General features: G+C 35.9%; 1 protein-coding gene and 1 long non-coding RNA gene across 9 annotated transcripts; both read left to right on the top strand.

Annotated features, from left to right (window-relative positions):
- Window positions 1–20,898: 20,898 nt before the first annotated feature.
- LOC127864575 (uncharacterized) lies at window positions 20,899–34,013 on the top strand. Its single transcript, XM_052404349.1, has 3 exons — window positions 20,899–21,503; window positions 33,028–33,899; window positions 34,000–34,013. Exons 1-3 carry the CDS (start codon window positions 21,346–21,348, stop codon window positions 34,011–34,013), a joined length of 1,044 nt encoding a protein of 347 aa, XP_052260309.1. The 5' UTR covers window positions 20,899–21,345.
- An 816-nt stretch (window positions 34,014–34,829) lies between these two features.
- On the top strand, window positions 34,830–57,795 carry LOC127874914 (uncharacterized). Of its 8 annotated transcripts, XR_008047177.1 has the most exons (11): window positions 34,830–35,209; window positions 35,820–35,885; window positions 42,976–43,881; window positions 46,237–46,736; window positions 47,404–47,606; window positions 48,136–48,209; window positions 51,488–51,749; window positions 52,015–52,061; window positions 52,217–52,346; window positions 56,642–56,777; window positions 57,439–57,795. It is a non-coding gene; the product is annotated as an uncharacterized LOC127874914 (long non-coding RNA). The 8 variants fall into 8 exon arrangements; XR_008047176.1 differs by lacking the exon at window positions 52,015–52,061 and having other exon boundaries at window positions 47,404–47,575; XR_008047185.1 differs by lacking the exon at window positions 52,015–52,061 and having other exon boundaries at window positions 52,231–52,346.
- Window positions 57,796–72,089: the final 14,294 nt, after the last annotated feature.

The raw sequence follows: 72,089 nt of genomic DNA, 5'->3' as shown, positions 1-72,089 counted from the left end.
ATGTTATCTACGCACGTCAAACAGTTGAATATTCTCTAACACAACGCTTGCTAATGTTCATGAAATACAATTTTACATCGCGGTGGCCAACATGGCCACCACGTCAAGAAAGCGTGACTACTCTACTCGAATGTCAAACTTAGGACTCTCTTCATACAACGCAGATGCCAATTGATACAATAATGGACAAATAAATTGGGTTAAAAAAATTTTTTTTTTTTTTTTTTTTAGGGGGGGGGGGGGCAGGGCGGAGGTTCGGGGGGGGCAGGGCGGAGGTTCGGGAGGGCAGGGCGCGGCGCCCTTCGATTTAGGCCTAGCTGGAGCACTGATCAACATTAAAGTTGTTTGGACTTCCAACATTTTTGAGTGGGACTTCCATAATTAAAGGGCAGGAAGTCAGGACTTCCAAAATTTATTTCTTAGTGCAAGCCCTGGTGAAAGGTCAAGGTCATCCTTCATGGTCAGAGGTCAAATATATGTGGCCCAAATCGCTTATTTTATGAATACTTTTGCAATATTGAAGATAGCAACTTGATATTTGGCATGCATGTGTATCTCATAGAGCTGCACATTTTGAGTGGTGAAATGTCAAGGTCAAAGTCATCCTTCACAAGGTCAAGGTCATCCTTCAAGGTCAAACATCATATAGGGGGACATTGTGTTTCACAAACACATCTTGTTAAGTCTTGCACTTCGACTCCATGATCACAAAAATAACATTGAAATCCCCAAACCAAGATAATATTTGCATTTAGAGTAAGAAGTATGCACAAGAGTTAAATTGGTTGATAGAACGAGAAAGGGTAAGTTATCTAAGGGATTTAAGTATAGTGTATGTCCATTAATACAGTGTCGGAGACTTTTTTCGCTTTTAATGAACTATTCGATTATCAGTATTATGTTTCGATGATTATTATGTCTCACTCATAATGAGCTTCTCCACCTTTATTCATGATTTAAATTTTGTTCATGTACGTTTATGTATGTTTTGTTTACTTGTGAGTGTGTGCGTGTGAGCATAGGGCTGGTGCGTATTTGTGCATTTTTGTTTTCTTTTTGTTGACTTCTTATGAAAATATGTTGTTCTCGTGGGCCCCATATGGCGTATTAGATCGAAATAAACACCTATCATATATTCTTTAAAAAAATGTTTTATTAAAGGGGCATTTTCACAGATTTTTGGCGTGTTTTCAAGTTTGTCATTAAATCCTTTATATTGATAAATATAGACATTGGATCTAAAAAGCAACAGTAAACAATCATGAATAAAATTTAAAAAAAGGGAGAAAAAAAAGTAGCCCGCATCAGGGCTGAAACCAGTGACCCCCGGAGTCCTGGAGTAAAAACCAATTAGACCGCTCCGCCATCCTGCCAAGTATGTATAAGCGACCTATTTTAAACTTTTTATAAGCAATCTTTGTAGTTTAACAAAATGAAACGACAAAAACAGAATTCTCCAAATTATTCAATCGTTTCGCGTTGCAACTCTTTATAATTTTCAGGTTTTTAAATCGCCAAAAGATGCATATAATGGCTATATTAGACCATGGTAAATGTTCAGTATAACTGTTTCCTCACAAAAAATCATAACTTAAACGAAAATTTGCGAATCTGAAACAACTTTTTTCAATTTTGTCAATTTACCAAAACGTGAAAAGATCCCTTTAAGTATTATTCCGTGTTTGCTGTCAAACACATTTTTATTAAAGAATACATCATAACGTTGCTCAACAATTAATGATGCATACAACTGGTAGTTTTAACACACACACATATAGGTTTCATTTAATTAAAGAGTACAGAAAGCTAAAAAGTGATGTGGTTTGTTGTACAACAACAATTGGTTATGTGTAACCTATTCAAAAAGTAATTTCGTTCAAGATAATTCAATGTATTTCTATAAATGACAAACACACTTCGTGTGTTGTGTATGTTTATTTTTTAAATGTACAAAAGTGGTTAAAAAGCAATATTTTTACACATTTAAGAGGTAATCGCTCACATTTATGTCTAATTAATGATAATTTTATGCATTAGCAAAGATTTAACGAGAAAAATTGAAGTTTAAGGTGAAATCAATTTGCTATAGGAAAACGACGTTAGGCATTTAGACGTAATCGGTAGATTACATCTAATTACAGTACACTCCACGCGTTTTCCCCAAAAAACGCGCTCTCTCCGCGGGTTTTTTCTGCTAGCGAGTGTTCACGCGGCGTTGAGAGAGCGAGGTGAACTCGATAAAACGCTTGGCGTTACGCCGCGTTCGCTAATTCCCGCGGCATGTGTTACTTTAGCCTAGTCGGTAAATGCAGACAATTTCCGTTCTTATCAGTGACCGCTTTAGCAGTGTGCTACTAGGCATGCCAAAAAATAATCAAAGCGCTGAAGGCACTGGAGATGTTCGCTATTGCATAATTTAAGACGCAATTCATTTTTGAAAATCAATTGCAAATTTAAAATGAACACACGCCATTCAACTTTATAAAGTGTGTGTCATAGCGCACGGGTCGAATTTGTGTGCACTTTTTATCATCCTTATTATTTCATAGAAATAACTAAGACAAAATAAAAACAACATGCTTTTCGGAAGTTCTGAAAGCATAGAAAGTATGATGAAAATGGTTATGCGAACTTAATATAAAGAAAATTTGCAGTCACCATCATATTAAAGGAATATTTTTCTAATATCAAATGACTATCTCACCACGAATATAAATTCATAATGAAAGTTCCGTGTACAAAATTTTTGATTTTTGACACCATATACAAATTCAAAATATACAATAATCTTCGTATCTTGTATATGGAGGAATAAAAGTATATAAACATTGCTGTTTATGCTTTACTTGTTACCCGAGCAGTTCACACGGTGTCAACAACGCTAACATAAACATAGGTATAGAGCACTAATGCGCTTTTAGGCGTAGCTGTTTCAGTTTTCATCTTAGTGACTTTTACATAACGCCAACAAACACGCATGAATATTTTCGAATATTTAATAAGCTGATTCGAGATACAACCTCTAAATTTTTGCTAAATCACTGCGTATGTGCTCAATTCAAAGGATGCAGCACTGTTCAGTGTAAGGAATTCGGGACTTCTCTCTGTATGCTCAAACGACACAAATTGTGGCCCTGTTACAATTACGCGTTACAATCAATCTCGCAGAATTTCACTTTCGCCTCCAAGATGAGTAAACAATCATTAGCGAAATAGTATAGTGTCACGATAAGAGAAAATCGTTTAATTATCATACCACAATGTTTGCCGTACTTGGTCAGCACGTCTGGAAATCATTCCTTAATGTGTGGATAGGCTGCCATTATTAACAAGTTTGCTATTTTGAATTCAATTTTGTATTAAAAAGCATTGTTCTTAAATGTGGCATTTTCAATTCGCAATGAGATTTGTAATGACCCTCGTCATGCAAAAATGGGTCTTATTCCATATTCGCCCATCATATACAGTACACTCCACGCGTTTTCCCCAAAAAACGCGCTCCCTCCGCGGGTTTTTTCTGCTAGCGAGTGTTCACGCGGCGTTGGAAGAGCGAGGTGAACTCAATAAAACGCTCGGCGTTACGCCGCGTTCGCTAATTCCCGCGGCGTGTATTACTTTAGGCTAGTCGGTAAATGCAGACACTTTCCGTTCTTATCAGTGATCGCCGCGCAACGCCGCGTTAGCAGTGTGCTACTGGGCATGCCAAAAAATAAAAACATTGTTATAATAAATTGTTTAAATACTGTAGTACATGTATAAAAAAGATAATTGTATAGAAAATTAATGCGTATAAAAATTATGTTTTTTAATTCACAGGTACGTCTACAATATGAATTAGTCTAATATAATACATTTGACAAATTAATACTTAAATCATAACACATATGACATAAGAATAATGTTCCGTAAAATTTCCAAATGAGAATAATAATTAGTAATCCGAAACACACTACGATTTTTAATTGTTAACATGACGTTTACAAATGCTTCCAATATACAGTCATCATGTATATATTTCCCGACAAAAGCGCGCGAAAATTATGCTGCAATGTACAAGGTAACGGTACAATGTATACTCCTGCAAAGCGTGCGTGTATTGATTTTTTTTTATACAAACTTAGTAGCGCAGAAAACATTGAATTTTGTTGATTTCGGTTAAAAGTTTCTTTGGTATTTATTAACGAAATTATATCGCGAATAAGTTGATATTTCCTCTAAAATAATTTCAAATCGAACACGCCGAATCTTTATCGTTATGGTATTTTAGTAGAGTAATTATTTTAACACTAATTGTACTGTAAACTGAATAAAGAAGACATCTGGGCGGAACTGGATTTGAAGTGTTTGACGTTATGAAAACACGCAAAGCTTGTCTACTGACCAATTGTGTAGACTGCTGTCTGCGGTGTTTTGACAAAAGGGATTAACATGTGTGAATGTCACTCTGCCGATTTGGTCCATAATTACTGGTAAACATTGTTTAGAATGTCGACGCAACAAGAATACAACTGTGAATATAAAATGCAATTATCAAGTCAATAGTTACCACCTTTTAGCAATCAATTGAATAACCTACAAACAAAGAGAAAATCAATGCATTAGCGAGCAGAGAATTGACTTTGTTCCGACAATTAAAACCATTTCTTATGCATTCGTTGAACGTGTTCACTTGAGTAAGTTATGCCTTTAGACAGGAAGCGGCTTTTCTTTGATTACGTCAAACTGTCAATTCACACAGATTTGCGAGATTTTTAGGGTCCTTGGTCATTTGTATACATGTTCAGTATAGAAAATCACCTGCTTACATGAAAACTTTGGATTAAATTATCAAAATAAAAACAATGTTGCAAACTGTGTTTATATTAATTGGTAAGTATTAGTTTAAAGACGACGTTTTGTGTGTCGTAAATCAACGAGTTTTCTATACAACAACAACTACTTCTGCAACCACGTCGGGATCGATCTATCTTGGTTGTTTTGTTTTAATTGTAAATATTATACTACATGTACATGTATGTACTTGTAATAAATGTAATTTTATTTGAAAATCAGGAAGTCAAACAAAATTAAATTGATCGTTATCTCGTAAAACGCGGAGTTTCCCCCGCGTTGCCAACGCCGAGGGCCGCCGCGTCGGCTTATCAGTTTTGCCAATCGTTAACCGCCGCGTCCAAAATCATGCAAACGCCGCGTATAGCGGGATTTTCTTAATCTCCCTCCAGGTCAAAACCCGCGGAGTATGGAGGGAAACTGGGGAAAACGCGTGGAGTGTACTGTAAATAGCCCACTCAGCTATCCCTCCTTCTGGTAAGGAGAAACATAGCATATTGAGTGATTTTAAAGCGAACAGCATCGCCTATGGCCTGACTGCGCAAAAGCACATGTTGGGTTTAACAAACGCTTGCCGAAACGCATAAGACCCATTTTCGCATGACGGCGCTATTGACGTGTGATTTAAATGTGTCGAAAGAAAACTGCGTTTAAATCAAATAGAAACATGCGATATATTTCGATAGAGAAGAAAGATACTCATAACAAGGCATATGAGGACACATATGAAGTTCTCTTCCGTAGTATATTTTTTATTTTCTCACACTAATGTGTGGTTTGACAATGCTAACACACATTTCATGCGGTGAATATGCAGCTTACAAGTGAAAAACACAACGCAATAGTTTAAATTTTGTTTAATTGTATTTAATTATTTAGAAAAGTAAATTGCTAACTTTATTTCAAAGTCAGCGTATACGCCGACTACATTTTTTAAAGACATTTATTGTTATAAATATATTTAGTTGTTTTCGGTTTTAGCGATTATAATGCATTTTCGAGGTTGCCTATAGTATGCCTGTAGTAATTGATGAACTCATATCCAACTGTCTATGTATTGAGAACTGTGAATATAAACAAGCTAAACCTTCTACTAACCTTCTACTTTTGCGTTGCTAGCACCCGTAAATACAAAATATCGCGGCTATCTGTTCAGAACCAAAGAACGTTTTTAGAAATACCCGCTGTAGTAGCATGAACTAGGTTATGAAACAGGTCATTCGTATTATTATTATAAATTGTTTGTTATATTCGGGTTTAGCGATTATGAAACTTTTTTGTTTTTGTCTATCGTATCGCTGAAGTTATTGTTGGACTTGTGTTCAACGTTTTATAAATTGAGAATATAAATAAGCGTCAACGTTTCCCGAATCTCTCAATTTACGACCAGTACTACGTAATTGAGTTGTATGTGAGAGCGTAACCTATTGCGTTGTTATAACCCGTAAACTTTCCTTTGTTTATCGACAGGCGCATCTATTAATAGCCTCATATCATGAATGCTAAAACACCCGCGAAAAAAGAACCACTGACCAAATAGGACGCTAAACGCAAATACCATGTGACTACGACTTTTATTGTCGCTCCGCAATTCCTTTGAAGCCGGAGCCTTGTGTTTGCTATTACGTAAAGAATTGACCTCTAACTGAAGTAAGCAAAGGAAACGCAGCACCCAATTGAACCATTCCTTCTATGTGCGAAGGCAGATTGAATTTTACTAATGTATGGTTTGCCTATTATAACACACATTATAATGCGGTAAATATGCGACTAACAAGTAAAAAATACTATAATTATACTTTTGTTTTGAATTAAGTTATTTAGAAACCAAAATTCCAAACCTTATTTCAAAACAGCATGACTACATTTTTTAGAGAATATTCTTGTTATATTTAAATGTTTTTTTAACAGTTTCAGCGATAATGAAACATTTTTTATGTTGTCTATCGTATCCCTGTAATAATTGTTGAACTCGTGGTCAACGTATTATTAATTGAGACCTGTAAATATAAACAAGCGTAACCTTATACTAGTGTGTTATTCTCATCCGGACTCCCCTTTGTTTATCGCCAGCCGCAGAGTTATGAATGAGCTGAGCGAAAATACTACGTCACGCAGACGCAGCAGAAAGTGGACTATTTTAATCATTCATAAACAATCTCCTCCGCGACACCAGGCTTTTTCCGCTCCATTTTGGGAAAACGCCACACTGGAATTTTGGGAATTTCGCGTCGTGAAAACCCCCATTTTGGGAAAAAAAATTAATCGCAAAATTGGATCAATTTGGAAAAATTATCGCATGTAAATAGTGTTTCTTATATTTCAAAGAAGCCGTTAACTGGTAAAAACGACTATTTTGATAACTTATTATTAAAATTTTACACAATATTATGAACATGTGTGATAAGTGCAGGTTTTTTAATCTGAATTTGCGGAAAAGGCCTGGCCTTTTTTGAGGTGAAAAAAATAGCGCGAAGCGGCGGATTTTGAGGAAAATAAGGAAAGTCTTAAATAATAATTAACAAATTTTACAGTTTAAAAAAAAATTCAAGGCAGCAGATAATTTAATTATGCAATATTTCTATTTTCTACACTGGATGAGGTAAACTTATATATTTTAAGGTTAAAAAAAAAAAAATGGGGATGGGGCCGAATTTCAGACCCGTGGCATAGGGCGGAAAAAGCCTGGACACGTACATTACGATCATTGTTTATCGATTCTTTTCTATAAAACACCGTTCGAAAATATTGAATGTAACATGATATTCATATAATGTTTCCATTTGTAAATACGCATAATTGGAGAACTCAAACCTCTTGCATAAATTATACAACTCTTTCTTGCGCGGATACGCAATCGGGTATTGGGTTAATCATACCTAGGCCGTATCGACCTGAATTTCACATCAAGCACATTAGACGGTCGCTAAAGCGACCATCTAAAAACATTGTTATAATAAATTGTTTAAATACTGTAGTACATGTATAAAAAAGATAATTGTATAGAAAATTAATACGTATAAAAATTATGATTTTTAATTCACAGGTACATCTGCAATATGAATGAATATAAGACATTTGACAAATTAATATTTAAATCATAACACATATAAGACAAGAATAAATGTTCCGTAAAATTTCCAAATGAGAATAATAATTAGTTATCCGAAACACACTACAGGGCTCGACATTAAAGGTAGTCCGACTGTCCGGGACAACCAAATTGTTAGTCCGGACAAGTAAATAAAGAATTTGCTAGTCCGACGGGACAAGTGGTCATTATAATTGTATAACTTAGAAAAAATGCCTTTAAAGCCATTATTTCTGTGGAGATATCACTCAACTTTTCCGAGTATATTTTGTATACGTTTAATCGTCGAAGCCCGAGATATTCCGATAGTTCCCATCGTAGGACACCCCCAGTCTATTCATTACGTTACTCTCCATTCCTAAGTGAGTGATACATGTACTACACTGTACTGTTTACAAGGTAATCAACCCTTAACATTTTTTTCTTTGCCAAGATAACAAGAATATTTTCCCTTGTAAAGAATATGCATTTTACGACACCGGTACACACCGATCTTACAGACAATTAAAGTAGCGAAATCCTCTCAATGTATCGAATGTTTTTTTTTTTAAATATCAGTTAAGTACTGTACATATACATCACTTACATTTTCTGTTTGATGTTGGCAACACACAAGTTTTGTCAGGTATTATGGCTTTGTATAATGTTTAAATAGAGGATATTTGTTGGATTCGGTGGATTATCGATTTTAATTCACGAGTGATCATAGAAAATAATATTTTCACGAGTGGCGCAGCCACGTGTGAAAATATATATTTTCTATGATCACGAGTGAATTAAAATCGATATTCTACCGAATCCACCAAATTTTTTTTTTATTTTATGCCTTTTCACAGTCTATATACATTGTTATAGCGAGTAACTAAAGAATTTTGCTGAAATAATGACGTCATTTCGTGAAAAAAATGACGTCGTTTCACAGTAAACAGTGAAAATTATCGATAATTTTCACTGATAATTTTCATTGTTTGAAACAGTGAAATTATCAGTTTTAATTTACTGATATTTCTCTATAAACCACCGGAAAGCATAAAATAAAAATCAATAATCTTGAGTTTTCCTGTTATTCTAGTCAGTTCTTTTTGTATTTAAATTGCCTACAATTATTTACATGTATTTTGAACGATTCGAGTCTTTATGATTTGAGCATTTTGTATTATTTCATTATTTTTGCAAAGTACTGAGCAGAATAAGATATAACGGTCAGGACAAGTTGCTTTTTGGTCAGGACAAGTGAAATTATGGTCTACTTGTCCGACTGGACAAGTGGCTTCAAAAGTTGATGTCGAGCCCTGCACTACGATTTTTAATGTTAACACAACCAGCGATTTTCCTCCTTCTTTATAAAGTACCGGTAAACGGTACTTTCCCAATCGAACGAAAATTCCCAAATTCCCAAAACGGTACTTTCCCAATCAAGCGAAAATTCCCAAATTCCCAATCGGCATCTGGAAAAATCCCAATCAGCGTCCGAATTTTTTCTCAAAACGATAGAAAGTTTCGTAAAAAACCAACTTTCGGCGAGCGAACAAAGAAAATCGTATAGTTGTGTGTAACCACGCGCTCGATTAATTTCGGGTTTTATTATTCAGCGCATTCAATCAATAGAGTTGTTACTGTTTCCGGTTCTTTTGCCAGGCAGCCAGCGTACTGTTTTACGTCGGTTTGTAACCTTATCGCAGTTTGAAATGAGTCATAATAGCAAATATGCCAAAAAACCAATCGGAACCATCTATCACAGGACACATTGACAGCAATAATGATGCTGTGCAGGGAGGGATGCAAGCAACTGAGTGATGATCAAACATCAAAGATTGTTGAAATTTTCACAAAAATGAAAGAGAGAGACATTGCTTTAAAAGAGATTAAAACAACTAGTAATTGATTTGGTGTGTTCTTTATAATATTTTGTTATTTATATAAACTTTATAACTTAATGGTCATTAAGGCATGCCTGCAAATGATTATTTAAATGGGTATGTTCAATTAAGTATGAACTGTATGATGTATTCAATAAGACCCAAACTTCACGACGCGATTTTCCCAATTTCAGGATTTCACGACTCGATTTTTCCCAATTTTGAGGTTTTCACGACTCAATTTTTCCCAATCGGACCGGTACGGGTACTTTTCCCAATTGGACAAGGAAAATCGCTGACACAACGTTTACAAATGCTTCCAATAAACAGTCATCATGTATATTTCCCAACAAAAGCGCGCGAAAATTATGCTGCAATGTACAAGGTATACTCCTGCAAAGCCTGTGTGTATTGAATTTTTTTATACAAACTTTATAGCGCAGAGAATATTGAATTTTGTTGATTTCGGTTAAAAGTTTCTTTGGTATTTTTTAACAAAATTATATCGCGAATAAGTTGATATTTCCTCCAAAATAATTTCAAATCATACACGCCGAATCTTCATCGTTACGGTATTATAGTAGAGTAATTATTTTAACAGTAATTGTATTGTAAACTGATTAAAGAAGACATCTGGGCGGAACTGGATTTTAAGTGTTTGACGTTTTGAAAACATGCAAAGCTTGTCTACTAACCTATTTTGTAGACTGCTGTCTGCGGTGTTTTGAACAAAGGGATTAACATGAGTGAATGTCACTCTGCCGATTTGGTCCATAATTACTGGTAAACATTGTTTTGAATGTCGACGCAACAAGAATACAACTGTGAATATTAAATGCAACTATCAACTCAATAGTAACCACCTTCTTTTAGCAATCAATGGAATAACCTTACTTCAAAGAGAAAATAAATGCATTAGCGAGCAGAGAATTGACTTTGTTCCGACAATTAAAACCATTCCTTATGCATTCGTTGAACGTGTTTACTTGAGTCAGTTATGACGAAAGCGGCTTTTCTTTGATTACGTCAAACTGTCAATTCACACAGATTTGCGAGATTTTTAGGGTCTTTGGTCATTTGTTTACATGTTCAGTATAGAAAATCACCTGCTAACATGAAAACTTTGGATTAAATAATCAAAATAAAAACAATGTTGCAAACTGTGTTTATATTAATTGGTAAGTATTAATTAAATGACGACGTTTTGTTTGTCGTAAATCAACGAGTTTTCTATACAACAACAACTACTTCTACAACCCGTTGGGATCGATCTATCTTGGTTGTTTGTTTTATTGTAAATATTATACTAAATGTACATGTATGTTCTTGCAATAAATGTAATTTTATTTGAAAATCAGGAAGTCAAACAAAATTAAATCGTTATCTCGTAAAACGCGGAGTTTCCCCCGCGTTGCCAACGCCGAGGGCCGCTGCGTCGGTTTATCAGTTTTGCCGATCGTTAACCGCCTCGTCCAAAATCATGCAAACGCCGCGTCTGGCGGGATTTTCTTAATCTCCCTCCAGGTCAATCACCGCGGAGTATGAAGGGAAATTGGGGGAAACGCATGGAGTGTACTGTATTTGGACTAGGCACACGTACATATTAAACCAAGTGAACATTTACCTTTCTATAAAAGTCTTGTCATCGATAAAAAATGCATTTGTTATTGTCTTGTCATGTTTACCTGTTCAGCTAGCCATTAATTTGTTCTTAAGTTTTTATAATTTGTTTATGAGGTATTTTCAAGTTATTTAATCAAATAAATAAAATATGTAAGCAATATTTAATAAATTCGTAAATGCGGATCAATACAATTTGATGACAGAGATGAACGACAGATGAAATTAAATCGGGAGGAGACTTAAATGTATCAAGATTCTATTGAATTAGTGAATTTCACGTAAGTGTCAATGTTATGGAGATAATAGGAAAATGATATAGTTTCATGAACTATATTTCATAACATCATAACTCCTCTTGATTGCATGCTATGCAATTGGAAACTTAGACTTTTTCCAAAATCTATAAATAGCAACTCATGGTATAAACATGTTCATTTTGAAATTTGCATAGTGTCGTGGGGCTTTATTGACGCATTTCAATGGTAGTAGTACCTTAAATATAACTGGCCAATACTGTTGGTGGTTTTATTTGGTTCATGTGTGTTCTTTTTAATGGATTTGAGAATTTGCCATATACTGGATAATTTTTGCTAACAATGACATTATTACTAAGATTTGTGATTTTTTTTCTTGAAAATGTATACATATGTAGAAATAATATATAATTTTTTAAACCATATGTAAATTTCATTTATTTATTTTGGGTATTACTGATCATTTTTATATTTTTAAATTTCTTCAATGTGGGGTCATTTTGTCACTTAACATGAACCTTAATTTATTGGTTTTTTAGTTATAATGTATACACATGCTAAATTAATAAAATATTCCGACAAAATGTCTTGTTAAAAAAAAGATAGCTCGACTATGTATCTATAGATATTGACAAGGTAAATCACTCGCCATTTTCTAAAGCAACGGAAGTGCGTCATTATTAATAATTAAATCGCTGTCATCCCGCTCGCTTATTGATATACCGGCGCAGACCGGGAACCTCGCTCTTTATACACAATAACAGCCACTTAACACTGGGCGCCAGATTTGATTTTTGACGTGCTGATTTTTTTTCTGGAAATCACCATGGGAAACGAATAGGTAAGGAATGATTCATGTGTATGCAGTTTACAATATATTTTGTTGACTGCCCCATTAATTATGAGAAACAATAGTTACAAGGATTTATCATTTCCTCTGTGGATGTTTCTGTTGAAACTGAAAGTAGATAAAGAAAGAGCGAGGTTCCCGGCCTGCTCGCGCATTTCAATAAGCGAGCAGGGTGACAGCGATTTAATTATGCATAATGACGCACTTCCGTTGCCTTAGAAAATGGCGAGTGATTTACCTCGTCAATATCTATGTACATTTTTTAGTCAAACTGTCTTTTTTTTAAGAAGACGTTTGTTGGAAGATTTTTATTAATTTAGTATGTGTATGCATTATAATAAACAATGGGTAATTAAAAAAAAAAAAATGTCCAGGGTTTGCCAAAACTTGAAATTTTTGTCAGTCCGAATCAGTTTCTGTCAGTCCCATTGTCTGACTAAACTATAACAGCAAAACACAACAAAAGAGAGTACCTTTCAGATGTTTATGGGTTTTTAACCAGGTTTTTTAACCAGGTTTTCCGAAGGAAAAAACTGGTTATTAGATTGGCGAATGCGGGCGGGCTGGCGGGCTGGCTGGCTGGCGGGCTGGCTGGCTGGCTGGCGGGCTGGCGGGCTGGCGGAATAAGCTTGTCCGGGCCATAACTATGTCGTTCATTGTCAGATTTTAAAATCATTTGGCACATTTGTTCACCATCATTGGACGGTGTGTCGCGCGAAATAATTACGTCGATATCTCCAAGGTCAAGGTCACACTTTGAGTTCAAAGGTCAAAAATGGCCATAAATGAGCTTGTCCGAGCCATAACTATGTCGTTCATCGTCAGATTTTAAAATCATTTGGCACATTTGTTCACCATCATTGGACGGTGTGTCGCGCGAAATAATTACGTCTATATCTCCAAGGTCAAGGTCACACTTTGAGTTCAAAGGTCAAAAATGGCCATAAATGAGCTTGTCCTGGCCATAACTATGTCATTCATTGTGAGATTTTAAAATCATTTGGCACATTTGTTCACCATCATGGGACGGTGTGTCCCACGAAAGAATCACGTCAATATCTCCAATGTCAAGGTCGCCACGACTAAAAATAGATTAAAAAAAAAAAAAAAAATTACAAAGGGGGTTAATTTTTTTTGGTCATTTCAAAAGTTCAGTTTGAGTTTCTCCCTTTATCAGATTTTTTTTTTCACAATGAAAACCTGGTTTTGTGACAATTTTGTCCCTTGTTATCACATTAAAATACAATAAAAACATGTTCAAAGTCGATATAATTAAACAATTATTCTATTAATAAGAAACCAATGGCATACTTTTTAGACTTTTTTTTGTCAAACAGTTTTTTAGCCTTCACAGCCTTACAAATCCATGTTCTTGAAAAGTTAGGGTGACCAGGGCCCTCAATCCATTTTAGGGAAAGCGGGTCGCTACCCTCACGAGGGGGAATTTTCGCGGCGTTTCCCTTTTTGGGAGATTTTTTACTTACTCTCTCATTATTACATTTGTACATGTTTGCACTGTTAATTTCTTTTTATACGCCCGTATAAAATACGGGACGTATTATGTGAAACCCCTTGGCGGCGGGCGGCGGGCGGAAGGCATCACTTTGTCCGGACTCTAATTCAAATTGTATTCATCCGATCTTCACCAAACTTGGTCAGCAGTTGCATCTAGTTGATATCTAGGCCAAGTTCGAATATGGGTCATGCCGGGTCAAAAACTAGGTCATAGGGTCAATAAGTGCATTTTCAAAGGGGCCACTTTGTCCGGACTCTATTTCAAATTGTATTCATCCGATCTTCACCAAACTTGGTCAGCAATTGCATCTAGTTGATATATAGGCCAAGTTCGAATATGGGTCATGCCGGGTCAAAAACTAGGTCATAGGGTCAATTAGTGCATTTTCAACGGCGCCACTTTGTCCGGACTCTAATTCAAATTGTATTCATCCGATCTTCACCAAACTTGGTCAGAAGTTGTATCTAGACAATATTTAGGTCATGTTCGAATATGGGTCATGCCGGATCAAAAACTAGGTCACAGGGTCACTTAAACCATTTCAAGCATTCAGCATGGTGTCCGCTCTCTAATTGAAGTAATTTTCACCCGATCTTCACCAAACTTGGTCAGAAGTTGTGTCTAGACAATATCTACATGTTGGTCAAGTCCAAATATTGGTCATGCCAGGTTAAAAACTAGGTCACGAGGTCACTTACCGGTAGTGCATTTAAAGCATTTAGCATGGTGTCCGCTCTCTAATTGAAGTAGTTTTCATTAGATCTTCACCAACTTTGGTCAAAAGTTGTGTCTAGATGATATGTACATGTAGGTCAAGTTGAAATATGGGTCATGGTAAAGTTATCAAGTTGTCCAAAGCCTTAAAACGGGCGTATCTTGTGACAGTTTGGCACTCTTGTTTCATAATTAAGTATGTTTATCAAGATTTAATTGAAATAGAATTATGATATAATAATCATGAGACTCATCTTTAATTATTTTTTTTTATGCCCCCCTTCGAAGAAGAGGGCCTGGGGGTATATTGCTTTGCTCATGTCGGTCAGTCTGTCGGTCCGTCCACCAGGTGGTTGTCAGACGATAACTCAAGAACGCTTGGGCCTAGGATCATGAAACTTCATAGGTACATTGATCATGACTCGCAGATGACCCCTATTGATTTTGAGGTCACTAGGTCAAAGGTCAAGGTCACGGTGACCTGAAATAGTAAAATGGATTTTGAATGATTACTCAAGAACGCATACGCCTAGGATCATTAAACTTCATGGGTAGATTGATCATGACTTGCAGATGACCCCTGTTGATTTTGAGGTCACTAGGTCAAAGGTCAAGGTCACGGTGACCCGAAATAGTAAAATGGTTTCCGGATGATAACTCAAGAACGCATACGCCTAGGATCATGAAACTTCATGGGTAGATTGATCATGACTCACAGATGACCTCTATTGATTTTGAGGTCACTAGGTCAAAGGTCAAGGTCACGGTAACCCGAAATAGTAAAATGGTTTTCGGATGATAACTCAAGAACGCATACGCCTAGGATCATGAAAATTCATAGGTTCATTGATCATGACTCACAGATGACCTCTATTGATTTTGATGTCACAAGGTCAAAGGTCAAGGTCACGGTGACCCGAAATAGTAAAATGATTTTCGGATGATAACTCAAGAACGCTTTTGCCTAGGATCATGACACTTCATAGGTACATTGATCGTGACCCGCAGATGACCCCTATTGATTTTCAGGTCACTAGGTCAAAGGTCAAGGTCACAGTGACAAAAATCGTATTCACACAATGGCTGGCACTACAACGGACAGCCCATATGGGGGGCATGCATGTTTTACAAACAGCCCTTGTTTTTTTTTTAAATCCTACGGGGAATTTTTCTCCCAAAAAGGGGAAAAAATTATACTTTTCAGGTGGGGGACTGCGGCCGAATTTAGGCCGCAGATTTGATAGATTGAGGGCCCTGGTGACATCCAATCAAGTTTGACTTAATTGCACACACCCATTCACACTTTGGATTACTTCAATTTCTGTTTATTAGCCAATTTCACAAGTTCTAAAACAACACCTAGCTATTGTTAAAATATTTTGTCTTAGCTGAGGTGGTTGATTTCCAGATTCAATTAAATGAATCAGGGGTGTCAATTTTCCGGATTATTCCGGAAATCCGGATTTGAGCTGTCCAGGGTTGATTTTGAGGTGAATGTAAATCCGATGAGTTTGTTTAAGGCGGGTGGGGGTAGGGACAAAATTCTTTTAGTGCGGGATCATTTCAGAACGAATATTGTTATAGCATCGTCGGCATTCCGGACATTTGCGCTTGGTACCGATTTTATTTATTGATTTATGATTGGTAAGCGGCTGGCACTTACATGAGCAGTAACTGGCTAAGTAAAGCACTGCAATATCATATTTTAAAACAATATGTTAATCAAATTATATATTGACTGCATATTTGCTAGGTTACTGGTTACTGGTTTTCATTTTCTGCAGTCAAACGATATGCATATTTTATTTCATTTGTAAATGATGTATCGCCACATGTTTTCGGACAGTCGTTTTCGGATACGCTGGTTTGTCGATTTTAATTTAATTTCGAAGTTCTTAATATCATTTGTTTAGAGTGACAAATACACCTGCGGTGTTACGGATGGTTTGGTTTATAATATTTCGCATTGTACTCACCAGAAATTGCACCTAGAAAGACTATTAAAAAAAAGAACAATAAGCTAGGCAGGGCTCGCGCAAGAGGGCGACATGAGCGACTTTGTCGCTTTCTTACGCAAAATGTCGCCTAAAACTAAAGAAATTGTAGATAAAAAGCGACATCCAGTCTCCCTCTTACTGGAATTTGTTTACATCCGGTTTCCTCGATGTCAAGGTCTGATTCAATTTTCAATACACAATCAAAATGTCGCACCCTGGAGCTTGTCGCAATTAAGCGACAGGTAATTTAAACCCCGCATCCGATTCTCCCAACTTCCGAACTTATCCAATCGGCGATCGATATTCATCAAGTCAGCGTTCAAGTCACATTGTAGCTTGCCAATCAACATTGAGTTCGCTCACACATAATTTTTGGTAATTCATGCGCAGACGCTGTATAAAGTTAGTTGGAAATACACAGTTGATATTGTCGTCTGCCAACACGGCCGATGGCAAGCGTCATATTTAAAGATAAAAAAATAAAATCGAGCGTAACAATAAATAAATTATTTCTAAGCTGATCACTTTACACCTTTCTACTGACTATCGATCTGAATTAACAAAAGGATGATAATTAAATTATTAGATCTATGTCGATGATGTTACACCTTTCTGCCGATTATCGTTTGATAAAAAGATAATTACATTAAGTTGTTTTTTAGCGACAAACTATGCTATTGTAAAGCAATATGTCAATTAAATTGTATATTAATTACGTATTTGCTAGGCTACTGGTTTTCTTTTATGCAGTCAAAAGATATGCACATTTTATTTCATTTACAAAACGCGTACAATTTTTCGGACGGTCGTTTTCGGATACATTATTTTTCGTCCATTATAATTTATTTTAGAAGTTGACATGGGGTGATACGGACGGTGTGGTTTATAATATTTCGAATTGTATTCATCAGATATTGAAATTGGAGAGACTATAAAAATAACAAATAATAGTTAACAAAGCATATGTTAAATGTCATATTTCAAACATAAATATTTATCTGGTCTGAGCTTATGTTGGCTACTGCTTCATATACATTTTATCTTCGAATTACTTTAGTCTTTATAATATCATATATATATATGTATATATATATATATATATATATATATATATATATATATATATATATATATATATATATATACATCAAAATGGATTGAATATTGAGCTAGTAAACTTATAGTTATTAGTTATGTATACTACAGTGGTATACTGCAATAATGTGATACACATGTATATATGTGTGTTGTAACCCCCTACACGCAAACCCTTGTACGTGTCCGAGTCTCTCCACTTCTCCCTAAAGTCTCCTCACTTCTCCCTAAATCAGTGTCCAGGGAGAAGTCACTTCTCCCTAAAATTTGAGCCCAGCGTGAGCCCTGGCTAGGGCTCGGGGGGTTGGGCCCTCTCTTCCCTTTATCCTACGGCTTAATTTTCCAGATTTCAAATTTGAGACAATTGACACCCCTGATGAATGTCTTGCACACCTATTTCTTGATAGAAAGGCCCATGATAATTACCACCATCCATTCTTGTTGTCTGAAATAACACAAAACATTTTGCTACATACTATCAACAACAAATCAACACCTAAATAACCCCATGTCGGAATTTTAAAATATCCGAAATATTGTACATCGGGTGAAAAATCTAATATTGATTTCAGAAATTGTTGGTTTGTACATTAAAATATATCCTTCACAGAACAATATAATAATGAAACTATTTAACAAAAAGATCACAAATGCCTGTTGAAACAAGATTTCTAATCCAACTTTAAACATCAAAACATCAAAATGAAGGTAAGAAAAAAAGGATTTTGACAGAAGTTGAACAAAAAGCATGTACTTTCTATTAATCCAATATCATATTATACACTTTGAGTGATCTTTTTGAAATCATTTTTCATCTGATTGTGTCGGTCAGTCGGACCGATTATCTAAATTCACTTGTCGGTCCCGAGAAAAAATTGCCGGTCTGGACTGGCAGACCGACGGTTTTGGCGAACCCTGATTGTCATTGACATCCAGAGCCTATGGTTTGAACATTTTTAATGTTCAACTCACATGATTTCGCGAATGACAGCAAATTAATAAATTCACTTTTAGAAAGCTACTTATTCACTGAGTTGAAACACCATAATATCTGTTTGCATGCTCGAATTTACAGCACCAGCAGGTTAAAAGAGGAGAGACTGAAGTGAAAGAGAAAGGGAGTCAATTCCATAAATTGGTAAGAATTGTAGAAATTGTATCAATGTGTTGAATGATATATTTTTAACTCATTATATGCCCCCCCTTTGAAGAAGAGGGGGTATATTGTTTTGCACATGTCGGTCCGTCCGTATGTCCGTCTGTCCACCAGATGGTTTCCGGATGATAACTCAAGAATGCTTAGGCCTAGGATCATGAAACTTCATAGGTACATTGATCATGACTCGCAGATTACCTCTATTGATTTTGAGGTCATTAGGTAAAAGGTCAAGGTCACGGTGACCCGAAATAGTAAAATGGTTTCCGGATGATAATTTAAGAACGCTTAGCCTAGGATCATGAAACTTCATAGGTACATTGATCATGACTAGCAGATGACCCCTATTGATTTTCAGGTCACTAGGTCAAAGGTCAAGGTTACAGTGACATAACTTAGAAAAATGGTTTGCGGATGATAACTCAAGAAAGCTTATGCCTATGATCATGAAACTTCATAGGTACATTGATCATGACTCGCAGATGACCCCTATTGATTTTCAGGTCACTAGGTCAAGGTCACGGTGACCTAAAATGGTTTCTGGATGATTACTCAAGAACGCTTATGCCTAGGATCATGAAACTTCAAAGGTACAGTGATCATGACTCGCAGATGATCCCTATTGATTTTCAGGTCAAAGGTCAAGGTCACAGTGACTCGACTTAGAAAAATGGTTTCCGGATGATAACTCAAGAACGCTTACGCCTAGGATCATGAAACTTCATAGGTACATTGACCATGACTCGCAGATGACCCCTATTGACTTTCAGGTCACTAGGTAAAAGGTCATGGTGACTTGACACAGTAAAATGGTTTCCACATGATAACTCAAGAAAGCCTATGACTAGGATCATGAAGCTTCATAGGTACATTGATCATGACTCGCAGATGACCCCTATTGATTTTCAGGTCACTAGGTCAAAGGTCAAGGTCACAGTGCCAAAGAACGTATTCACACAATGGCTGCCACTACAACTGACAGCCCATATGGGGGGCATGCATGTTTTACAAACATCCCTTGTTTTTAAGGTTTTTGATGCTGCCAGGGATTTCAATACATTTTAAAAACCAGGAGTCAATGACCCCTGGACTGAAATTTTGAGGAGTCAAATTGAAAAATGGTGGGGTCAATTTGGAAGCGCGTTAATTGTGTTTTTGTCTGTACTTAGATCTACAATTGGATCTACATAATTAATAGACCTTTGATCAATATGGTTTTTACTTTAATTAATTTTGCCGACTTCCTTTAACCGTGCCGTCTGAAAAGTTTGCAAAAAACCTGCAATTATCGGATGGTCAATCAATTATCACGTAATCACTGCTGCTAATTACCCAGTTAGTGGGCACGCACTATTTAGAGGGTGACGTGTATTGGAAGAGATGAGATAAGATAAACAACGCCCGGGGTATTCCCTCGATTATAGAAGGAGTTTCAAATACTGAAACATTAATTTCAATTAGGAGCACAGCGGGATTTATTACTATGGAACTCCAGATGTAAACTGACTGACGCACGGGTCAAATTTTCGATGCATAAATGACGCACAGCAGAAAAAAAGGTTGCGTCAAAAATGAGTCATTTTTAATTTGCTCGCGTCAAAACGCAGGATTCTGCGTCTATTGAAATCCCTGTGCTGTGTTTGTGTATTTATGATTATTTTTGTCATTGTTGTACCTAAATCTTATATGAGTAGTTGAGTCATATAAAATAAATGTTAAGGCCACTAGAACAGAACAATTGTTTTATTGTTAAGCATTCTATTGTTTCATATATTTCAGATCCTGATTTATACTGTAGGATTAACTGCTATTTGAATTTTCGTCTGCATGTATTTCATAAAGGACTGAAAAGCATTTCTACATGTGTAAAAGAAGTGAACTGTGAACTATCTTATTTATGAACTATCAGAATTATACTTTAACTACATGTACTTTAACATGTAAAACTTCATACACTAGAGTATCAAAATTGGCGACAGGTTCATTTCTAATGTTTTGAAACGTTGGCCTATGGTTGAAAAGTTTTATCGCACATCTTGTGTTTGAATTTATTTGTGTTTCAGTGTTAATTTTAACTTCTAAGGTTGATAAACTTTTGGATCTAGCTTTATTTCTTTCATATTTCACAAGAAATATACTTGGAACGATTTGAACAAAAAGGTTTTAACATTTAAACAGTAACAAAATGGCAACAGGTTCATTGTCTTCGGATCCAAAACGTTTGCGTATGGTTGAAGACTTTTCTTGCACACGTTGTTTAGAGCAGAATCTTACGGAATCTGCAGACATATATTGTGAAAAATGTTTAAGGTTTTATTGTAAAAAATGTGTTATCCTGCATAGTCAGTTTTTTACAAAACATGACATGTGGAAGGGAGGATATTAAGAAATGGCCAGTTTCTAAGGCGGTGGAAGATTTTCTCAGGAAGTGTGAGGTGCATGAGGATGAAACACTGACACAGTTTTGCCATGACCACAGTCAGCTGTGCTGCTCTGCATGTGTTGGAACAATTCACAGGTATCTCACACATTTATATTCCTTTAGTTATTAATAATTAACAGCGCTTTCGCTAGCTTTTAAAAGTTGGAAGTCCTGACTTCCTAACCATAAATCTTGGACGTCCCAAACATAAATTTTGAAGTCCCACTTTTATTTCATTATTTTAATAGACCCCACCGATTGTGATTTCGATGGATACAAACATGTTCCTTAAATCTGTAAATAAACATGTAATATTGATAGATCTTTGCATGTTCCAACTCTATCCATTACCGGATAATCCAGTATTATTACGATTTATATTTTCAAAACCAAACTATAACCAATGACTATGTCAAAAAATTTCATAAACTCAAATGTCCGCCATTTTACACGAGTGCATTTACAAATTTATTTATGGGATGGGGGAATTCCCATTGAACATGTGTGAATCAGGTGACGGAATTTGAGAGCATCGAGGACAGTGAATTTTTTTAACCGTGAGTCCTGCGTCCTGGACTCACAAAAATATCTGGGGATGCAAAGTTTTGAGTTGTGAGTCCCAAAAATGCATAGAATTTTCAAAAAAAATATTAAAGTTTAATACTTGGACTCGCAGTAGCAGCGGTTTTCAGCCTTATATATCAGGAGCCTATTAAAGGCCCCTTCCCAATTGAGAATTTCATTAAAATCGTGCAGTTTTCCGAAGATCCTTACTAACACCAGCTTTTTCATTTCCCAAAGCAGTAACTTTAGGGAGAATTCTTCCCAAAATCCATAGGCTAGGGCCTCTTTCCAATCAAGCGAGGAAAACCCCTGAGTCGTTTTTTCGATTCAGGGAATCGTAGATTTGCAGGTTATGGAGTCCCAGGACTCAGATAAGAAAAATTGTAAAAAAATCACTTCGAGGACCGATCATGAGGGATTTCAATAGATTTTAAAAACTGGAAGTCAATGACCCCTGGGCTGAAATTTTGAGGAATCAAATTGAAAAATACTAGGGGTCAATTTTGAAGCGCGTTTATTGTGTTTTTGTCTGTATTATTCATTTATTTAAATAAAAATATGCTCTAAGAGCAACACAATATCTTAAAAAGTTACGCTGCTTTATTAAATAAAAATACCATGATAAATAACACAACATATTTTAATGAATTGGTACACAAAGATAAGGACACATTATCAATAATTTGTGTGAACAATATCGACTTTAAGTTTTTCAAAAACAAAACATGTTCATTTTACAACTTTTTAAGCAGGTTTTTAACCAGGTTTTCCGAAGGAAAAAACTGGTTATTAGATTGGCGAATGCGGGCGGGCTGGCTGGCGGGCGGGCGGAACAAGCTTGTCCGGGCCATAACTATGCCGTTCATTGTCAGATTTTAAAATCATTTGGCACATTTGTTCACCATCATTGGACGGTGTGTCGCGCGAAATAATTACGTCGATATCTCCAAGGTCAAGGTCACACTTTGAGTTCAAAGTCAAAAATAGCCATTAATGAGCTTGTCCTGGCCATAACTATGTCATTCATTGTGAGATTTTAAAATCATTTGGCACATTTGTTCACCATCATGGGACGGTGTGTCGCATGAAAGAATCACGTCAATATCTCCAATGTCAAGGTCGCCACGACTAAAAATAGATTTAAAAAAAAAACAAATTACAAAGGGGGTTAATTTTGTTTGTTCATTTCAAAAGTTCAGTTTGAGTTTTCTCCCTTTATCAGATTTTTTTTCACAATGAAAACCTGGTTTTGTGACAATTTTGTCCCTTGTTATTATTTCTATCACTATACTATGTTATTTGTAAAAACAATAAATGCTCATTAAAATCTACTTCATCATAACTTATTAAGTCTTTAACACATTTAAGTAATTTAAGATATGTACCGGTAGCACCGTTCCATCATATATTTATCCTCATTATATTATCATCATCCCTATGATAGCTTTTGTACAAAAACATAATCTTAATGCATGGAACATCTTGTATATCTATTACTGTTTAGCCGATTACTATACATGTCTGAAATATATACACTTAAGAATGCCTTACCAGTAGTAGTTTAACTTTAATTATCCAAATTTTCCTCGTTATCTGGTTTAACAAACCTTATCAAATGTTTGTTACATCCAGTTAATGCTTTCTCCATTATTGAATCACCATTACTTGTAATTTGAATCGCCATTTTTTAATTGAACGCGGGTTCAATGTTAATTTACAATACGTCCGCCATTTACAATGTCGAAGGTCATGACGTAGCAATTTAATTCTACTCGGATAATTTATGTATCTCGTCGAGGAAATGTGTTTTCTTAATGTTTATGTGTAGTATTATGACTTGTTAGTATAAAAAATGACTGTGATTCCAGTTTATATAATATGGGCGTTACTCGTAATTATCGGTGGATTAGCAACTGTCAGGTCAAAGGTCAAGGTCACGGTGACCCGAAATAGTAAAATGGTTTCTGGATGAGAACTCAAGAACGCTTATGCCTAGGATCATAGGTACATTGATTATGACAGATGGCAGATGATCCTTTTTGATTTTCAGGTCACTAGGTCAAAGGTCAAGTCACAGTGACCTGAAGCAGTAAAATGGTTTCTAACATAATCACACAATGGCTGCCACTGCAACTGACAGCCAATTTGGGGAAATGTGTGTTTTACAAACAGCCCTTGTTAGGATTTTATCAGTCAATAGTGTGTATGCCCAGCCTTGATTGATGTGTGAGGTATATATTGATTGACCAAACCGTCCATTTGTACTTTACTTGACATTTGCCTTAGTTGGCAATTATATTTTTCACTAATGCTTATTTCTGGATTTATCGTTATTGTCATTATTCAAGCTCTTGGCATTGCATTTAAACCACTTCTGGGACATTCTTCAACAATCTTTGACTAATACAATATGGTAAAATTTTAAGACATTAGTACCAAAAAAAAAGAACAAAGAGGCAAAAATGATCAAAGTTTAAAAAAAAATAGAATAGATTAATTACAGTACAGCCAACGTGGAACAAACATATTTTGCGATCCGCTGCGGCAATGCGAAACAAGTCGATGCCGAGTCGGCCGTTGAAGCATTTCGAAGCAAAGCTTCGCATCTTTCCGCCGAGACATGTCGAGGCAAGCCGCGATCTGCGACATGACGCCGAGTCCATGCGCATCTTCAAATCAAAATCTTTTTTAAATAATTAGTTAGTCAAAGAAATTTAAAAGAACAATTATAATTATATTTATAATCATAATTAATTTAATGCTCACAGATTCAAAATAGATAAATTAGTTAATAAAAAACATGCTGTTGTTTTGTTTTTAGTGATTGCATTCCCATTTCTAAAGAAATTGCTGTAATCCGGATATAAATAATTATTATTTTAAAAGAATGCAAATAAAAGAAATCGAATTAATTAAAACAAAATACGATTATCACAGGCACGTATTAATAAGATTCCAATAATCATTTGCCATCGTCATTTATAGAATCGGCTTAAGTACTTTTAAGTTACTTTGTGTGCGTTTATTGCACTGTATGATTATTGTCTTTATATTAAAACGATCAACAGACATATTTGTTTTGGGTTTAATTTTTACGACAATGTGTATTAGCATACAAGCATATTTAATGTGGCTGGCCCCAAGTTAGTTTGTTTCCTGCCCGTAGTGTATGTATTTCACACATAAATGTCACGTAATTATGTGTTGGCTCATACGAGTGGTCAAGAATCCAGCAGTTGGTTGATTTATAATTGCTTGTTGTTTTTGCAATTATATTTTAGCTGAGACAATTAGCAGTTGAAGCCAAAACCAACACTTAATTGTTGTTTTGTTAATTATCAGCTTATTATAACTATTGTTTGACTATGTGTATATAAATTAGTTTCATTTTGTTTACATTATGCAGTTGATATCGCTAATCATTACCCGATAATCCCGTATATTCCAGTTTTAAAGGAAATTCCGGTAAATATTTACGATAAAAGTGCTCAAGACACACACACATTCGCAATTATTCTCAAGTATCAAGTACATTTTGGCGTTTGTTACCATTTAAAGATGTGATGAAATAACGCCCAATCGGGCGTTTTTTTCCCAATTGAACACACATAAATCATCTGACATGATGAATGTTTTTATACAACACAAAATACACCCAAACTTTCCATGCAACGTTGTACATGTCTGCATAATTTTCGCGTGCTTTTTATGGAGACAAAGGATATTTTAGCACTGTTTATTTGACGCTAGAATTTGTTAATGTAACATTAGCATTAAAATTCGGAAGTGTGTTGCGGATTACAAATTTAAGAAAGCTCATTTCAGAATCAATTGAAACATTAACATTGTGCGTAATTTATTCAACGATAATTTGTTTAAGCGCACTTAGTGCCATATCGCTTATTAAAACGTGAAAATAATTAATATGAAAGTAGCATAAATCTAGGTTTCTATGCTACACAAATGTACATGTAGGTGTATATCTTATCACTCAATCTGCAGCGTATGTATGCGGCGGATTTACTCCGTGAAAGTAGGCGAGGTTAAAACAGACTGCGTTGTTGCGCAGATCGATGCCAAGTGCCTCAGCAATACGCCCGTGAACACTCGACACGCCCGCCGCAAACTAAATTTTGGGCTGTGGCGTACATGTAGCCGCAGATTATGTTTGTTCCGCGTTGGCTGTAATGTAGATCAAGCATCTAAAAAAAATGAAACCACTTCTGTCATATTAACATAGTATAATTTAAAAACTGTAATTTGAAGTAGACAGATAATACTATACACAAATTGGTTTCATACATTAAAACAATTGTTTCACAAAGTACATAGCATAAAGGGATATGCTATATGGTTTTCAACACATGTCAATTGTTTAAGGATAATATTTTTTCGGGTCAGGTAAAAAAAAGCCTTCAAAGTGCTAACTGTAAAAGTTGTATGGCCATAATTGGTATATAAGTTGCGATTGAAATTTTGCTGATGACAAGTGTTATTGTGTATAATGTTTGAATGCTTTTACAAACATATTACACTACGCGTCCCGCGATTTTTGCCAAAATCACCAACACTCTGTGGTCATTATTTATTTTGGGTTAAAAATTATCGCGATCTCGCGCGTTTCATCACGCTAGGTCGAGCATGATCACCGTATATGCATAAATATCTCCGCGGTGATTCACCGCGATTCACCCTGTTCACGGTCAACGCAGTGAAGAACGATTTTCCTACGTTACATGTACATGTCTAATCTTCACAAAGATTATAGCAATATGGGATTATTAGCATTGTTGGCAGATATAAGAGAGTAGCCTTTTAAAAATTTCAACATGTATTTCACACCCATGTCCCTGACAGGTTATTTTTTACTTTTTAAATGCTGCGTATAAAACAAAACAGTGTTCATACCTAGCTGTATGATGCCGCAACTGGAGGAGTGATAATTGCGTTATTGGTTATGCAATTAACAGTTTGAAGCCATGGAGAACTCATAACTGATTGTAATGTAATCGTCGTATTTTCCCCCCCAGTCTCTCGATTCCCCGATACATACGTTTCAACTGTCTCAATCACATTCATGCAACTTCTTACGTCTTTATCCATTGCTTGATAATCCCGCATATGCCCTATTTCCATTTTAAAAGCGAATTCTGGTTAATATTGATGATAAGAGTCCTAAAGAATGTCATACACGCTGTTTTGTTACCGTTGCGCTGTTTCAGTTCCTTCATTATTGAAACAATTATTGTATTGTATACTGACTACACACTTAAGTGTCATGTTCAGTTCATACTCTTCTTCAACAACCAATAAACAACTTAATTATCCCCACGCTTTTTGAAAAAAAGGTGGGGATATTGTGGTGATCTCCGCCGTCCGTCCGTCCGTCTGTCCGTCCGTCCGTCCTGGCCACTATCTCCTCCTACACTAAAAGCACTAGAACCTTGAAATTTACACACATGGTAGCTATGAGCATATGTGCGACGGTGCACTATTTGGAATTTTGATCTGACCCCTGGGTCAAAAGTTATAGGGGTTGGGGTGGGGCCGCGTCAGAAATTATCACTCATTTTTTTAGGTTATTTTACATTTACTTCTTTATTTCTACACCGATTCACTTCAAATTGATACTGGACCTCACCTATGACAATACGGTCAATCTCAACCATGCATGGCCCCATTCCCAACCCTGGGGCGCCCCGCCCACATAGGCCACACCCACCAAAAATTTCCATTTACTATAATTTTTTCATTTCTACACGGATTCACTTCAAATTGATACTGAACTTTTGTTATGACATTAGGGTCAATCTCAACTATGCATGGCCCCAATCCCAACCCTGGGGCGCCCGCCCACATAGGCCACACCCACCAAAAAAATCCATTTACTATAAAAAAAAATTAGGTTATTTTACATTAACTTCTTCATTTCTACACTGATTCACTTCAAATTGATACTGAACCTCTCTTATGACAAAACGGTCAAACTCAACTATGCATGGCCCCGTTGCCAACCCTGGGGCGCCACGCCCACATAGACCACACCCGCCCAAAATTGCCTTTTACTATAATTTCTTCATTAATACACTGATTCACTTCAAATTGATACTGAACCTCTCTTATGACAATACGGTCAATCTCAACTATGCATGGCCCCATTACCAACCCTGGGGCACCCCGCCCACATAGGCCACACCCTCCCAAAATTGCCTTTTACTATAACTTCTTTATTTTTACACCCATTCACTTCTAATTGATACTGAACTTCTCTTATGACAATACAGTCAATCTCAACTATGCATGGCCCCATGATCAACCCTGGGGCGCCCTTGGGTCAAACATGCGGCGTGGGGATACGCGTCGGCCTCTGCCGCGCCATTTCTAGTTTATATTTAGATTAAATGCAACATGTACACATCATTTTCTGGGAATCAAGAAAGTGAGTTTATTTTGTGAAAATAAACCAATATCTGTTTATTGAATTTGTCAAACTTTTATATATATATATATATATATATATATATATATATATATATATATATATATATATATATATATTAGCAATTCTAATGAAAATAAATATCGTTATTTTAAATGTTTTAAGCAATTTAAATTTTAAAAAAGAAAAGTCTTTCTCTGAGAGCATATATGGGTAACAGCTATACAATCATTGTTTTGACAGACAACGCGTGCTTATCTTAAGTTTGTTTCTGGTAATACACCGGATATTGGATGTTTGGGGCTTGATTGGATAATAAAACAAAGATGCAGTCGGCGGTTTTCAGTAGAACTTTTGTACAAACCAACCAGGGCTCAACATTAACCTAAAAACCAACTTGCCCTGCTGGGCAAGAACTTAAAAAATCTACTTGCCCTGAACGTAAAGCCACTTGCCCAAACAGGAAATATCACATTAACTTTAAACCTCATATTTTTTAATAAAGATCAAAATGATACACCACAAAACCTTTTTTATTTTTGAACATTTAACAAAATGATTAGAGCAATTAAAGTGTAATTAAAGTCTAAATTAAATGCTCTTTGTTCTTTTTTGCACTTGCCCAGGCGGACAACTAGATTATAAAATAACTTGCCCGGACCCAACTTTTACTTGCCAGGGGCAATAGGACAACCATTAATGTTGAGCCCTGCCAACTTAATCAACAGTGCACTTGCTTATCTAACATTTAAGGATCATTCAACACGGGTCCAAGCAACTTGCATGGACCATAATACACAGTCCTATGGTTACATTTAGTAGCACACGTGGTCAGAAACTAACAAGTTTGTGTAATAAAGCAAAGAGATTATGATCTGAAAAATTGCATGGGGTCCGAAATGAAACAGAATGCCACCAAATCAAACAATTCACCGCCTAATTTTAAGTGTAACAAACTATGTTTGAAACATTTAAAATAACGATAATTCCGAATGATCACAGCTTCCATTTTCAAAAGTATAGGCTGTTCAACATTGGTCAAGAAATTGTAAAGACAAACGATTAGTAATGTTTCAGTAAATGAATTTTACACGCTTCTATTTTATTAAATAGATCTAGCAGCCCAATGGCTATTGGAGAAGCGTACATCACCTGAAGCAATGTGTAAATTTAAATTTAGATGCACATGTAAGTCATTTTCTGAAAATCAGGACGAAGTGAAAGTATTAATTTTACAAATCAACCAACATTTGATTTTATTCAAATGGTCAACATTATATATATATATGTGTCGTCTGTGTATTTGAGCAATTCTCAAGCAAATAGATATCGTTTATTTCGACGTTTAAAGCAAGTCTCGTTTCCGATATTAAACTATAAAAATTTCCTCGGTATGGTTACTGACCTACACAATCATTGACAGATGACATCCGATTGTAATTGTATGAAGTATGCAGAGAAGCTGACAAAATGTTAAAACAATCGCGTAGAAGTAAAAATATCAGGTTATTATCTGTACCTGTTTCTTTCGAAGTGAATACTCGTTGTGGCTGCGGAGAAACTTCGAGAACAAAAGAATCTGTAGCCGCGAACTTTGTTGGTTTTGCGTGAGCCGTACTGTACAATTGTTATTTCAACAAATAAAGATATTGTTTGTAAATCAGGATTTGACATTCAGCAAGTACGGTGTTTACTTACTTATATATTGGAATACATTTTCGCGATCTAATGTGATCGTCAATAGTGATGACATTAGTTAATAAGTTGAAATTTAAATCTAGTTGTCACCGCGAATCAAGGCGATTTGCGGTGTTTTCGCAATGATTCTACAGCTGATCTTTATCGCCAGATGGTCGCAGTGAAATCACCGTGAATCAACCACAGAGTGGATTCACCGCAATTTGCGGCAAATCACTGCGATTTGCCATGTCGGCCCTAAAGCGGTGGTCGGTGATTTAGGCAAAAATCGCGGGGCGCGTAGTGTACGCTTATATCTTGCTTATTTTGTGAAAACTTTCAAAATATTTTTGCCCTTAACTCTAGGACCTAGGGCTACCACATTTCGTATGTAGTGAGATACAGTAGTCCTCTACAAAGTTTGCTCAAATTATGCCCCTGGGGTTAAATTTGACCTAGCCCAGGGGGTCACAAAAGTGTACATTTGCTTAAATAGGGCCTATATTTAAGTATTTGCACAAGCCAAGAAAATTTTCAGCCTTTTTCAGCAGTAGAGCGATACAGGGCCATCATGGCCCTCTTGTACTTGTTTGTTAACTTGCAGAAAATGCACTTCTTGAAAAAAAAAGAATTAATTTGCCTTTCTTTTTGGAAATTTTCAGACAGCAATTTGGAATTTCGTAGTTTTTCTTCAATTGGGAAAGTTTACCTTTTATAGGTACTTTATAAAGAAGAAGAAAAATCGCTGGGTTGCATTTGATAAGACGCTTATCACAGGCTAGAATGATAATACTCGGACTATATTTAGAAATAGAGGACCCTTTTGTAAGAAGCAGGGTCATTTTGCTTTGCATCTGTTCTTTAGTGCGTTGGTCCGTAGACCAATTGTGTTCTACAATATATCTAAGGAATGCTTTGACCTACAGCCAGGCAACATGTTTTATGTTTACATAGAGAAAAATTAAGAGGTCAATCCATTTTAAAGTCAATTGGTCAAAGGTCACAGAAGATTATAACATGAAATTATAAAGATTTAGTAGTCAGTTTTAGTTCCTGTTATACCCATAATAATATTATAAGCAGATTTTCAATTATGATAAAAGTTATATTACAGTACTGCCATTATTAAATGCATTTAATCATTGAATTTTAACCCATTTAAGACAACTTCATTAATGTCAAAAAATTATGAAGAAACATATGGAGTTGCACGAATTTACCTGACAATTAAAATGTCACGGTGACTCAACTTAGAAAAATGGTATTCGGATGATAACCCAAGAATGCTTACTTCATAGGTACATTAATCATCACTGGCAGATGACCCCTATTGATTTTCAGGTAACTAGATCAAAGGTCAAGGTCACAGTGACTCGAAACAGTAAAATGGTTTCCTGATGATTACTCAAGAATAATTAGGAACATTTTGAACAAACATATGGAGTTGCACACGCTAACTAGACCATTCAAACATTTAACAATGGCGTCTTTACTTTTCCACAAATAGATCACATGACAACAACAAAAGCAAAATAATCACAAGAGGTTAAATAACAACAAATATTGGGAGATAGTAGACCAGGTTGCATGTCATATGTCGCTCATCACAGGCTAGACTGTACATACTGAGTTTGGGAATAGACATTTAATATACGTCATGCTTGTTTTTTGTGGGATGGTAGAGCATTAATGATCTTTTCTTGCATGTGTTATTATGGATAGTGTGGTCAAGGTGTACAATGATACTAAAACTGAAAACATTATAAACTACTAGAAATGTATTCTTAGTACATGGATACCTCTACAATCCAATTTGTCCCACAACTGCACAAATGTCTTTAAATTATGAACAAACATATGGAGTTGCACACGTTAACCTGACAATTACTATGTTACTGTAGAAGTATCCCTCTATTTGAGTAACGCTTCTCACAATTGAAAAAATATTATCGTTTGGTTAAAGGGATTGTCACATAACTCTTCTTATTTAAAAAAAAAAACTTAAAAAAAATATCAAGGTGCATACTTTTACATGGTGGGTCAGGGCCCTCAATCTATCAAATCTGCCGCCGAATTTCGGTGGCAGTCCCACCTGAAAAGTATACTTTTTTCCCCTTTTGGGGGGAAAAATTCCCCCTAAAAAAAAAAAAAAAAAATTTTTTTTTTTTTTTTTTTTTTTAATAGAAAGATGTGTCTCATGATTATTATATCTCAATTCTGTTTCAATTTAATCTTTTCAAACATACTAAATTATGAAAAATGCAATGGATATAGTGCAAACATGTACAAATGAAATAATGAGAGAGTAAGTAAAAAAATCCCCCAAAAAGGGAAACGCCGCGAAAATTCCCCCTCCTAAGGGCTGCGAACCCCTTCACCCAAAGTAGTGTGAGGGCCCTGTGGGTTATACTTTAAGAATAGTTCATCCCTCTATCAGCTGTACTCTTTGAATTACTCACAACACAATTTTAAATGTGATTTCTTTGCTAAACAGGGGCCATAACTCTGGGTATGTTGAAAAAAGACATCAAACTATGCATGTGGGTAAAATTACACAATGATAAATATTTATGTAAAGTGTTAGTCCTCTTCTAGCAATACTGTTTATTTTACACTCTACACATATTCTAAAATGTCATTTATGTATAAATATGAGACATTACTACAATTATGATGAAAACAACAGAAACAACATATAGAGGTGAGCATTAGCTCACATGCCTGGTTACTGTACTTGTAAAGTTGCAGGGATACATGTTGAGTTATATATGACAGAAAAGTCACACAGATGGATGGAAAAGTGCAAATCTATATACCCCCATATTCAGCCCAAGAAGCGTTAATTTATTGTCCATGTATGTTTTTATTTGACACTTTATACTTGCTTGAAGCATTACATAATATCACTGACTATTCCTTGCTGGTACATGTTTATTTCAGCCAGTGCAGTAAAGTGACCCAGATTTCGGAGCTGACCAACTCGCAGCCCACTGGCCTGGAGGGGATGTCAGTGGAGCTGGAAACTGTCCTGGGGGAAATTAAAACCCTGCAGATCAGTCAGAAGGCCAGCATTCAGTCATTGCAGAAAACATACAAGGAACATAGTGCAGTTATGATAGAGCAAATGCGTGGCAATTTAAATACTTATATAGATGAATGTGATAATAGTTCTGTGGGTACATCAGGCGGAAATGAGCAATATTTAAAAGAAGAGATGTGTAGGAGTGTTCTCTCTATCGTGAATGAATTTGATAATATTACTGCGAAGGAACTTAACGAGATGAAAGATGAAGTTATAAGCATTAAAGGGTCAGTTACAAGTTCTATTCATAAATGCACCACTCTTCACAATGACTTGTCACAATTCCATGAACTTGTTCAGAAAATTGGAGATAATAAGGAGCTCTGTCTTATAGCCAGCATAAAATGTAAGCATATAATACAGCAGGCATTGACTCTGCTAGGAAAGTCAGGCAAGGCGTTTAACGTCCAGCGGAAGTCTGTGCACAATGTGAGAATACCAAGTGATTCATATGAATGTAGTATTGCAGGCATATGTGTTCTGACTGATGGGCAGGTGCTGGTCGCAGACTCGAAGAATAAGAGGATCAAGCTGCTGAACCAGCAGTACCAGGTGGTGAATCACTGGGATGTGACTGCTGGGCCATGGGACATATGTTTGATCACACCCAGTGAGGTTGCAGTGGCTGTGAATGACCATGATAGCAGGATACATGAGGTCCAGTTTATCACTGTCAACCAGGGAAAGCTTGTCTCTGGCAGGAAGTTTCAGTTACAACATAAATGTAGAGGTATTGTCCATCACTATGGAGACCTTTTTGTCACCTCCAGTAAAGAATTGTACAAATACTCACTGAGTGGCAAACTGATCTGCCGTCTCTACCAAAATAGATCATCTGCTTTGACAGGTAAGAATCATGGTGAATCCATCCTGATAACATGTGTATTATGTACAGGGATTTGTCTAGCCATTGTGGACAAAGGAGTCTAGTCAAATTGTGTTATTTTAAATTCATACAATGACAAATTTGGGAATTTTTATTGACTAAATGAACCGAGTTGGGATTTATTTTTTTAATCAACAAATATTGACCCATTAGGCCTTTATCTTGTTATTTTGAAAAAATAATATAAATTATAGTTACATACTTTGTGAGATGATAATAAAATAAAATTCAGATGTAATAGCAAAAAACCTGCTGATGTATTATAAAAAAATTGTTCTATAATTCATATGTGCCCTTTGAATGCTACAGTACATTGTAGCCAAAACAAGATTCAGAAATATTGATTTATAAACATGAGTAATGAAGTATTTTGACTGTCACTACATGGCATGTCTATAAATAGAAACTGAGTTCCTGGGAAAGAGACACTTTTTGACCCTGTCTTAATTTTGTGGTTGTTTAATGATTGTACATGTACACTATGTTTACCTGTTGATAGAACTGTGCAATTGTTTCAGTATGTGTAATTGTTTCCATCTGTGTACTTGTTTTGCTTCAGTTCATATCTTACTCAACAGTCGCATTTCAACATGTCAAACGTTAACTAAATAGCTCTGCTACTGAAGTTTATTGTCACGCTTAACTATTAAATTATTGAAATGTATGCATATATTTTAGATGTGTAAAGGCCTCTTTATAGCAACATATGCGTAATACAATATCACTGCAGTATGTTTAATAAGATTATTTAACATTGACAGTAATTCAATATCTTGATGTTACTCTGTTTTGCAGTAGACAAGTGTGCTGTGAGTCCCACAGGAGACAGGCTGTACATCACCAGCTTCTGGTACAACAATCTTCTCACCCTGGCCAGGGATGGCACACTCCTGGCTACATACACAGACCCAGCACTACGTGGCCCACTTGGTCTACATGTGACCCCTGCAGGCCAGGTGCTGGTCTGTGGACGCAGGTCCGACACTGTACTACAGGTGGGCTCGGAGGGAGAGAGTAAGCTGGCTAATCTTGCTACTGTGAAGGATGGAGTGTGGGGGCCATTGTCAGTCTGCTACAGCAGCACCACATCATCCATCATTGTGGGACAGTGGGACGACACCATCCTGGTGTTCAGAGTGGAATAGTGTGTACATGTATGTATTAGTTGTTGTAATTAGTGATTAGTATTTTAATGACAATGTGTTGTTTAGCATACGAACATGGTAGTGTGTGATGTTACAATACAACATTAAATGTGTAGTTAAAGATAGAAATAATTTATGTGAACATATTGTTATCTGATTATACAATGTGAGGGTTTTTGTTTGAACATTAGATCTAATGCATATTATGTTATGTTGTCATAACATTTGTGTCATTATGGTCCTAACATTTAGTTCTTGTAAATTGTGCATGAAAAAACAAAGCATTTCAACTGAAAATTTCATATTTGTACATAAATGCACATGTACATAGCAACTAAGGCTATTTTTAGACTTTCATTTCTATGAACACCATGCCATGTAAGAAATGTATATGGATGAATATTTTTTATATAAAATATTGTTTAAGTAATCTTTGGAGGCGCATATATTGGAATTTTACGCAATGTTTACAGAAAGGTAACACTTGATGTGAGATTTATTAATTTGCCACATTTTATGCTGTTGAACATCTGTTATTGATTTTCATTACATTTATATAAATTTGTGTGAATCCTAAATATACATACAAGAAAAACATCAAGCTATTTTGCTGCTCCAGTCGCTGCCGAGTCAGGACAAGGATGCTGAGGATGTGGTGGACAAGGATGACCTGAATACACAGAAGGTAACATAGACGTTTTTAATTATCAGGCCTTTTCATGGCCAATTTGGGAAAAAATGCAATTTTGGGATTTTTATTTTTTGTGTGCGAAAAGTCCATTGATTTCAGAAAAGCAAATTTAATATAACTATTTCTAAAACTTAAATTTAAAGAATAAAATCATATTACGCTAGTAATATACTTTTTTTAGATCTTATTGAAATATAATTGAGACATATTAATCATAAGGCATTTATTATGCCCCCCATTTGAAGAAGAGGGGGTATATTGTTTTGCACATGTCGGTCCTTCTGTCCGTCCACCAGATAGTGTCCTGATGATAACTAAAGAACGCTAAGGCCTAGGATCATGAAACTTCATAGGTACATTGATCATGACTGGCAGATGACCCCTATTGATTTTCAGGTCACTAGGTCAAAGGTCAAGGCCACAGTGATTCGAAATAGTCAAATGGTTACCGGATGATAACTACAGAATGCTTAAGCCTAGGATCATCAAACTTCATAGATACATTGATCATGACTGGCAGATGACCCCTATTGATTTTCAGGTCACTAAGTCAAAGGTCAAGGTCACAGTGACAAAAAACATATAAACACCATGGCTGCCACTACAACTGACAGCCCATATTGGGGCATGCATGTTTTACAAAACAGCCCTTGTTAAAGAAAGAAAAACGCTTTGCGTATGGGTCCGTTTCACATACCCATAAAAGGAAAAGACCTGCTTATGTATTCCCTATATATTAAGAATGCGCAAAAGATGAGGTGGAAAAGAAAAGTATGAATTTACTTAAGATAAAATACCCTTTTTACTTGTTTGTATAGTGTAAACTCATATATATATATATATATATATATATATATATATATATATATATATATATATATATATATATATTCATCCGAAATTTCGTGGTCAAAAAGACTTTTACGGACACATTAGTTTATTTTGTGGATTTCTCAGTTCAGAAAAATAAATGATGAATTTGTGTCAGTTACTTTTCTGTGTGTGATAAATTTGTGGATCAGTGAACCCTTAAAATCAACCAAAATAATGTCCCTGAAATAATAATGGTTTACAATGTAACCTGTGTATTAAGAATGTTATATCTCAAGGGACATAGAAGTTATGAGGTTTTTTTGAAACCTAAACGCAGATTTCGAAACCTAAACACAGACCCTAAGTTCAAGGTCAAGATCACAGGGGTAAAAATTTGTGTGCGTATGGAAAGGCCTTGTACATATACACATGCATACCAAATATGAAGGTTATATCTCAAGGGACATAGAAGTTATGAGTATTTTTCGAAACCTAAATGCAAAGTGTGACGGAAAGACGGACAGACAGACAGACGGACAGTCAGATCACTATATGCCCCCTTTTCTTTGAAAGGGGGCATACTTAAACCATTTTGTATTAAAACATTGTTGGCTAATGTTATACTAATCTGTGAATTCAAAATTATCATTTTCACTAAACTTTCAGAGATGTTATTTTATAAGCCAATATGCGGCTCATCAATAATATTAATTGTTGTCGTCTCAGATAAGCATGTCAAGTCCACATAAGCTTATCAGGTAGGACACTTGACGACTAGACTGCATTTTTGTAAAAAGGACACTTCCTTTCAACGAAAAAAACCTTTGAAGAGGAAAGTGTTGTCCCTATTAATGTGTGCAGACTGTGCAGACTTATAAGGGATAAGAATTTGAGCACATGCATTAATAGGGGGAATTTTGACAAGATGAAATTGACAAGAATGATATGATTTAACAAAACATAAAATGGCGTCTTTTATTGTGTATATCATGTTTACAGCAGGACTTGTTTTACTTGAGGATCAAAAACTCAAACTCTTCTTCAGCTCGATGCTTTCCAACTTATCATACAGGAACCTCAGTTACACAACACCCCGAGAATTTCTGTCATCCTCATAAGGCCTTGAGTTTTTATAAAGTTGTGAGATATTTAATAAAGCTTATAAATATGATTCCATGGAATACATTTGTTCTCAATAAGAAGGACCCCGGCCTCATTCCCAGAACAGTGTAATAAAAGTTTTAGAGTTAGTTTTCATGCATGCAATGGCAACAATGTAAGGTTGCATGGGAAAACAGGACTTAATGCATGTGTGTAAAGTGTCCCAGATTAGCCTGTGCAGTTTGCATATTCCATATTGGTTCGCTCAACGTTACAGCTACTGCTCAGCAAAGAAGACAACTGTCTGGTGAAAGGCTGGCTGTATAACAGTCCAGTGATGTCGGGGGACGCGGCCGTTCCATGGCTGGGGATTGCATTTTAATTTTAAAGCGGCGCAATAGGGGGCATTCTGTTTCTGACAAACACATCTCTTATTTAGATCTTATTGAAATATGATTGAGATATAATTATCCTGAGAATATTTTTTTTTTTAAATAAACGCTTTGGGTGTGGGTCTGTTGAACAGACCCATAACTTGGCAAGGAAAATGTATGCATGTGTATTTCCTGTTTATTTAGAATGCAAAAAAGATGAGGTGGAAAAGAACAGTATGTAGTTTCATTAATTGTCATCCATGCATTTAGGGAATTTTGTTAATATAGGAAGTCTCTTCTAAACGAAATTCCTTCTAGCGGAGTAGCCTGTGTGGCTGTATGGGCTCATCTGGGAAGACACTTTACGCAATATTAATAATAAATTACTGTTTTCTCAAAAGGAGGCTCAAAGCAATTCCACCTACAGTCTGTCACAGAGTTTAACAAGATGAGCCTCGTTCTGGGAAACGAGTGCTTAATGCATTCAAAGTGTCATCCACACATTAGCAAATGTATTGCACACACAGACTTATCATAGAGGATACTTTCTTATTGTGATGATTTTTTTTTGAAAGGGACTTTCTTCAAAATAATAATTAAGTATTGATGGAAAGTGTTGTCTCATGTTAGCCTGTGAGGACTGCACAGGCTACTGTGGGACACCACTATACACATTCATCAAGCCTGGGTTTTCAGTCTGTTTAAGGGTGGTATTTATACATTCGGATGAGAAGAAATATGGTATACAAACAATATGATTAAAATTTGGTTAATGAGACAATGACGTACATATACATGAAAATTCACAATAATTGTTAAGCGATAGTTATGTAAGCAATGGATGATGGAAATTACAGTGCTAAAATTTAATTGTTTTCGTGATATTCCTTTTCTCAAAGATTTGAAATCTCAATATATTTATAAATTACTGTAAATGGGTATTCAAAGTAAAAAACTTATTTTAATTAAATTATGGAAGCTTAATTCATTTAAATAAAGAAAGAATGAAAACAATTCAAAAATACAATAACAAATGTATTGATAGTACCTATTGGTGTATTTGGACTTGTTCGCAGATTAGCAGAATGGCAATTTTCTTTAAATTGTAATATACAATCGAATCCCGATGGCTCAAAGTCGCTTTGCATCAAAGCACGTTTGTATTGCTATATATTCATATACATTTCTGCCTGATGACTCGAATTTGCAGGGGTCGAATTATCGGATGGCTCAAGCTGTTTCTGCAGTCCCGGTCACAATTTTCACACGTTCTTTTGTTCGTTTGTTTTAAAGCGGCAAGGGTCGCACAAAGCTGTTACTTGATTATAAGCATGTTATAATTTCAAACATGTCATCCAATCAATGTTTAATTGATTCGAGTAAAATACAACATTTTGCATACAATCTGCGTTTTTCTTTGATGCTGTAATATAATGGCTCGAACGGCTGCATCGCAACATGTTCTATGTCATCTTGAAGAAACAAATTATTTTGTATCTTTACATCATGTCATTCTTAAAAAAACAACAAAAATGAATTAATACATATCGTGCTGTTTAATTTTTTGGTGATGTGTATAAAATGCTTATAATTGCTTTGATTCTTAGCGTTATTCCTTACATATGATAATTTGTTGATTGTATATATAACTATTTTAAAATTTTGATGACTTAAAAATATGACGTATATATTTTCTGTTCTTACTTATTCTACAAATTATTGCAAATTTATGTTAGTAAACATACACCTATTTGAAATCAGTTCGATCAAATTCCAGATGGGTCGAACTTTTGTCGTTGGTCCCGGCGAGGTTTAGTTATTGGTTTTCGCCTGTATTGAGCAATTTATGTTTCTATCGTAATTAAACTTTGGAATACACCTCTCTAAAAAAGATTTTAAATTATTGTTCTAAATGAACAATTGTGTATCAAAATTAAAAAATAAATACAATAAAGCTTTTCAAACACTTTAAAAAAATGTTGAAAAAAACTCTAAATTCATTATTATTTGTTGGAAATTAATTAATGTTCATTTGGTGGGTTTACTAATCCACGAAATAAACTCAAACACATAACAAAATAACCCGGGGCTAATACCTGTTATTACAAAATCAGGAATCCACAAATGTACGTGTCCATGAACAAGTATTTGTTTATAATCTGGAGGTGCCAACAAATATAAATCATTATCCAGTATCAGGGGGGGTAACATTCCAGTCTCCAGCTTGAATTGGTGACTTATATTTTGCTTTGTTTTATCTGTCAGGGCCTTTTTTGAAATAATAGTCTGTCAGAAAGGAGCCATGACTCGGGGCTATTTTTCCTTCTTAGGGAATGGCATTTTTTCACGAATTTCAGAATTTTGTGACTCAAATTTTCACAATTTAAAGAAGTTTGCAACTAAAATTTTCACAATGTACTCTTTTTCGCACTTTTGAAATATTCAAGACCGAAGGATGAGACAAAAATGACTCAAAACAAGCCCTGTGATTTGATTTGTGTTTGTGGATGTTTTGGGTATATTTTTTCTGAAATTTTAATTTTTCCCTAAACATATCAAATAAAGTTAATGTTGCAATTTACATTCAAAAAAAGATCGTGTCTTGGTATTGGTAAATGTGAAATTTTCTATGTTTGGGCTTCATCAAAGTACGAACGAACTAGTTTTGTCAGCAGGTAGTCATTAAGGGCAAGTAGTCTGTAACATAATTTTACTCCCAGGTGTATATGAACAGCCATTAATTTCCCTATTTTTAAAGCACTCATAATAGACACTTCTGTATTTGCAAGTGGAATATTAAAATGAGCACTAACACTTAACATTGCCACAAAAACGCATGTAAAATAATATTTTGATGGGTTTTTACAATTAAGTTCCGTGCAATTAAAAAGACCCATCATTCTTAATTTGAAGATTTTATGCTAGGAATTTTCCCAATCGTATTTATTATGATACAAATTTTCCTTATTTGTGTGGTACAGATGCTTTTTTTTGCAATAAATGCTGGTGTATTACTAACTTATATGTACAAGTTCAAAATACTGACAGGGCCAAAATATTTCATATTGGTCCCCTTAATGCTACAGCAATTGCTGAGAACAGCCGAAGACTGTTTAATGAAAGGCTCAGCCATATCAAAGTCCAGCAATGTGCGGGGACGCGGCCTATCCATATCCGTATATTATATCATTTTAGCTGTCAATAACAAGGGAGATAACTGTAGATCTGCACCAGCAGTGAGTTCTTCCTCTTAAGTTGCTTTTTAATTATTTTAGCTGACACTAACAAGGAAGATAATTAAAAATCTGCACCAGCAGTGGGGTTTGCCTTTAATTTGCTGTTTAATCAATGACACTAAAAAGGGAGAGAATTGAAGATCTGTATCAGCAGTGAGTTGTAGCCCTTTAAGTTGTTTGTTTAAATATGTCTAACAACTTTATAACATGTTGATTTACTTTGGAACTGTTTTCTAGTGTGAATTTTTACAGATTTGAACAATCAAATATCTGTAAAGGCATGGTAAAATATTGTGTGTGTGTTTTTTGCAACTTTGCAAAGACATTAATATTTAATTGTTTCCTCCTGTTTATTGAAAAATATATTAAAGGGGCCTTTTCACAGATTTTGGCATTTTTTTAACTTATTCATTAAATGCTTTATATTGATAAATGTAAACATTGGATCGTAAAAGCTCCAGTAAAAAATCAAGAAAAAAAAAAGAAAAAGGAAAAGAACATTGCCCGGAGCAGGTTTCGAACCAGTGACCCCTGGAGTCCTGCCAGAGTCCTGAAGTAAAAACGCTTTAGCCTACTGAGCTATTCCGCCGAGTACACATTCTTGACGTATTTTATACGTTATATAAGCAATCTTCGTAGTTTCACAAAATTTAACAACAAAAAACAGAACTCTTCAAATTATTCAATCGTTTCGCGTTGCAACGCTTTATAATTTTTAGGTTTTAAAATCGTCAAAAGATGCATATAATGGCTATATTAGAGCATGGTTAATGTTCAGTATTACTGTTTCCTCAAAAATATCATAACTAAAACGAAAACTTACGAATCTGAAACAACTTTTTTCAATTTTGTCAATTTACCAAAGCGTGAAAAGATCCCTTTAACAGTAAAACATCTGTAAAGGCATTATAAAAGTAAAGAGATTAATATAATGAGTACAATTAGAAAAAATCATGCTATAAAGATAAATTAACTGTGCTGTGGGGAAATGGGGCTTAATGCATGTGCTTAACTTGTTGTCACATATTAGCCTGTGCAGACAGTACAGGCTAATGAGGGACATCAATTTGCTCTTTAATGTGGTTTTGCTGGAAAGAAGTATCTTCTTTATTATAATAATCCAAAGTGTCCTCCCTGATTTGCTTATGTGTATTTTACATGCTACACATCCTAATATTGATTAGCTGCATATTGGCTTATGAAATTACATATCTAAAAGTTAAGTAAGGATAATAATTATGAATTTACAGGTTAGTAAAGCTTTAGCCAACACGTGTTATGTCTTAATACACAATAGTTTAATTGTATTAACGTTCATGCTATTAACGTCAATGAACCAATAAAATGCCAGATTAGACATTCATGAGATAGACGTTTTGCTCTTGAAAACCTTTACATCCAAGAAGCAGAGTTTTTAAATAATGTAATATAAACATCTGTTATAAATTCATATCACCCACTGTGTCTTAACATCCAACCAAGAAGCAGAATTTTTTAAAGAATGTAATATAAACATTTGTAACAAGTTCATATCACCCACTGTGCTATTGTTGTTTTTAGGAGAGCACCAGCATTGATATGTAGTTAGCCCAGCAACAGCTCCAGTCCGGCCTGCAGGAGCTCCAGTCCAGGGCGACCCTTCTTCTCTCCTGACCCCAAGCTACTCCCCTAGACCTCCGGCCTCAAAGGGTCAGCAGTGTTTAACAATTCCGTTCTGCAGGAAATTCTGAGCACATCGAGATTTCATGTGCTGTTCTCAACTACCGCTATGTCCGTGTCGAGTTTCCCACACTTGCATCTGAGTAGTTTTGTTTAGCTGGAGTGCCTGAGTGGGACGAGTGCTAAAGACACCAGGAGTTATAGCAGTAGTTTTGGTAACGCTAACAGTCAGTTCTCGATGTTGGACATCACGAAGAATGACCAGTTAAATAACATGTTCCATTTTTTTATGGGACGAACAGAAATTCAGCAAAGAATTTGAGAAAATCAAGAAACAATTCAAGCCATAAATTCAACAGTGTTACCTTGCCAAGGGGAATACTTTTGATGTTGATAGTGCGGGCAACAGTAGCTGTGCGGACTTTCACGGTTTGTCCTTTCAGGGGAAAAAGTGTCCTAAGAGAATGCGCTTTTGACGCTAATGCTGACAAAGGCAGTAATGACTAGGTTGTGAACATACAGAACACGATACATCAATGGGGTGTGTTCTTCTGGCGCGAAATCCGCGAAATATTGGAAACACTCTGCTAAAAGCGAACAAGTGCGTTTTGTTACGAGAACTTGAAACTCTGAACCCAAAGGGCATCGTATTGATTCGAGGCTAAAGAAGGCCTTGAAATATGACAGCATTTTTGTTGTATGATCCAGTGCGCCATTCGACGCTCAACCGAAGTTAATCAGAACTCAAACTCAATCCTTAACAATATCAGTGAGGCCAGCGTGTCATCTCAGCTTGTTGAGCTTCAGGTGAGACCTTACTGTTTTATGTATTTTGAAAATTGGGGCTGATATTTCAGTCCCATTCGTAATCTCAAAACGTCTATATTTCCCATAATTACTGGCTAAAATTCTTAATTCAATATTTGTTTAAATAGGTTGGGACATTAAGTTCATTTCCTTATGCGGCTCCATAAGTTGAACCTTAATGCAATTAATGTGGATAGCTCTTGTTCTCAATGTTTAAATGTTTGTTAACGATAAAACAATCCTAATTTAAATCAAAACAGCAGGATTTTTCCTAAATTTTCCTAATTTCAAATATTGTTTCATGTACAATAAACTCTGCACAGAGCTAGCCCCTGTTCTAGCACATTTAATAGTCTTTTATGAGAATAATTGGCTTGATTTGCAAATTTCACTAAGTGTTATTAATATTTTGAAGTTGTTGGTGTTCTAAACATATTTCACATAAAATTGGACATGATAATTATTTAAAATATGGCCGGGATGTTTGCAAAACAATTGCACTTTATTGCTTTCAGAAGTGAAACTTTAAGTCTTAAGTATGTCCTACAAAAACTTGGCTATATATTCGAGAAATCAACAAATATCAATACAGCGAATTAATTTAATCAGAAAATGCTATAATAACTAGTATAATGGCCCTGGTAGCCAGATAGAGTGGCGTAGGTTTCTCTCACCATAGATGTCCATCGTTTTTTGTATTTCTGTCTAACTCATATACAAAACGTGTTTGATCAAGTACACATACACTTACAGTATTTAACTCACATCTATTGTTTTTAGCCGGATTTTTTTCGAAAAAATCTCGGCTTATAGATTGATGTTGTCGGGCGGGCGGGGGGGGCGGGGTGGCGGCGTGCTCGAAAATGTTAAAGTTCTTATTTCATGGTATAATTTTGGTATGCTTGGACCTAGAGTCTTCAAACTTGACATGAAGGTTGGCCAGGATTAACAGATGACCACTGGTCATTTCAAGGTCATTCATTTGAAGGTCAAGGTCACTGTGACCTTCAATATAAAAAATGTTAAAGTTGTTATAACTTTGGTATGCTTGGACCTAGAGTCTTGAAACTTGACATGAAGGTTGGCCATAACTAGTTAGTAACCACTGGTCATTTCAAGGTCATTCATTTGAAGGTCAAGGTCACTGTGACCTTGAATGTAAAAATGTTAAAGTTCTTATTTCATGGTATAACTTTGGTATGCTTGGACCTAGAGTCTTCAAACTTGACATGAAGGTTGGCCAGGATTAACAGATGACCACTGGTCATTTCAAGGTCATTCATTTGAAGGTGAAGGTCACTGTGACCTTCAATATAAAAATGTTAAAGTTGTTATAACTTTGGTATGCTTGGACCTAGAGTCTTGAAACTTGACATGAAGGTTGGCCAGAACTAGTAAGTAACCACTGGACATTTCAATGTCATTCATTTGAAGGTCAAGGTCACTGTGACCTTGAATGTAAAAATGTTAAAGTTGTTATAACTTTGGTATGCTTGGACCTAGAGTCTTGAAACTTGACATGAAGGTTGGCCAGAACTAGTAAGTAACCACTGGACATTTCAAGGTCATTCATTTGAAGGTCAAGGTCACTGTGACCTTGAATGTAAAAATGTTAAAGTTCTTATTTCATGTTATAACTTTGGTATGCTTGTACCTAGAGTCTTCAAACTTGAAATAAAGATTGGCCAGTACTAGAAGATGACCACTGGTCATTTCAATGTCATTCATTTGAAGGTCAAGGTCACTGTGAAGGTACTTTCCTGTCATTTAAATCAAAAATCCGGCTTCAATGCGGTCATCTCCGACCGCGGAACTCTTGTTGATGATATGTCATACAGTTGTATTGTTTTACTTTTGATGTTGTTCAGTCTCACATTCTTAGTTTTATACATATAAAGGTGTACAGTATCATGTTTTAAGTTTTATAATGACATATTTAAAGAGTATCACATTAAAAATTATATAGTATTACATGAATTTTAAAGTTGTTGATTCTCACATTTTGTTGTATAGTTGCACTTTTTAAGGAGTACAGTCGCACACTTTAATTTGCTAAAGTTATGCCTGTTTTTGTTTTTTGTTTAGATAAGTATTTTACCTTGCTACAAACTGTACTTTACCGTGTATTCTTCGCGGTTTTAAACAACAAAATTTTTATGTAAAGTTGGTGAAAGTAACTCATTGATTCAACGCTATTCTGAGTTCAAATTTGTGAATAATTAATTGCGATATCCTGAATATCAATTATAGACGCAATGTTTGTCATTAAAAAAGGTGTGTAAAGTAAGTTTGTTTTAATATTCATTCGTCACTAAATACAATCTGGGTTTAGTTTGCTTTCCATTGCTTTTTCAGCAAACATGAGCCCACAAGACAAACATTATTGTACAATCCCGACCCCCTTTTGCAAAAATATTACAACTCTCTCAAGAAATTCAGCACGAAATCCTCTTGTGTCAGCCTTACATGCTTCCTATCAAGATATTTTCCCATGTTTGCTTCATCAACACTTCCAACAGCGGATCCTTGGTAATTTAGACTTCCGTTCCAGCGTGGATGGGGCTTAGCAATAAATTGATGCTGGGCAACGGCAAATTGTTCGGGGCGAGTCGCTCGAACGGAAACGATCTGACCCAACAGATAGCTTATAGTGATGTGTCCATTAATGTGACTGACCTCGATATGTTGCTTTTAAATAATGCGAACCTTACACCAGAAGAACAGTCTGCAAGCAATTTAGGCCATTTAACAACCGTTGTTGTCTGGAATTCACGGCTTTGGGTTGACGAATTTGGCGTCAGGACTTGCTCTATCTCTGTCTACGGCAGCAGCAGCAGAAACAACAAAAAAAACAGGTAGTATTTGAGCGGTGCTCTGGGATACGGGTTTCAATGTATGTGCTTAAAGTGTCATCCCTGATTAGCCTGTGCAGACTGCACATACATTGAGTCATATTGCTTAAAGTGTCATCCCTGATTAGCCTGTGCAGACTGCACATACATTGAGTCCCAGTAAAGTGTCATCCCTGATTAGCCTGTGCAGACTGCACATACATTGAGTCCTATTAAAGTGTCATCCCAGATTAGCCTGTGCAGACTGCGCATACATTGAGTCCCATTTTACCAGAATGAGGCTCATATAAGTGTATCAGTCTTCTTTCTGCCCGATTAAGGAAAAGTTCCTAGCATCAAATGGGAATTTTGGTGTTTTTAAATTTATCAAACTTGGTAAATAAGAAGCAAATAACGGTTGATATCATATCAGTTTAAATCACAGAAGGTCAGCGCACAGTGTTGTCTATTTTTCAGCCAAAGGTCAGCCCCTGAACCCAAAGTTTATCATTGTATAACAAAAATTAATATAATTAATGTAATTGTTTCATTCGTTTTAATTTGAGTAAAACAATTATTTAATGCCTTTAGTTCATTAAACAATAATTTTCTTTATTTATTTTTGATATTTATTTAAGTGCCTGCATTTTGTTTTAAGAGCCAGTTCTTACAGAACTCTATTCAATCATAGATTGGTAACCAGCTGTACAACAGGCTCTCTTGCCAGCTGGGCCCAGACACCCAGGGACACTTCCTTCACATGGGTGGTGGTGGGTGGCTCTCGGCGAAGGACTTTTGGGCAGTTCAACGTGTCCTACTCGCAGAGTGCAGCCAATCTAAACATGGGGCTCCACATTTTCCTGGTCAAGATTACCTTATCCAAATAGTAGATTGGTAGTGTAATTTACTTTGTATTATGTGCAGTTGTTTTACTCCAAATTTCAATTCAAATAGTTTGTGTGTGTTATATATTGATAATACTCTCTCATGGGTGCTAACTTAAAAAATCATCAGGTAATCGTAAATATTTGTATTGTTTTGTATTGCCTTGAAAGTGTGTAAGGGGGGGGGCTTTAAGATTTATCCTTGTCAGTAATTCTATCTGTCCTTGCTTCCATCATTCCCTATGTCCAACCCACCTTTTTGTTGTTGAACTGCACTTAAAAAATATTGGTTTCAGAGGGATGAAACATGTCAGAATCAAGTGTATAGTATATAGATGGCTATGTTTGTATCAAGTCTTTGGTGTATAATCCATTTGTATCAAAAGCCTACAAACATGATGTATTTCTTATAAATGTTTTACTTAAACAACATTGATTGACTTCCAATATAACTGATACAATATCAGAATGTTTTGAATAATTTGGTTTACATGGGACACATTTATGGGATGCGCTAAGATTTTTTAATCTGTTCGCAGAAGCCTTATCCTCAAAAGTTCAGGTCCAAAGAAAGATGGTGACCAACTGCAACTCAGCCACTTCATCTCAATAGGTAAGTTCTTGTGCCATTGCAAAAGGGGCCACTATGGCAAAGCATTCAGGAGACCCAGTCTCAATAGCCTAAGACGTTAGATGCAATAAAGCTTTAATAAGCAGGTTAAACCTAATTCAAACTTTGGTTTCTGCTCATCATTTAATTGACCAGTTTATCTTATTTCAATTTAGGAGTTCAGCGATAAACTCTTGTATCGAATATAGAAAGAAGAAGTTTCAATTTTAACCCTCAATATTGCATTTTAAATTGATCATAAAGAGCTATATTAACACTCAAAACAACAACACCAACAAACAATTTATCAGCAGGTACCAACATATTTGACTCTTTAACTCTTTACAAAATCAGGTCCCATACTAATTGTAATTATGATTCTTTTTTCTGCGTAGCTGTGTAATGTCACTTTTGAACTTAGGTGTCCTTTAGGTAATACATTAATAAAAATGCCCGCGGCTACCCATGAATGAATACACTTAATTTAGTCCATTGGCTGATTTGAGAATACCACCAGAACATTGGAAACACGGCCGTGTCTTTCTAACACAGTTTTACTGCGTGTTCAGCATGAAACAATTTTATCTCTTATGAAAAGGCATGATAGATAGAACAGTTTTACACTCAACTCTTCACATCAATACAATTTGTGCGTAGATTCTACACCATCGTCAGTTCGCGGTTAGTGCGTGTGAATGTCAGAGTTTATATACAGGTCATTGCTGCGTTATATATAATAAAGACGCTATAGCGTGAACTAGCTGAACTGGAATTTTGTTAAGACCAGAAAGATGTTAAATGAAGATATCCAGCGATATAATTATGGTATGTCAATAAAAGATTCTTTATGTGTTTTCAACAATACCATAATAAATATTATTTTCAATTAATTTAACAAGAATTATTCCACCATATTGACTAAAGTATTAAGAATGAGCGCGATGATTCTCGATACTGTTTATACTCGAATCAAATAGCAATGCCCGACAAACCACTAAAACAGGTTTGTTTAAATATTTAAAATATGTACGGATACTTCGCATGTGGCCGGTTGACTTAAATGTTTTAATTTCACTTCCATTATTCATTTGGTTTTCTGTTTTGTATCTATAGGTTTATGACCAGCAAGATGTAATAATGTAAAATAAGCCGCAAAAACTCCACGTAACATCCCGTTCTGCGTGTGATGCAGCTAAGAACTGCACCGAAAAAGACATTTCGCTATCCTTGATCTCATTCATTGAACTCTTTACCTTTCATAAACTCCAACCACAATCAACGTCGTATATCATTTTAAAAGATATTTCTTGTTTACCATTGATGCATAAGAGAGTTCAGTGATGTCTATAGCTTTGAATAAGATGAATTTTTCTGTTGTCGGTATCTGTATATCAACTTTAATGACCAATTGTGACCTATCCACTATGTGATGATAGTTTTAATGGTAAACAAAGCACATGCCAGTAATAGTGTAAGTAGCTTTTTATTGATTGCATCAGGAATCGCCCATATGACTATTACACCCAGAACAATCTTAAATGTTACGTGTTGCAAATCAACACATTTAATGATCATTTTAGTTGATTTGAGCACGAAGTTCTCAAAGTGAGACATTGTGATCACCTTATGTTAGGGATCATGCCATACATGCCATACGTCCCGGATTGTCCGGGACAGTCCCGGAAATGAAGAACTTGTCCCGCTGTCCCGGAAATCTGTCAAATGTCCCGGAATTTACAAAATCCATATATACATGTACCTTTTCTTAGGCTTAACTGCACCTCGAATCTGTGTATATCTGCAGCGTCTCCATGACAATGCCTACCCGAATAGGCAGACTACGCTACGTGTCAAAATCGATCAATTAACAGGGGTCCTGTTATCATTTCGATTGTCTCACGTTCGCGGTCAAACCAAAAAGGCGGCATTGTTTAATGTGGTTGTTAATTGACTTTAATCTACTACGTCATTATTTCCCGCTGCGCAAGGGCAAAGGATAGTTGTTCACACATCTGTAGTCCAACATCGCTGAGTGAATAAAGGCGTATCAACAACTACGCGTTACACACCAGTCTTAATAACAATAACGCAGTGACGTCACCATCTATGTTTAGAACGCTTACACTGAAAACACGTGGCTTGTATCTAGTAACGGAAGTAGTAATGTTTAATTTGACGTTAATATATCAAGTGTATTTCGGATAGGCTTTCGAACTATTGCAATTAACGATGCGAAACAAAACAAAAAACGTATCAAAAATGCATTAGTCTATAAATATTGCTACATTTTATACATGTCCTGGAAAATCGGCAAAAGTCCCGGACAATTTAACTCAATGTCCCGGAATTGGTCTGAAAAATTATGGCATGTATGGATCATGCTGTGTGCTGCTTCAACTTATAGCTTGTTACCAATCTAGAAGCATGAGTTGTTATTGAATCTTGATGAAACTTGGTAATATTTTTTATCTGGACAATATCTAAGCCAATTTGCATCGTGTTAACATGCATCCTAAAACTAGGTCATCTATTCAAATAACAGAAAATCATGGTCGACACTCTAGAGTCTAGACGTCACGATTAAGATTCAATCTTGATGAAACTTGAATAAACTTGGTGTCAAGGCTCAATAATGCTGAAATATGGTCAGAATGCTTTCTTGGCATTTGAATTAAACACCGCTAAATTCCCCCTTAACTTGATTTTGCTAAGAAGATTTATCTTTAAACGAAAAATGCAATCAAAGCTTGGTTTTCCCAGCAAGGCTCATGTATTATAGAATTATTGTGGCAGCTGCATGTGGGCTGTTGGGCAGTGGCCTCACCTATAACCTCTGCTCTCTGTTTTAAGACAATTTAAATTGGATCTTCATGAAAGTTATCCATCATCATGATTCATGTTTGTGGGCTTAATAAAAATGTTCTCGTCTAATGAAGACACATTGACCGTTCTGCAATGATTAATAAAAACCAGTCTTCTGGAGTAGTGTAGTTTTTTTCTTCATTTTTAGGTATACGAACTGTCTGTAATTTACAGTGTAAAATTGCGACTTGTCTTAGCATAAATGCGATTATAATTTATTTAATTTTCCTATTTTTTTACAGCTCATACATTGCATAACTGTGTAATGCTTTGAATAGTGTATCACACGTGTCTATTTAAATGTCAAATATTGACTTGCCTTCAAGGTAGGACATTGCAGTGAATAGAAGCATGACTTTCTGCTGATGCAACTAGATATTCACTTTGTTGATATTTGATTTCATATGACAACATGCCAGTGAACAAGGCACCCTTCCTAAACCCTCGCCGACTGCGCTAAATGGGAACCTTAATATACATGAGATTCCAGGCGGAATGTAAAATCTGTACCACTCTGATCTCCAGTAGCAGCCCCAGCCGCGGGAGGCCGATTCATGATGCACCTATGGCCTTAATTATCTCTGAACATCCCAACCTCACATGACCTGTAGGGCGGGGATGTATATAAATGATCATTAAATCCCACAAACCAAGGAGAGGTTATATTGGAGTCAATTTTATGTTAGTTGGTCAGTAAGAGGGGAGTTTCGTCTGAATTTTCTGTAAATATATTTTTACCTCACCACATCTACATTTCTAAAGGGATTAAGTTAAAACTTCAATCATGTGAACCCCATGAAGTCTGGATTGAGAGTTAGTGGTCATTTTGTGACAAAGCTCTAACTAAGTATTGGTCAAGTCACTGTCTTGCATAAAAATATTTTACTGTTTCTGTATCTCACCATACATGGGAATTCAGAGGTTGTTATACTTATATTTGATTCAGGGGAAGGGGGGTTAACTAAACGTGTGCCCACAGTTGCACAGAGCCGTGTGAGTATTTTTGTTTAAAAACAACGAAAGCATTATATCCCTTGCATCAATTGTGATATAAGATTTTAAATCAATGTACTATTGTAATATTAATAATCTTACATTATACCAAATGTTCCAATATATATATATATATATATATAATTGTTTTCCAGTGGTTCATGTTCAGTGTCAAGCAGTATCCTAGCAATCAAGTCAAGTCAGCGCAGCAGCAACAACAGATGCAGCAGCAGTCGTACGCAATACATCAACAACACTGGTGCATATGCATTAAACTATAAAGAAGTATGAAGGCAAACATGTCTGTATAAATTTAGTTTATTCTCAACCATTTAATATTAACTTGTTATATTTATGCCCCCCTTCGAAGAAGAGGGGGTATATTGCTTTGCTCACGTTGGTCTGTCAGTCTGTCTGTCGGTCTGTCAGTCCGTCCACCAGGTGGTTGTCAGATGATAACTCAAGAACGCTTGGGCCTAGGATCATGAAACTTCATAGGTACATTGATCATGACTCGCAGATGACCCCTATTGATTTTGAGGTCACTAGGTCAAAGGTCAAGCTCACGAAATAGTAAAATGGTTTTTGAATGATAACTCAAGAATGCATACACGGCCAACAGGGCAAACTCTGAACAATATTACTGAAGCAACTGGTCTGTAATCCTAAATCTATAATTATCAGTCCAATGAAACATCATCCTTTGAGTAAATATGAATATGAGATTTTTTGTATGTTTTGTATATTAAATATTGTGTTAATTAGAGCTGCAACGATTCACCAACAGCTCAATTCGATTCGATTTCGATTTCAGACACTCCGATACCGATTATTTCGATTTGATTCATCTTCAAACCTAGTTTTATCATATATTCACTCTTATGCCTCAAAATTAACATTTCTGTTCAAATGTGATTTCAATAAAACACATAAAAAAGAATAGCAAATTAGGAATTTTAATATAAAAACTTCTCACTAGAAGATTGTGTTGATTACACAATAATATAAAAAATAAATAAACAAGAGGGCCTGAAAGGCCCAAGGTATCCCCCGCAACATATGCTTTGTTTGAGGATGGGTGCAAATTGGACGGATGAACATAATGATAGATGGACGGACGGAGGACAATAACACAAAACTAAGACAAAGGAAGGTTCTTAAGCACAAAAGTGCCGGACGGACAGCCGGACGGACGAACAACGCCAAAACAATATCCCTCCGCCTCTGGCGCGGGAATATATTCATACCACATTTTAAAGAAATCCGCCAAAGCGCTTCCAAGATATGGCTCCGGACACAAAAATTCCTATAGTAAAAAGCATTTTTTCAAGATACAAAGGGCCATAAGTCTGTTTTTAACAGATGGTGTACAATGCCATTTGGCGTGCATCATCCTCTTATGCATATATATACTCATACCAAGTTTCAATGAAATCCGCCAAAAAACTTCCAAGATATGGCTCCGGACACTAAAAAGCATTTTTTCAAGATACAAAGGGCCATAAGTCTGTTTTTAACAGATGGTGTACAATGCCATTTGGTGTGCATCATCCTCTTATGCATATATATACTCATACCAAGTTTAAATGAAATCCACCAAAGAACTTCCAAGATATGGCTCCGGACACAAAAGTGCCGGACGGACGGACAGCCGGACGGACGGACAACGCCAAAACAATATCCCTCCGCCTCTGGCGGGGGATAATAATGATAAGAACCTATCTGGAATCATATGAATGGTTGTACTATCACTATTATACTTTTACCCAAAACCGCTATAAGCATGTCTTCCATTGTGCCATGACAGCATCACCTGTTACCTGTAGGACAAATCACATTCTCTAATAAACTTAACGAAATTCCAACAGAAATAGAACTACTTTTCTGGCTCGCGACTTCAGAAGTTGCACTTGTGCCACCTCTTAGTCTTGCTAAATCAACGTTATGTTTTCGTTTGACATATTGCATTAGAGTAGTGGTTGAGCCGGACTTAGTGTACGCCACATCCATGAAGCACAGTTTGCACTTTGCTTTATCGGTAGGGCTACCATCCCGAAACCCAAAATACTGCAACACTTTTAGTTTTTGCTTCTTAGGCGCATCTGATAATTTCAATTTGTCGGCAACAACTTGTTCAGCCATTTTGACGCTTTTTCCGAAAGTAGACCGTAACGCGCTTATTGATTGGATGACTAAAGTATTAAGCAACCAATCGCGCGCGTCGTAATTACAGGTAAAGAAAAAACCTCCACCTTCCCGTATCAATAGTCAGAATACAGCGTGCTTTACGTATCTATGCATATATATGTATATATTTTAAAGAATCGAATCGAATTTGGTAGGTTTGGTATCGCAATCGAATCGAAGCATTTCAAATCGATTTTCAATGAATAGGATCGAATCGTTGCAGCTCTAGTGTTAATGTTTAATTTTGTTGATTAATATAAATATAAGCAGGACAGGGTAGGTAATACACTATTATATCTTTCTTATATACAGGGGAAACAAATGCAATAAGTTTATATTTCATGTTTAATGAATAGAGGATATCACCCCCCCCCCCCCCATTTTTTTTTAACATGATGTAATAAATTACCACACCCCACATTAAACCCCTTCTCACACCCCACCCCCTCTCACCCCCCACCCCCCTACCCCCCCATCCCCCTACCCCCCCCCATTCCCCCTATCCCCCCCCTACTTCCCCAACCCCCACCCACCTCCCCCCACCCCCCCAATTTATTTTTTTTAAACATCTTATAAATTACCACACCCGACATTATACCCCCTCTCACCCCCATCCCCCTACCCCCCACCCACCCCCCCAAAAAAATATTTTTTTTAAACATCTAATAAATAACCCAACCCCACATTATTACCCCCTCTTATTCCCCAACTCCCTACCCCCACCCCCCTACCCCCAGCCCCCACATCTCCCACCCCCCAATTTTTTTAAAAACATCTTATAAATGAACACACCCCACATTATACCCCCCTGTCACCCCCCCTTCCCCCACGCCTTCTACCCCCCCCCCCCCCCCCACCCCCCCCCCCCCAATTTTTTTTAACATCTTATTAATGACCACACCCCACATTATACCCCCCCTCTCACCCCCCTAAACCCCACCACCCCCCCCCCCATTTTTTTTAAACATCTAATAAATTACCCCACCCCACATTATTACCCCTCTCACCCCCCCCCCCCCCTAACCCCCAACCCCCACCCCTCCCCCCCCCCCATTTTTTTAAACATCTTATAAATTTCCGCACCCCACATTATGCCCGCCTCTCACTCCCCCCCCCCTACTGTACCCCACCCCCACCCCCCATTTTATTTTTATTTTTAAACATCTTATACATTACCACACCCCACATTATACCCCCCTCTCACCCCCCTACCCACCCCCCACTCCCCCATCCCCCCCCCCAAAAAAAAAATAAATATTTTTTTAATCAAGGTCAAGGTCACAGTGACTCAAAATAGTACAATGGTTTCCGGATGATAACTTACATTAGGTCAAAGGTCAAGGTCACAGTGACAAAAAACGTATTCACACAATGGCTGCCACTACAACTGACAGCCCATATGGGGGCATGCATGTTTTACAAACAGCCCTTGTTTATCAAAATATATGTAAGCATATTGATACATATAACTTTGCTTTGATTAAGTGTTCGTTTTATTTCACTCTGCCTCTTCTTGCCATGTTGAGGATGGCCCGCACATTGCCCCTGTACTGACCTGGGGGTTATTTGTATGGTCTATGGGCTTGGATGGTCATGGAAGTAAGAAAGTGTATGATTTTAAAGGGATTTATTCACAGATTTTGTATTTATTGTAAGTTATTCCATGAACTGTACTATTTCCATTGTAATTCTATTTATTAAAATAGATTGCAAATTCTTTAACCCATTTATTTTATATTGATCCATCGTTATCTGCAAATAAAGATCCATCTTTATCAGTTAAGAAAAGGACACTAACATAGGGCATCAGCAAGAACTAATTAAGATCCGCAACATTTAGGTTGGTGACTGTGTCTTTTTTAAAAATCATTACTATTTCTCTAGATTTACTATTTCTCTAGATCTATTTATTCATTTCATTACGTACATGTACTTGCAGACGTGAAAAGACTGGAATAATTTAAAAATTAATAATTCATTTAAGTCTTTTAAGCGGATACTTTGGGCGCTTTACACCCCAAGGTACGTGATTAATAAATTTTATGAAAAAGAAAAAAAATCTAGCTATGATCTCTTTTAAACCACAGGCCTTGGTTGTCAGTGATGTTCTGGCTTGGTCATTTTTAACTGTCTACAGACCCCCCCCCCCCCCCCCCCCCCCCCCGGTTGGATTGGACAAAATCCAAGGGAAGTAATAAAGCTTTAAAGGGAGATGATGTCTATACCTGCCAAATGATAAATTGAAATTTTATTTCAAAGTGGCACAGTAGGGGGCATTGTGTTTCGTGTTTCTGACAAACACATCTCTTGTTGTCAAGCTTTCTCAGCCAAGAGTTGGCACCCGCTATGCAGTGCTCTTGTTTCATTTGGCACATGATTGACTTTATTTCCAGGAAAACCGGATAACAAAGCGTTGATTTTGTTCTGGATGCATTAGCAGTCACAGTACATGAACCGACAGTAGTCATCTTCTCGAGATTCTGGCCTCTGAACCATCAGTCTATGAACATAATGCAGAGCAATCTAGGGGTGAGTTTTCAAGTCATGTGTTTATTTTTGGTATGCCCACTAATTCAGAGATGTGTGGGTGCATGTAGATTCACCCTTGTCCGTCGATACATCAATCCAGCTGTCAAATTTTGTGTCTAGTGTAACCTTGAAAAGTATTGCTTCTTGTGTGATGAAACCAAATATATTTACCATAATGCAAACTTTCCTACTTGTGTATTTTGTTTCATAATTTCTTTGATATAAATTGAGTTTTGAGACACAAGTAGAAAACCTTTCTCTTACTTCATACAAGTCATTTGAGTTTTCTCAAAAAAACTCTCGCCAAATACATATTTTTGGGGCCATCATCTAGTAGGCCCTTCCTTATTGTTATTTATGATTAGGTAATATTTGTCCGATAGCAAAAAGTATCTTTATAAAAAATTCGGGTACAGCCTAATATTGGCCGGGTGCCTTAAAGCGCATTTTTTGTACCCTGGGTATAGTGTGGTATACTTTAAGAGTACATGGAATACTCTTAAGTAGTACGCGAGCCAACAAGGACCAATCGAGCCATCATTTCCTCTATGGATTCAAATCAGATCATTCGAAACACCCTATGGAAGTTCTGTGCTTGTTCTTTATTTCCTTTGGTTTCAACAATTGAAGGAAAAACTGTATTACATCTTTCTTTTTTCAGACGCCAATTGACGAAATCAAACTGACCAATCAGCAACAAAGCCTGTTGCAGCAGTTGTTACCATATTGACCCCAGTCAAATCATGGAAGCTTAGACATAAATACTGTTTAAGATGTGCCAGTCTCTACAGACCTCGTGGTCTGTTAAGCACTTACTCTGACAGGTGTCATCTTTGGATTTTGTGACAGGTGGAAAATGAATAACCTTGTTCAGATTGAAATGGCAGAATGAAAAAGCACAATTCACGCGAAAAGCCATATATTAATTTGACCAGCCATGGTTTGTTGGAAGAAAAACAATCTGTCATGTATTATGGAAACTTTGATGCTGTCAGTCATTAACAATTGATGAGATATGTTAAATGATTTTTAGTATAATGAGATTAAGGTAACTTGATAAAGGCGTGTATGTTAAGTAATACTTTAAGCCCACATATTGCACGTCTATATAATTACTTTGTTTGTATTACGAAACTTGCATCTGATAACGTTATATGCATGGAAAATAAATTTTACTTCAGACATTCTTTCATACATTGAGCTTGAGATAATTCAAAGCTGTTTAAATGATGCTGGTAACTTGGACGCAATCACAAAATATGTATTGGATTCGGTTCATGTAACTTGTAATGCTGGTAACTTGGACGCAATCACAAAATATGTATTGGATTCTGTTCATGTAATAAGCATGTTTCAGTTTTCTGTTTTTACATGCAATATAGAAATGCTAGCTAAAATAACTGTGCAGAAAGGTTGAGAGTTTGAGGCTTCCTATTTGATCTGTCTGTCTTTTTCTATACAATAATCTTATTAAGTTTGCTCATTTGGGTCCGTATTTTATCAAGAATCTTGTTAAGTATGGCAGTATTTGAAATGAATATAAATTGAATGTAGACAACATTATTTAATCTTTCAATTGTCAGTTCTGTATTTACTTTTTTAACTTTATTGATTTGAATGGAGATTGTTTGTTAAATTATAAGATAATTACTTGTTCTTTATTTGGAATGCTTTAATTGTTTTGAAACTGAGTATTTAAAAATAAATTTATTAAATAATTATGATAAGGTTCATGAATAAAAGCCAAAGTCGTGATTGTTATTGTCTATTTTTTGTTGTTATATACATTATTTACATGCTCATAAATGTTGACAATTGTGTTCGGACATAATATATGTTTTATGTCTTACATTTGTGTATATACACATTTTGAAGACCGGATTTTCATGCTCTCAACTCATTTACCGGTAGTAACTTTACCAAAAATAAATGTTTATCACTGTATGATGGTAAATTTTGCAACTGATATATAGAGCAACTTTAAAATAATTGTATGTTCGATGTAAATAACTCATATATTGTTTCCATTTTGATGAGATAAACTCTATGTTTTCACTCCTTTGTACACATCCTTTGTAAACGGTACATCTTGTAGATTTTTGGTAACGCAAACAATTTAGCCCCTGTTAAATATTTATACAGGATAACAGATTCTGAAATTTAGCAATAGGAACAGGTTGTTAGATGCAATGCTTTTTAGTTTTCAAAGTTTACCAAGTATTTTAAACATTTGCTTAATTATGTTTTACATTCTAAAGAATAATTGATATCTCAAAACGTAAATCACTAAATTACAAATCAAGGGAGAGTTATGTAATATGCTTGCAATTGCTAAGAAGTGCAGTTGTTGTTTTTTTCTTTTCCGGTTAAAGCAATGTCATTTGCTTAAAAAAGTTGTCTCCCTTGTAAGAAAATTAATGTGTTCACATCTCAACATAACAAGTAAATTCATACAGTACATGTATTTAAAATTATTCACATGATATTCACCAATAAGTCTAATGGAATTTGTAGAATAAAATGTAACATGTTATTATGAAGATTGTAAGTGAATGTTTGGCACAAAATGCCTCTTAATCTCTATATTTACAACTTCAGCAAATGTCTAAGACCAGATTTTCCTAAATGGTGTGGTTGTTGACATTAATATTAAATTTAGTTCATGAACCATAAATGTTTTGTTGTTGAACATATAAAAAAAGCTTTATGTATATTAATTTTATGTCATATTTCAAACATATCATATTGATACGATTGACAGAAAATAAACATTTTGCTTTAATGTGTATACATGAAGTGTATACATGAGTAACGATTGGTACCATTCAAGCATGTTAATAATGAACTATAGTTGTAGTACTAGATGCATTTTTAGCTCATCTATTTTTTGGAAAAAAAATGAGCTATTGTCATCACCTTGGCATCGGCGTCCGGTTATGTTTTGTGTTTAGGTCCACTTTTCTCAGAAAGTATCAAAGCTATTGCATTCACACTTGGTACACTTACTTACTATCATGAGGGGACAGAACAGGCAAAGTGAGATAACTCTGGCGTGCATTTTTACAGAATTATGTGCCCTTTTTATACTTAGAAAATTTAAAATTTGGTTAAGTTTTGTGTTTAGGTCCATTTTATTTGTTAAGTATCAAAGCTATTGCTTTCATACTTGCAACACTTACTAACTATTATAAGGGGACTGTGCAGGCAAAGTTATGTAACTCTCACTGGCATTTTGACAGAATTATGTGCCCTTTTTATACTTAGAAAATTGAAAATTTGGTTAAGTTTTGTGTTTAGGTCTACTTTATTCCTAAAGTATCAAAGCTATTGCTTTCATACTTGCAACACTTCTTAACTATGTTAAGGGGACTGTGCAGGCAAAGTTGCATCACTCTAGTTGTCATTTTGACGGAATTATGGCCCTTTTTTGACTTAGTAACTCTGAATATATGGTTATATTTTGTGTTTCGATCCACTTTACTTTCAAAGTATCAAGCTTTGTATTGCTTTCAAACTTCAAATACTTTCATGCTATCATGCGGGTACTGTACCTGGCAAGTTGAATTTTACCTTGACCTTTGATTGACTATCAAGGTCAAATTATTAAATTTTGCTAAAATTACCATAACTTCTTTAGTTATGATTAGATTTGATTGATACTTTGACATAAGAACTCTTTCCTGACATACCAAAATAGACTCTATCCAAACCATTCCCAAAGCCCCCCCCCCCTCCAACCCCAGAATCCAGAATCCCCCATCCAATTTTTTTTGTTTTTCATTCTTTTTTAAAGATCATCTCATAAATAAAACCATCACACTATACCCTCCACCGCCCCCCCCCCCCCCCAATTTTTTTTTATTTGTTAAAAACAACAAAAAAAAAATTATTTTATTTTTGAAATACCGTCCAACCATCCCACTCAAGAATACCCCTCCCCCCCCCCCCCAAAAAAAAAAACAACAACAAATTGTTTGTTTTCTTATTTTTTGAAGATAATGTAATAAATGACCACACCCCCACAATATGCACCCCTCTCCACTCCACCCCTCCCTCCTTTGTGATTGAAGTATTGAGAGTCCCTTCACCTTTAAAAGAAAAATAGATGAGCGGTCTGCACCCGCAAGGCGGTGCTCTTGTTTTGATCATGTCTTAATTTGTTTGTCTACTCCAAATAAACATGTTGCATTTGTAAATAAAGCGTGTATAACCTCTATGTACTGTCCCAAGGTCTGTTTTCAAATACTTGAGTACCTCATATTGAGCAGAGACTTACCAATTTATGGCATTATTTGTTATGCACATGTCTGACTTATATAAATATCTTCAAGTTCTGAGATTACTGTTCAGGGTATTTTAAAGGTAAAAGTTTAAATATTTCTATAGACTGTAACCTGGTGTCTGTTAAGTTAATTTTAATACATTTATAATGTCTAGCGTATTGAATGTGTAAGTGTCTTTATTCTCGCCCGCATGCATTGTTGCTGTATGCTTTGACAAAGCTTACTACACAACCTATGTGTTTGTTTATCATTTATAACCAGTGGTTTGTCCGCAGAGGTTACATAATACTATACTCACTTAATAAATCAACTTCATATATTGATTTGATTTTGTATATATTCACTTCTCATAACTGAATCTGCAATAGGCCTTTGAATATGTGGTAAGAAAAACATTTTTTATTAAAGGTTAGAAACTTTATTATCAGATTTTGACAGATGGTGGTTAACATTTAACTGGAGAGTAGCCGGGAAAAAAATGGCTGTAAAACAGTGAAGTTTGATCCACTTTTAGTTATGTCTTATATATCACATTATCTATATTTTTTGTTAATTTGGATCATTATAATATCTATATTTTTTGTTAATTTGGATCATAATGATCTTTAAAAAATGGAATGATTATGAGGGTTTCCAAAATGATGCATTTATTTTATGTTAAAGTTATTGCTTTCAATTTTAATTTGTTATGGAAATATTTAAGTTTATGTGACTTACAAAGATATACATGTTTATGTTAGTGATGTGCTGTTTGATGATTTAAGAATTGCCTTGCACTCTGATTAAAGTAGATCGCCATTGATTCAAGTTCGAATACTGATGTACAGTTAAAGTGTGTTGTACTTTCAAATAAAAATACTATGTAAATATAATTCCGTTATCCCTTGTTTACAAGATCACATTTTTATTGCTCATCATTGGTGTTGGTGTTTGCATTCAGACATAATAATGCATTGCTTTATATGTATATTATGTAGACCCGCTTTTACAAGAGCACATTCGGACAAGCTTAAATGTATGTATATAATGTAGTTCCTCATTTACCAGACCACATTTTGATGTTCTTAAATGTTTTCAAAGCTTGACTAAATTTTCGTTGACATTTTGCCATTTACATTTATAATAACTGAACAACAAATGAATTGTCAGTGTTAATAATTAATTTATTGTTGTTCAATCAGTTAAAGTATTTCACTGTTTTCATTCACACTTTAAATTAATAACATAACAAGTTGTAAGGTACACACAATCTATTTCAACAAGGGAGACAATTTTGAATTTGTTTTTTAAGAATATAACATATCTTTATCGAGATAGAGAGAATGACAGTTTTGACAGTTTTGACAATTTTAAGAATATTACATCACTCTCCGTTGTCATTGACTTATTTTCATTTACCAGTTTTAATTGTTCTTTCGTTTATATACAATTTATCTTAAGATATTTTTACAAAACAATTAAACAAATTTTCAAGTAGTTGCTTAGTTTTAATTGTATAAAATGAAAAGCAAGTCATATAACAAGGTATTTTAATTTAAAGTATGGTTTTCTCTTTCCCACAAGCACACACCAGTCATTTGATATACATCTGTACTATATGTAAGTTTAATATGATAAATTACACAAGCTTTGCATCTAAAAGATGGATAAAATGAAAATTATGTGAACATGTGAATGAAAACAGTGAAATACTTTAACAAATTCAATTATAAAAAACAACAAGTTTACTTTTGTACACAAGTTGAATAAACTATTATACATTTTTTGTAGATGTCAACAAGTAAAGTACTTCAGTTAAGTGCTTACCGGTAAATAAAAAATAAACGACACGTTGTTAACTAAAAAGTTATCAATTGTTTCGTCGGAAAAAATACTGCAGAATATTTATGTCAGGCATACCAAAACAGAAAAACAAAATCTTAACATCCTTTTTCTTGAAATGAAAAGTAACACATTAAGATTAAGAACAGATAATGTTATTTCAAACTAGAAAGGTCTTTTAAATAGGTAAGGTTTCTCACGACGAAGTATATAATTAATTTGAAATACTGGAAATATAATTAACGTCGTGATACATATATAGTACAATAAAGCAAAGTATTGTTTAACGAAACCCATATCATAAGATTTGTATATACTCACCATATGTTGACGAAATGCTTATTTTTTTTAGAAAAAATACCGTGTACAGTCAAATTAGTTTCTGTTGATTTTCTTTACAATTTAGTCAATGTATATACGTACTTATGTATAATACTGTAAATTTTGTATAATATTCAAATTACCATGCTTTAACACTTAATACTAGGGATGTCACCGAATATCCGAATATCCGAATATTCGGTCCCGGACCGAATATTCGGATACAGTTTTCCGAATCGAATATTCGGAAGAAAAAATAAAAAAATCGAGTTATTTTAAAGACTTTGTATTCGTGAAATTTCCTTCAAATATTGTAAAAAAAAGTTGTTCCTCGTGTCATAATGTTTATTCCTGCTACGCGCGATAATGCGTCGCTATGGTGATGACATTATACCGGTCATAAATATCGCTAATTGCCTAACAAAGACAGACACTTTGCGTCAAAATTATGATAGGTGAAAATCGCGTCGGCAATCAAAACACCGACCCGTCTTGATCTAATAACTCAAATTACATTTAAAATGATCAAAGATTAAATGAGTAAAGACAGTGCCGACTTGGTGTGAAAAACAAAAATGATCGTATGGTTATAATCACGTTGTCCAATCAAAAAAGCTTTTAGAAAATAATTTACTCAACCTCTAATGAGTATTTGCGTATCGTATGGTCCAAACTTTAATTAATTACTCAATATTCAATCAGGTATTATACTTAAAGAAATGTTTTTGGTAGTTCGCCCTCATTTAATTGAAAATATTATAATTGCTACACGCATAAAGTAAATCTCTGTCCAAGCAAAATGCCACCTACGCCTTCCGCTGCTTGGAAGTATTTCACGACATCATCCGATAAGAAGTCGCCGATCCAAGTGAATTTTAAACGTGGCAACTTTAAAAGACTGACTGTTTAGTCTGTTAAACAGGTTCAAAGCGTGTTGTGGCTATGTACATAATTCGTTTAAGTTCTGTTTTGTCATCTAATTATTTTGTCGTCATGTAATATAATGTTTCTCGTTCTATTGTTGATGTACAATATTAATAGTTTAAAAACAGTTTTGTCATTCAATTTTATCACTAAAAAGTAATCAACAAAATCAGCTTCGAATTAGCGACGGCAACGCTGTGTCAATATTTAGTCACTTCCGGTGCACTTCCGGTAAAAACGAAAGTAGAATTCATGCAGTAATGGTACGGTAAAAAAAGTTGACTTTTTTCCAACAGATGTTGACCGAATATCCGAATATTCGTTCGGAAGGATGACCGAATATTCGAATACCAAAATCGGTATTCGTTGCCATCCCTACTTAATACCACTTCTTTTATGTCGGTCATTGAGCCCATTTGAGACGCCTGGGAAAATGTGACTTAATGCATGTTGGTTAAGTGTCGTTCCAGATTGGCAGTCCGCACATGCTAAGTTGGGACGACAGTTATTGCTTTAATGTAGTTTTCATTACCAAGAAGTATCGTTTTATCGAGAATAAGTTTCGGAAAGTGTCGTCGGTGATTACCGGTAGAATGTTATGATTGCACTGGCTTATCTGGGACGACACTTTACGCACATGCATTACGTCCCTTTTTCCGACAGCTCGGCTCATTTAAAAGTTGATTAAAATCAAAATGACGACAGTTCCCTAAGCTATATCCTCATTAGAGATTGTATGTGGAACCAAATCATGTTAAGGCGATAAATAAAACCAGAACCCTTTTTTTCTGAGTTGTATTTACGTGGTCCAAATCTCCTTTTCAATTATCAACGCAAAGACCAATAACACACCGCTATTTTTAGTTTATATATTGTGTCCTTGAGAAAGCTATGACGAACGCTAGGCCGACACCATTCCCACTGAGTCACTGCGAAATATTAGAACATGTTTAAGCACAGTTGGACAGTACGACACGCAGACGGACAGACAAAGGTACAGGCATTTAAGACAGACCAGCTAGATACATTTAAATTTAGACATTCGCATAGTTACATTGTTCTTATGTACTGATGTTTCATTACCATACCAACAGTATTTTAAAACACATGTACACCGAATAAAAAATCCGTGCGAAAAAACAAACAAACATTATTTCCAATTGATGGAAATGACACTTAGTCACTGAAAATTATTTCCTTTATAAGTAATACATTTAGTCATGTTTGTGTTTATAAGCGCTGGGTGCGAACCGAATATATCCATTCATACGCAGGTTACGAAATCCGTGTACGTACCGGGGTACTCGATCTACAGAAGCGTCATCAGCTATCGCATGAATAGAAACAATAAATATCAATGAACATCAGAAAAAATGCTTATTGAGAGATCTTGACTAGAAACTTCACAATTGGTAATGTTCGAGTCCTTTTTAGCTCACCTGAGCACAATGTGCTTATGGTGAGCTTTTGCGTTCGTCTTTTGTCAGGCGTGCGTTGTGCGGCGTCAACATTTGCCTTGTTAACACTTAAAATGTTTCCCGTTAGTTGAAAAACATGACCGATGGGGTCCGGGGCATTTTTTTCCTTATATGGCAATAGTTAAACAACCTTGTTAGAACTCTAAAAGTTACATTTATAGTTCACTTTTCATGAGACTTGGTCACAGCATTTGTTCTAATGCTATCTTGGGCTGCAAATAACACGTCAGTTCCTTTGTATCTTAGGTGAGGTTAGCGACTTTGTGCCTTGCATGCCCTCTTGTTGTTTGATCAGTACATGTTTTAATGTTTTGAGAACGGTATCATGCCCATTAGAAACGATTTCTGTTTGAGAACGGTATCATGCCCATTAAAAACGATTTCTGTAAAGTGTGTTTGAAGTCTGAATGGGCAGGGGCTTTATTCCATTTATGCCTAGTGGACGCACCCATCCTTCTAAATTGGATCAATTTATTTCCAAAATAAGGGATGTCTGGAATATTTATTTCTATATTTAGAATATTGCTTACAGAAAATTCTTTAAGCAAACAGCGCAGACCCTGATGAGATGCCGCATGATGCGGCGTCTCATCTGGGTCTACGCTGTTTGCCAAGGCCTTTTTCTAGACACCAGGCATAAATGGGTTAATATATGAGTCTCGCTCCGGGTAATCAGGGGTTAAAAGGACCTGTTCACGTTTTGGTAAAGTGACAAAATAAAAATAAAATTGTTTCAGATTCGAAAATTTTCATTGTAGTTATCATATTTGTGAGGGAACAGTAATACTGAACATTAACCATGCTCTAAAATATCCATTATATGCATCTTTTGACGATTTAAAAACCTGAAAATTATAAAGCGTTGCAACGCAAAACGATTAAATAATTTGTAGAGTCCTGTTGTTGTCGTTATGTTATGGGACACTACGATGATTGCTTATATAAAGCATAAAATAAATCACTAATTGTATCAGCACGGATGGCCGAGTGGTCTAAGCGCTAGACTTGTACTCCAGGGTAAAGTCTTCATTTTTGGAATGGGTAATAAGTCGTCACAGAGATAAGCCTGTTCAGTCCGCACATCCTAATGTTGGGCGATACTTTTCGCCTTTATGATATTTTTCGTTTCAATGAAGTCTCTTCTAAACGAAAATCCGGACTGCGGACTGCACAAGGTTATCTACGACGACATTTAATAAATATGTATTAAGCAAAGCTCATAATGCAGTCATAGCGGTCAGTGGCGCTCAATGGGTCATTCTCGACCTAAATCGGCTTGAAGTCACCCCAGAGTGAGTAGAAGCCGATGCATGTCAACCTGGGGTGACTTCAAGCCGATTATTGTCACCCGGGGGTGACTTGAAGCCGATGTTATGTCACTCTGGGGTGACATGAAGCCGATTCTAGTCACCCGGGGGTGACTAGCGTCGGCTTGAAGTCAGCCCAGGGTGACATGAATCGGCTTCTAGTCAACCCCGGGTGACTTTTGGGCCATTTCAGGTCGACAATGACCCGATGAGCGTCAGTGGCAGATTAATACAATGTATTGATCAGAAATACGTCGTTACCCGCCATCGGTGACGTAAAAAAAGATCCAGTCATATTATTTTTATTGAATACTGAAAGATGACACGCTGTCAAGAACAGAATAGTTCAAATGTTTCACGCGGTTTTATTTTCTTCAGTTCTCTAGTTGCTTAATTAAACACATATAAAAATAGTTACCGGTAACCGAAAACCGATACGAATGTCAATGAAAACTGGTGTAACTAGTCAAATTTGTTGAGAACCTTGTTTGCCAACAATCGATTTCAAACGGGGCAAAGAAGTAGAAGTTAAATAGACTGACGCATTAATTATTAATATAAAGACATTTCATAAATATTTCTATTTTCTTTATCTTCATCGTTGCGATTTTTGTGGATTGTGAATGCACAATGTTTGTACAGTTGAGTGGTGTGTCCCTGCGCGCATTCAAACGCGATAGATTTGCGCGGTTGCAGTGCGCTTTTTCATAAACTGTTTCGGCTGTCCGGCTGCAGAAGTGGTTCACATCCTTGAAATTAAAGTCGTCAAGATTGAACGGCATACACGTGAGTACGCACGCACTCATTTTTAGTCTTCAAGACGTACCGGATACAACTGTCGGTATTTTAATGTGTGTTCTTTGGTAAGTTAGGGTTATTTTCTGGCAAACATGCGCCAGATCTTGGTTTATAATTACTTAACATTTTCTGATAAAATTATCGACAATCTATAATCAAATTACGCAGGATTTTAAATTGAGGGAAATCGGGACGTAATAGATTTAAACCGTTTCTATTTTCGTAAGATAAAAAAATACTTCTTTTCAACGAAAAATACTATAAACGCAGGAAGTGTCGTCCCTGATAAGGGTGACTGCACAGGCAAATCTGGGACGACACTTAACGCACATGCATGAAACCGCGTTTTCCCAGATCGAAGCTAAATTATATAATTTGAGAGCACCAGGGTGAATTGTGAGTTATATAGATATTGTGTTATATCACTTTTTGTATTAAGTTTGTTATTTAAATTTTCTACGGTATTATATGTTCTGTTCTTATGATCTACACTTTGTAAAATCAAATAGGATTGTTTAAAACATTTATTAAAAGAGGCAAAACTACAGTTTGACTTAAAGCGCGTCAGTGCGACGTCAATTCTTCAATTCTGATCTTAATTAAAATTAATCTTAAAGAGATATTTGACATGTTGGTGATGTGGTCAATATTTTATGACAGGTATAAATACACTTTTTTTACGAAAATTTCAGACGTAAATGAATACAGTAGCAAGACGCTTTCACAAAGTGGCGTCATGGCAGCCATCTTTCTGGATATGAAATGACGTCATCATTTCTAATGACGCGGACGACACATGTCTTACGTCCGGTTTTGTTGTAAGAAGGAATATATATATATATATATTATATGCCTGAATTGAAAAACTATGCATTAAGCGCAGATTGTATGTCTAATCGTAGAAATAAATTATTCGGTCCCCTATCTAAATTGATAAGGGCCATGCTCTGTGAAAAAGGAATTTAATGAATGTGCTTACAGTTTCGTCACAGATTAGCCTGTCCAGTCCGCATAGGCTTAGCAGGGACTACACTTTCCGCCTGATTGGATTTTTGCTCAGAAGAGACTCGGAAAGTGGCGTCCCTAATTAGCCTGTGTGGACAGCATAGGCTAATCTGGAACGACACTTTACGCACATGCATTCAAGCCCTTTTTCGCCGAGCACGGCTTATATGTATTGTTCCAAAATTAGAACTTACAATTCGCACATGATAAATTTCCAATTTAATTCAGCCAAAAGAAGGCATAAATTAATCGCATCGTTTCCCGCTAGAGTCCCCCGCTTCTTGTGCGGAACTCAGAAAGTATTGACTGGGTTCACATCACTCAGAAAGTATTGACTGGATTCACATATCTCAGAAAGTATTGACTGGATTCACATCACTCAGAAAGTATCGACTGGGTTCACATCACTCAGAAAGTATTGACTGGATTCACATAACTCAGAAAGTATTGACTGGATTCACATAACTCAGAAAGTTCTGACTGGATTCACATAACTCAGAAAGTATTGACTGAATTCACATCACTCAGAAAGTATTGACTGGATTGACATCACTCAGAAAGTATTGACTGGATTCACATAACTCAGACAGTATTGACTGGATTCACATAACTCAGAAAGTATTGACTGGATTCACATAACTCAGAAAGTATTGACTTGATTCACATAACTCAGAAAGTATTGAATTGATTCACATAACTCAGAAAGCATTGACTGGATTCACATAACTCAGAAAGAATTGACTTGATTCACATCACTCAGAAAGTATTGACTTGATTCACAGAAAATTTATATATGAGCCTCTCTCTGTGATCACTGGGTTTAATGCATGTCCGTTCAGTCAGTCTGTATGGATGTTATAATGCATGTCCGTTCAGTCCGCCTTTATGGATTGTTTAATGCATGTCCGTTCAGTCCGTCTTTATGGATTTTTTATGCATGTCCGTTCAGTCTGCCTGTATGGATTTTTAGATGCATGGTCCGTTCAGTCCGCCTTTATGGATGTTTTAATACATGTCCGTTCAGTCCGACTTTATGGATTTGTTAATGCATGTCCGTTTAGTCCGTCTTTATGGATTTTTTAATGCATGTCCGTTCAGTCCGTCTCTATGTATTTTGTAATGCATGTCCGTTCAGTCCGCCTGTATGGATGTTTTAATGCATGACCGTTCAGTCCGCCCTTATGTTTTTTTTAATGCATGTCCGTTTAGTCCGCCTTTATGGATTTTTTAATGATGGTCCAGTCCGTCTTTATGGATTTTTTAATGCATGTCCGTTCAGTCCGCCTGTATGTATGTTTTTATGCAAGTCCGCTCAGTCCTTTAAAGGAACTCTCTTCTAAACGAACATCCAGATAGGTCGTCTGTGGTTCAACTGTGCAGACTGCACAGACTTATCTTGGACGACAATTTACGCACATGCATTAAACGCCGTTTTCCCAGAGCGTCATTAGACAAGCACTAAATTTTCCAAATTTGGACCGTTTTTCACGGCGCACTGCCGCTCAAATCGGTCCAACATCGGGAAATGTAGTTTCCGATACGAATTATATAAATTATTTCACGTTGTGTAAATGTTTTTGAATTTGTTAGTCCATGTTTATTGAAAACATATTATCTCTTATAGTTGTTATATTTTTGTGAAATCAAAGTTAGTCTTTTTATTTTGACAAACTATAGGAGACATATAGAACTATCACTGGGTCCTTATGTTTGGGTCGGTGGTTTGAAATAATGGTGGTTATAATTCCGTACCAGAAGTACATTCTCTTTTTTTCTGTGCGTGATTGTATATGTTTGTTTTTTCTGATTTTTAATCGACGCTCAACGCTTGGTCGCAATTGCCTTCGGGAATTTGGTTTTTAGGTTCCGACTCAAACATGAAATTTTGCGTAGATAGTTCTATTAAAGCGTAATATAATTGATCAAAAACATAATTTGCAAAAATATATAGTGCATGCTTGTACACAAATGTCTCGTTTACCTGTGTTGCTCGCAATTATACAGGTTTCAATATACATATTAACAAGGGAAAGCACTTCGCATTAATGACTTCGTAAGCGCACCACGATAGCCTCCCTTACATCAAATGTTCGCTTTTTACAAGCATAAATTACTCACGAAAAACCCGACAGAGGTCAATTGTTTAAAAACAAAAAAGTCGTTGTAACTTCTTCAGATTATATATATTGTTTAATGTTATTTTTTTACCAAAAATATTTTGAACAAAAACAATTACACAACCAGATAAAACATCAATAACACACTGAAATCTCGATCCTAACTCGTCTTAAGCCCTTTTAACACCGTGATCTGAACATATGTGTGGGGCCTTGTCTCAACCACCATCATCACTAAAACAGCACCGCTACCTCCGACTCCAACACCAGTTGCCACCACAACCACAACCGCCCCATCACGTCCACCACACCACCAACACACCGCAACTTCACCACCACGGCCATCACCACCACTACAGCATCACAACTATAACCACAACAACCACCAATTACACCGACCCTCCCCGCCCTCAGATAGAACCGTCACAAACTCAATTACCTCCCCCGCTTCTGATATCACCACGACCACTTCCACTCTCCCACAACTACCAACGCATCTCAACAGCCACCACAACAACGTCCACCGCTATCACCAAAAACCACCGCAACCATTATCACCACCGCGACCATTATCACCAACACTACCACCACCCTCCACAACCACCAGCACAACCATCAACCCCTGTTCTTATCGAAACCACCTCCAGCAACAATTTTACCACCACAGCAAAAACCACCATAACCGCCCCCCCCCCCACCAACTCCCAGCCACCACAAACACCCCCACCGACATTTTCGCGCTTTCGAGCATTGCTATAATTAAATGCATTTCTTACGATATAAATAGTGTACCCTTTGATTAAAACGGATGCTCTTTTAAAATGATTTCTTGTAATCTCTCAAACATTGGCTCTTTAACGAGTTACGACCAAGACCACCAATCGTCGCTATGTTCTATTCATTGAGTTACGACCAAGACCACCAATCGTCGTTATGTTCTAATCATTCTAATCATTGCGAATAGCATCGAAAGCATTAATTTAACAAATTGTATACGTTTTTATTATTCAATATTCATTTATCATTCTTTAGAAACGCGCGAATGTGATCTGTGACAAATAGCGTAATTTCAACCCAGGACAGAGGTTGACAAAGGTTTCCATGGATACTGATAGCAACACCACAATTAGTGGTACATGATTGATGTGCGTCAATGTACCCTCATCCATCGACTTTGCTTCAACCAGCAACCTTCACAAATCTCTGACAATTATTATGGAAAAGCGTGATTGAGAACTTTCCTTTTTTTGCCAAAATT

Source organism: Dreissena polymorpha, chromosome 1 (genome assembly GCF_020536995.1).
Source record: "Dreissena polymorpha isolate Duluth1 chromosome 1, UMN_Dpol_1.0, whole genome shotgun sequence".
In the NCBI taxonomy this organism is placed as follows: Eukaryota; Metazoa; Mollusca; class Bivalvia; order Myida; family Dreissenidae; genus Dreissena; species Dreissena polymorpha.
Note: the sequence above shows the minus strand (reverse complement) of the source record. Positions and strands in the feature narration are given on the sequence as shown.

Coding starts and splice junctions, on each gene's coding strand:
- LOC127864575 (XM_052404349.1), top strand. CDS start 21,346: ATGACATGTGGAAGGGAGGATATTAAGAAATGGCCAGTTTCTAAGGCG. Junction 21,504..33,027: donor TGTGTTGGAACAATTCACAG/GTATCTCACACA, acceptor TGTTTATTTCAG/CCAGTGCAGTAAAGTGACCC.